The sequence below is a fragment of the Colletes latitarsis genome, unplaced genomic scaffold, assembly GCF_051014445.1.
Source record: "Colletes latitarsis isolate SP2378_abdomen unplaced genomic scaffold, iyColLati1 scaffold0013, whole genome shotgun sequence".
NCBI classification, from domain to species: Eukaryota; Metazoa; Arthropoda; class Insecta; order Hymenoptera; family Colletidae; genus Colletes; species Colletes latitarsis.
The window spans coordinates 6,289,950-6,362,038 of NW_027488368.1; positions in this window are offsets into that span (position 1 = coordinate 6,289,950).

Consider the following 72,089-nt stretch of genomic DNA (forward strand, 5'->3'; position numbering starts at 1 on the left):
TTTCACATACTTGTTGGCCAGATGCTGGGTTCTTTCTGGTTTGGATCCCGTCATAATGACGATCCACACAGAAACAGTCAATTAAACCTGGTTTCGATTAATATTTTAAAGGATAACGCCGGTTACATCTCGGTTAGGTCTGGTATTTGCCCTCATCTGGCTCGTACCTTCGCATTTTTCGCATACCTGTTGGCTAGATCCAGGCATTTTTCTGGCTCGGACCACGTAGTAATGTGGTACCACACCGAAACAGTCAATAAAAGCTGGTTTCGATTAATATTTTAGAGGATAACGCTGGTTATATCTTGGTTAGGTCTGGTATTTGCCCTCATCTGGCTCGTACTTTCGCATTTTTCACATACTTGTTGGCCAGATCCTGGGCTTTTTCTGGCTTGGATCATGTAATAAGGTGGTACCACACTGAAACAGTCAATAAAAGCTGTTTCCGATTAGTATTTTAGGGGATAACGCCGGTTATGTCTGGGTTAGGTCTAGTATTTGTCCTCATCTGGTTCGAACTTTCGCATTTTTCGCATACTTGTTGGCCAGATGCTGGGCTTTTTCTGGTTTGGATCCCGTAGTAATGTGGTACCACACAGAAACAGTTAATAAAAGCTGGTTCCGATTAGTATTTTAGAGGATAACGCTGGTTATGTCTGGGTTAGGTCTGGTATTTGCCTTCATCTGGCTCGTACTTTCGCATTTTTCGCATACTTGTTGGCCAGATCCTGGCCTTTTTCTGGCTTGGATCACGTAGTAATGTGGTACCGCACTGAGACAGTCGATAAAAGCTGGTTCCGATTAGTATTTTAGAGGAGAACGCTGGTTACGCCTGGGTTACTTCTGGTATATGCAATCATCTGGCTCATACTTTCGCGTTTTTCGCATACATGTTGGTCAGATCCTGGCCTTTTTCTGGCTTGGACTAAGTAGTAATCTGGGACCACACTCAAACAGTGAATTAAACCTGGTTGCGATAAATATTTTAGAGGGTAGCGGCGGCTATTTCTCGGTTAGGTCTGGGCTTTGCCCTCATCTGTCTCATACTTTCGCTTTTTCGCATACTTGTTGGCCTGGTGTTGGGTTTTTTTCTTGTTTGGATCCCGTAATAATGACGTTCCACACCGAAACAGTCAATTAAACGTGGTTTCGATTAATATTTTAGAGGATGACGCCGGTTATATCTCGGTTAGGTCTGGGATTTGCACTCATCTGGCTCGTACCTTCGCATTTTTCGTGTACTTGTTGGCCAGATCCTGGCCTTTTCCTGGTTTGGATCACGTAGTAATGTGGTACCACACTGAAACAGTCAATTAAACCAGGTTGCGATTAATATTTTGGAGGATAACGCTGGTTTTGTTTGGGTTAGTTCTGGTATTTGCAACGATCTGGCTCATGCTTTCGCATTGTTTGCATACTTGTTGGGCAGATCCTCGCCTTTTTCTGTTTTGGATCACGTAGTAATGTGGTACCACACTGAAACAGTCAATTAAACCTGGTTCCGATTAATATTTTAGAGGATAACGCCGATTATGCCTGGGTCAGGTCTGGTATTTGCCCTCATCTGGCTCGTACTTTCGCATTTTTCGCATACTTGTTGGCCAGATCCTGGGCTTTTTCTGGCTTGGATCACGTAGTTATGTGGTACCACACTGAAACAGTCAATAAAAGCTGGTTCCGATTAGAATTTTAGAGGATAACGCTGGTTATGTCTCGGTTAGGTCTGGGATTTGCCCTCATCTGGCTCGTACTTTCGCATTTTTCGCTTACTTGTTGACCAGATCCTGGCCTTTTTCTGGTATGGATCACGTAGTAATGCGGTACCACACCGAAACAGTCAATTAAACCTGTTTGCGATTAATATTTTAGAGGATAACGCCGGTTATGTCACGGATTGGTCTGGTATTAGCAATCATCTGGCTCATACTTACGCATTTTTCGCATACTTGTTGGGCAGATCCTGGCCTTTTTCTGGTTTGGATCCCGTAGTAATGAGGTTCCACACCGAAGCAGTCAATTAAACCTGGTTGCGATTAATATTTCAGAGGATAACGCCGGTTATGTCTCGGTTAGGTCTGGGATTTGCCCTCATCTGACTCGTAATTTCGCGTTTTTCCCATACTTGTTGGCCAGATCCTGGCCTTTTTCTGGCTTGGACCACGTAGTAATGTGGTACCACACCGAAACAGTCAATTAAACCTGGTTCCGATTAATATTTTAGAGGATAACGCCAGTTATGTCTGGGTTAGGTCTGGTATTTGCCCTCATCTGGCTCGTACTTTCGCATTTTTCGCATACTTGTTGGCCAGATCCTGGCTCTTTTCTGGCTTGGACCACGTAGTAATGTGGTACCACACTGAAACAGTCAATAAAAGCTGGTTCCGATTTGTATTTTAGGGGATAACGCCGGTTATGTCTGGGTGTGGTCTGGTATTTGCCCTCATCTGACTCGTAATTTCGCATTTTTCCCATACTTGTTGGCCAGATCCTGGCCTCTTTCTGGCTTTGACCACGTAGTAATATGGTACCACACTGAAACAGTCAATTAAACCTGGTTCCGATTAATATTTTAGAGGATAGCGCCGGTTATGTCTGGGTTAGGTCTGGTATTTGCCCTCATCTGGCTCGTACTTTCGCATTTTTCGCATACTAGTTGGCCAGATCCTGGGCTTTTTCTGGTTTGGATCACGTAGTAATGTGGTACCACACTGAAACATTCAATTAAACCTGGTTCCGATTAATATTTTAGGGGATAACGCAGGTTATGTCTCGGTTAGTTCTGGGATTTGCCCTCATCTGGCTCGTACTTTCGCATTTCTCGCATACTAGTTGGCCAGATCCTGGGCTTTTTCTGGTTTGGATCACGTAGTAATGTGGTACCACACTGAAACATTCAATTAAACCTGGTTCCGAATAGTATTTTAGAGGATAACGCAGGTTACGTCTGGGTTAATTCTGGTATTCGCAATCATCTGGCTGATACTTTCGCGTTTTTCCCATACTTGTTGACCAGATCCTGGCCTTTTTCTGGCTTGGACCACGCAGTAATGTGGTACCACACCGGAACAGTCAATTAAACCTGGTTCCGATTAATATTTTAGAGGATAACGCCGGTTATGTCTGGGTTAGGTCTGGTATTTGCCCTCATCTGGCTCGTACTTTCGCGTTTTTCCCATACTTGTTGGCCAGATCCTGGCCTTTTTCTGGCTTTGACCACGTAGTAATGTGGTACCACACTGAAACAGTCAATTAAACCTGGTTCCGATTAATATTTTAGAGGATAACGCCGGTTATGTCTGGGTGTGGTCTGGTATTTGCCCTCATCTGGCTCGTACTTTCGCATTTTTCTCATACTTGTTGGCCAGATCCTGGGCTTTTTCTGGTTTGGATCATGTTGTAATGTGGGACCACACCGAAACAGTCAATAAAAGCTGGTTCCGATTAGTATTTTAGGGGATAACGCCGGTTATATCTCAGTTAGGTCTGGTATTTGCCCTCATCTGGCACGTACCTTCGCATTTTTCGCATACTTGTTGGCTAGATCCTGGCATTTTTCTGGCTCGGACCACGTAGTAATGTGGTACCACACCGAAACAGTCAATAAAAGCTGGTTTCGATTAATATTTTAGAGGATAACGCTGGTTATATCTTGGTTTGTTCTGGTATTTGCACTCATCTGGCTCGTACTATCGCATTTTTCACATACTTGTTGGCCAGATCCTGGCCTTTTTCTGGCTTGGACCAAGTAGTAATGTGGGACCACACCGAAGCAGTCAATTAAACCAGGTTGCGCTTAATATTTTAGAGCATATCGCCGGCTATGTCTCGGTTAGGTCTGGGATTTGCCCTCATCTGGCTCGTACTTTCGCATTTTTCTCATACTTGTTGGCCAGATCCTGGGCTTTTTCTGGTTTGGATCATGTAGTAATGCGGTACCACACCGAAACAGTCAATTAAACCTGGTTCCGATTAGTATTTTAGGGGATAACGCCGGCTATGTCTCGGTTAGGTCTGGGATTTGCCCTCATCTGGCTCGTACTTTCGCATTTTTCCCATACTTGTTGGCCAGATCCTGGCCTCTTTCTGGCTTTGACCACGTAGTAATATGGTACCACACTGAAACAGTCAATTAAACCTGGTTCCGATTAATATTTTAGAGGATAGCGCCGGTTATGTCTGGGTTAGGTCTGGTATTTGCCCTCATCTGGCTCGTACTTTCGCATTTTTCGCATACTAGTTGGCCAGATCCTGGGCTTTTTCTGGTTTGGATCACGTAGTAATGTGGTACCACACTGAAACATTCAATTAAACCTGGTTCCGATTAATATTTTAGGGGATAACGCAGGTTATGTCTCGGTTAGTTCTGGGATTTGCCCTCATCTGGCTCGTACTTTCGCATTTCTCGCATACTAGTTGGCCAGATCCTGGGCTTTTTCTGGTTTGGATCACGTAGTAATGTGGTACCACACTGAAACATTCAATTAAACCTGGTTCCGAATAGTATTTTAGAGGATAACGCAGGTTACGTCTGGGTTAATTCTGGTATTCGCAATCATCTGGCTGATACTTTCGCGTTTTTCCCATACTTGTTGACCAGATCCTGGCCTTTTTCTGGCTTGGACCACGCAGTAATGTGGTACCACACCGGAACAGTCAATTAAACCTGGTTCCGATTAATATTTTAGAGGATAACGCCGGTTATGTCTGGGTTAGGTCTGGTATTTGCCCTCATCTGGCTCGTACTTTCGCGTTTTTCCCATACTTGTTGGCCAGATCCTGGCCTTTTTCTGGCTTTGACCACGTAGTAATGTGGTACCACACTGAAACAGTCAATTAAACCTGGTTCCGATTAATATTTTAGAGGATAACGCCGGTTATGTCTGGGTGTGGTCTGGTATTTGCCCTCATCTGGCTCGTACTTTCGCATTTTTCTCATACTTGTTGGCCAGATCCTGGGCTTTTTCTGGTTTGGATCATGTTGTAATGTGGGACCACACCGAAACAGTCAATAAAAGCTGGTTCCGATTAGTATTTTAGGGGATAACGCCGGTTATATCTCAGTTAGGTCTGGTATTTGCCCTCATCTGGCACGTACCTTCGCATTTTTCGCATACTTGTTGGCTAGATCCTGGCATTTTTCTGGCTCGGACCACGTAGTAATGTGGTACCACACCGAAACAGTCAATAAAAGCTGGTTTCGATTAATATTTTAGAGGATAACGCTGGTTATATCTTGGTTTGTTCTGGTATTTGCACTCATCTGGCTCGTACTATCGCATTTTTCACATACTTGTTGGCCAGATCCTGGCCTTTTTCTGGCTTGGACCAAGTAGTAATGTGGGACCACACCGAAGCAGTCAATTAAACCAGGTTGCGCTTAATATTTTAGAGCATATCGCCGGCTATGTCTCGGTTAGGTCTGGGATTTGCCCTCATCTGGCTCGTACTTTCGCATTTTTCTCATACTTGTTGGCCAGATCCTGGGCTTTTTCTGGTTTGGATCATGTAGTAATGCGGTACCACACCGAAACAGTCAATTAAACCTGGTTCCGATTAGTATTTTAGGGGATAACGCCGGCTATGTCTCGGTTAGGTCTGGGATTTGCCCTCATCTGGCTCGTACTTTCGCTTATTTCTCATACTTGTTGGCCAGATCCTGGGCTTTTTCTGATTTGGATCACGTAGTATTTCGGTACCACACCGAAACAGTCAATTAAACCTGGTTGCGATTAATATTTTAGAGGATAACGCCGGTTATATCTTGGTTAGGTCTGGTATTTGCCCTCATCTGGCTCGTACTTTCGCATTTTTCACATACTTGTTGGCCAGATCCTGGCCTTTTTCTGGCTTTGACCACGTAGTAATGTGGTATCGCACTGAAACAGTCAATTAAACCTGGTTCCGATTAATATTTTAGAGGATAGCGCCGGTTATGTCTGGGTTAGGTCTGGTATTTGCCCTCATCTGGCTCGTACTTTCGCATTTTTCGCATACTTGACGGCCAGTGCCTGGCCTCTTTCTGGTTTGGATCACGTAGTAATGCGGTACCACACCGAAACAGTCAATTAAACCAGGTTGCGCTTAATATTTTAGAGCATATCGCCGGCTATGTCTCGGTTAGGTCTGGGATTTGCCCCCATCTGGCTCGTACTTTCGCATTTTTCACATACTTGTTGGCCAGATCCTGGCCTTTTTCTGGCTTGGACCAAGTAGTAATGTGGGACCACACCGAAACAGTCAATTAAACCTGTTTGCGATTAATATTTTAGAGGATAACGCCGGTTATGTCACGGTTTGGTCTGGTATTAGCAATCATCTGGCTCATACTTACACATTTTTCGCATACTTGTTGGGCAGATCCTGGCCTTTTTCTGGTTTGGATCCCGTAGTAATGAGGTTCCACACCGATGCAGTCAATTACACCTGGTTGCGATTAATATTTCAGAGGATAACGCCGGTTATGTCTCGGTTAGGTCTGGGATTTGCCCTCATCTGACTCGTAATTTCGCATTTTTCCCATACTTGTTGGCCAGATCCTGGCCTTTTTCTGGCTTTGACCACGTAGTAATGTGGTATCGCACTGAAACAGTCAATTAAACCTGGTTCCGATTAATATTTTAGAGGATAGCGCCGGTTATGTCTGGGTTAGGTCTGGTATTTGCCCTCATCTGGCTCGTACTTTCGCATTTTTCGCATACTTGACGGCCAGTGCCTGGCCTCTTTCTGGTTTGGATCACGTAGTAATGCGGTACCACACCGAAACAGTCAATTAAACCTGGTTCCGATTAATATTTTAGAGGATTACGTCGGTTATATCACGGTTAGGTCTGGGATTCGCCCTCATCTGGCTCGTACTTTCGCATTTCTCGCATACTAGTTGGCCAGGTCCTGGGCTTTTTCTGGTTTGGATCCCGTAGTAATGAGGTTCCACACCGATGCAGTCAATTACACCTGGTTGCGATTAATATTTCAGAGGATAACGCCGGTTATGTCTCGGTTAGGTCTGGGATTTGCCCTCATCTGACTCGTAATTTCGCATTTTTCGCATACTTGTTGGCCAGATCCTGGCCTTTTTCTGGCTTGGACTCAGTAGTAATCTGGGACCACACTCAAACAGTGAATTAAACCTGGTTGCGATAAATATTTTAGAGGGTAGCGGCGGCTATTTCTCGGTTAGGTCTGGGCTTTGCCCTCATCTGTCTCATACTTTCGCTTTTTCGCATACTTGTTGGCCAGGTGTTGGGTTTTTTTCTTGTTTGGATCCCGTAATAATGACGTTCCACACCGAAACAGTCAATTAAACGTGGTTTCGATTAATATTTTAGAGGATGACGCCGGTTATATCTCGGTTAGGTCTGGGATTTGCACTCATCTGGCTCGTACCTTCGCATTTTTCGCATACTTGTTGGCCAGATCCTGGCCTTTTCCTGGTTTGGATCACGTAGTAATGTGGTACCACACTGAAACAGTCAATTAAACCAGGTTGCGATTAATATTTTGGAGGATAACGCTGGTTTTGTTTGGGTTAGTTCCGGTATTTGCAACGATCTGGCTCATCCTTTCGCATTGTTTGCATACTTGTTGGGCAGATCCTCGCCTTTTTCTGTTTTGGATCACGTAGTAATGTGGTACCACACTGAAACAGTCAATTAAACCTGGTTCCGATTAATATTTTAGAGGATAACGCCGATTATGCCTGGGTCAGGTCTGGTATTTGCCCTCATCTGGCTCGTACTTTCGCATTTTTCGCATACTTGTTGGCCAGATCCTGGGCTTTTTCTGGCTTGGATCACGTAGTTATGTGGTACCACACTGAAACAGTCAATAAAAGCTGGTTCCGATTAGAATTTTAGAGGATAACGCTGGTTATGTCTGGGTTCGTTCTGGGATTTGCAATAATCTGGCTCATACATTCGCTTCTTTCACATACATGTTGGCCAGATGCTGGGTTCTTTCTGGTTTGGATCCCGTCATAATGACGATCCACACAGAAACAGCCAATTAAACCTGGTTTCGATTAATATTTTAAAGGATAACGCCGGTTACATCTCGGTTAGGTCTTGTATTTGCCCTCATCTGGCTCGTACCTTCGCATTTTTCGCATACTTGTTGGCTAGATCCTGGCATTTTTCTGGCTCGGACCACGTAGTAATGTGGTACCACACCGAAACAGTCAATAAAAGCTGGTTTCGATTAATATTTTAGAGGATAACGCTGGTTATATCTTGGTTAGGTCTGGTATTTGCCCTCATCTGGCTCGTACTTTCGCATTTTTCACATACTTGTTGGCCAGATCCTGGCCTTTTTCTGGCTTGGACCAAGTAGTAATGCGGTACCACACCGAAACAGTCAATTAAACCTGTTTGCGATTAATATTTTAGAGGATAACGCCGGTTATGTCACGGTTTGGTCTGTTATTAGCAATCATCTGGCTCATACTTACGCATTTTTCGCATACTTGTTGGGCAGATCCTGGCCTTTTTCTGGCTTTGACCACGTAGTAATGTGGTACCGCACTTAAACAGTCAATTAAACCTGGTTCCGATTAATATTTTAGAGGATAGCGCCGGTTATTTCTGGGTTAGGTCTGGTATTTGCCCTCATCTGGCTCGTACTTTCGCATTTTTCGCATACTTGACGGCCAGTGCCTGGCCTCTTTCTGGTTTGGATCACGTAGTAATGCGGTACCACACCGAAACAGTCAATTAAACCTGGTTCCGATTAATATTTTAGAGGATTACGTCGGTTATATCACGGTTAGGTCTGGGATTCGCCCTCATCTGGCTCGTACTTTCGCATTTCTCGCATACTAGTTGGCCAGATCCTGGGCTTTTTCTGGTTTGGATCACGTAGTAGTGTGGTACCACACTGAAACAGTCAATTAAACCTGGTTCCGATTAATATTTTAGAGGACAACGCAGGTTATGTCTCGGTTAGTTCTGGGATTTGCCCTCATCTGGATCGTACTTTCGCATTTCTCGCATACTAGTTGGCCAGATCCTAGGCTTTTTCTGGTTTGGATCACGTAGTAATGTGGTACCACACTGAAGCAGTCAATTAAACCTGGTTGCGATTAATATTTTAGAGGATATCGCCGGTTATATCTGGGTTAGGTCTGGTATTTGCCCTCATCTGGCTCGTACTTTCGCATTTCTCGCATACTAGTTGGCCAGATCCTGGGCTTTTTCTGACTTGGATCACGTAGTAATGTGGTACCACAGTGAAACAGTCAATAGAAGCTGGTTCCGAATAGTATTTTAGAGGATAACGCAGGTTACGTCTGGGTTAGTTCTGGTATTCGCAATCATCTGGCTGATACTTTCGCGTTTTTCCCATACATGTTAGCCAGATCCTGGCCTTTTTCTGGCTTGGACCACGTAGTAATGTGGTACCACACCGAAACAGTCAATTAAACCTGGTTCCGATTAATATTTTAGAGGACAACGCAGGTTATGTCTCGGTTAGTTCTGGGATTTGCCCTCATCTGGCTCGTACTTCCGCGTTTTTCCCATACTTGTTGGCCAGATCCTAGCCTTTTTCTGGCTTGGACCACGTAGTAATGTGGTACCACACCGAAACAGTCAATTAAACCTGGTTCCGTTTAATATTTTAGAGGATAACGCCGGTTATGTCTGGGTTAGGTCTGGTATTTGCCCTCATCTGGCTCGTACTTTCGCATTTTTCGCATACCTGTTGGCCAGATCCTGGGCTTTTTCTGGCTTGGATCACGTAGTTATGTGGTACCACACTGAAACAGTCAATAAAAGCTGGTTCCGATTAGAGTTTTAGAGGATAACGCTGGTTATGTCTGGGTTCGTTCTGGGATTTGCAATAATCTGGCTCATACATTCGCTTATCACATACTTGTTGGCCAGATGCTGGGTTCTTTCTGGTTTGGATCCCGTCATAATGACGATCCACACAGAAACAGTCAATTAAACCTGGTTTCGATTAATATTTTAAAGGATAACGCCGGTTACATCTCGGTTAGGTCTGGTATTTGCCCTCATCAGGCTCGTACCTTCGCATTTTTCGCATACCTGTTGACTAGATCCAGGCATTTTTCTGGCTCGGACCACGTAGTAATGTGGTACCACACCGAAACAGTCAATAAAAGCTGGTTTCGATTAATATTTTAGAGGATAACGCCGGTTATGTCTGGGTTAGGTCTAGTATTTGCCCTAATCTGGTTCGAACTTTCGCATTTTTCGCATACTCGTTGCCCAGATGCTGGGCTTTTTCTGGTTTGGATCCCGTAATAATGTGGTTCTACACCGAAACAGTCAATTAAACCTGGTTGCGATTAATATTTTAGAGGATAACGCCGGTTAAGTCTAGGTTAGGTCTGGTATTTGCCATCATCTGGCTCGTACTTTCGCATTTTTCGCATACTTGTTGGCCAGATCTAGGGTTTTTTGTGGTTTGGATCCCGTCGTAATGCGGTTCCACACCGAAACAGTCAATTAAACATGGTTGCGATGAATATTTTAGAGGATAACGCCGGTTAAGTCTAGGTTAGGTCTGGTATTTGCCATCATCTGGCTCGTACTTTCGCATTTTCCGCATACTTGTTGGCCAGATCCTGGCCTTTTTCTGGTCTGTATCACGTAGTAATGTGGTTCTACTCCGAAACAGTCAATTAAACCTGGTTGCGATTAATATTTTAGAGGTTAACGCCGGTTAAGTCTAGGTTAGGTCTGGTATTTGCCATCATCTGGCTCGTACTTTCGCATTTTTCGCATACTTGTTGCCAGACCCTGGCCTTTTTCTGGCTTGGACCACGTAGTAATTTGGAAGCACACTGAAACAGTCAATTAAACCTGGTTCCGATTAATATTTTAGAGGATAACGCCGGTTATGTCTGGGTTAGGTCTGGGCTTTGCCCTCATCTGTCTCATACTTTCGCTTTTTCGCATACTTGTTGGCCAGATGTTGGGTTTTTTTCTGGTTTGGATCCCGTAATAATGACGTTCCACACCGAAACAGTCAATTAAACGTGGTTTCGATTAATATTTTAGAGGATAACGCCGGTTATATCTCGGTTAGGTCTGGGATTTGCACTCATCTGGCTCGTACCTTCGCATTTTTCGCATACTTGATGGCCAGATCCTGGCCTTTTCCTGGTTTGGATCACGTAGTAATGCGGTAACACAGAGAAACAGTCAATTAAACCAGGTTGCGATTAATATTTTGGAGGATAACGCTGGTTTTGTTTGGGTTAGTTCCGGTATTTGCAACCATCTGGCTCATGCTTTCGCATTGTTTGCATACTTGTTGGGCAGATCCTCGCCTTTTTCTGTTTTGGATCACGTAGTAATGTGGTACCACACTGAAACAGTTAATTAAACCTGGTTCCGATTAATATTTTAGAGGATAACGCCGATTATGCCTGGGTCAGGTCTGGTATTTGCCCTCATCTGGCTCGTACTTTCGCATTTTTCGCATACTTGTTGGCCAGATCCTGGGCTTTTTCTGGCTTGGATCACGTAGTTATGTGGTACCACACTGAAACAGTCAATAAAAGCTGGTTCCGATTAGAGTTTTAGAGGATAACGCTGGTTATGTCTGGGTTCGTTCTGGGATTTGCAATAATCTGGCTCATACATTCGCTTTTTTCACATACTTGTTGGCCAGATGCTGGGTTCTTTCTGGTTTGGATCCCGTCATAATGACGATCCACACAGAAACAGTCAATTAAACCTGGTTTCGATTAATATTTTAAAGGATAACGCCGGTTACATCTCGGTTAGGTCTGGTATTTGCCCTCATCTGGCTCGTACCTTCGCATTTTTCGCATACTTGTTGGCTAGATCCTGGCATTTTTCTGGCTCGGACCACGTAGTAATGTGGTACCACACCGAAACAGTCAATAAAAGCTGGTTTCGATTAATATTTTAGAGGATAACGCCGGTTATATCTTGGTTAGGTCTGGTATTTGCCCTCATCTGGCTCGTACTTTCGCATTTTTCACATACTTGTTGGCCAGATCCTGGCCTTTTTCTGGTCTGTATCACGTAGTAATGTGGTTCCACACCGAAACAGTCAATTAAACCTGGTTGCGATTAATATTTTAGAGGATAACGCCGGTTAAGTCTAGGTTAGGTCTGGTATTTGCCATCATCTGGCTCGTACTTTCGCATTTTTCGCATACTTGTTGGCCAGACCCTGGCCTTTTTCTGGCTTGGACCACGTAGTAATTTGGAACCACACTGAAACAGTCAATTAAACCTGGTTCCGATTAATATTTTAGAGGATAACGCCGGTTATGTCTGGGTTAGGTCTGGTATTTGCCCTCATCAGGCTCGTACTTTCGCATTTCTCGCATACTTGTTGGACAGATCATGGTCTTTTTCTGGTTTGCATCCCGTCGTAATGTGGTTCCACACCGAAACAGTCAATTAAACCTGGTTGCGATTAATATTTTAGGGGATAACGCCGGTTATGTCTGGGTTAGGTCTGGTATTTGCCCTCATCTGGCACGTACTTTCGCATTTTTCGCATACTTGTTGGCCAGATCCTGGCCTTTTTCAGGTTTGGATCACGTAGTAATGCGGTACCACACCGAAACAGTCAATTAAGCCTGGTAGCGATTAATATTTTAGAGGATAACGCCGGTTATGTCTCGGTTAGGTCCGGGATTTGTCCTCATCTGGCTCGTACTTTCGCATTTTTCGCATACTTGTTGGCCAGATCATGGGCTTTTTCTGACTTGGATCACGTAATAATGTGGTTCCACACCGAAACAGTCAATTAAACCTGGTTGCGATTAATATTTTAGTGGATAACGCCGGTTAAGTCTAGGTTAGGTCTGGTATTTGCCATCATCTGGCTCGTACTTTCGCATTTTTCGCATACTTGTTGGCCAGACCCTGGCCTTTTTCTGGCTTGGACCACGTAGTTATGTGGTACCACACTGAAACAGTCAATAAAAGCTGGTTCCGATTAGAGTTTTAGAGGATAACGCTGGTTATGTCTGGGTTCGTTCTGGGATTTGCAATAATCTGGCTCATACATTCGCTTTTTCACATACTTGTTGGCCAGATGCTGGGTTTTTTTCTGGTTTGGATCCCGTCATAATGACGATCCACACAGAAACAGTCAATTAAACCTGGTTTCGATTAATATTTTATAGGATAACGCCGGTTACATCTCGGTTAGGTCTGTTATTTGCCCTCATCTGGCTCGTACCTTCGCATTTTTCGCATACCTGTTGACTAGATCCTGGCATTTTTCTGGCTCGGACCACGTAGTAATGTGGTACCACACCGAAACAGTCAATAAAAGCTGGTTTCGATTAATATTTTAGAGGATAACGCTGGTTATATCTTGGTTAGGTCTGGTATTTGCCCTCATCTGGCTCGTACTTTCGCATTTTTCACATACTTGTTGGCCAGATCCTGGCCTTTTTCTGGCTTGAACCAATTAGTAATGTGGGACCACACCGAAGCAGTCAATTAAACCAGGTTGCGCTTAATATTTCAGAGCATATCGCCGGCTGTGTCTCGGTTAGGTCTGGGATTTGCCCTCATCTGTCTCGTACTTTCGCATTTTTCTCATACTTGTTGGCCAGATCCTGGGCTTTTTTTGGTTTGGATCATGTAATAATGTGGTACCACACTGAAACAGTCAATAAAAGCTGTTTCCGATTAGTATTTTAGGGGATAACGCCGGTTATGTCTGGGTTAGGTCTAGTATTTGCCCTCATCTGGTTCGAACTTTCGCATTTTTCGCATACTTGTTGGCCAGATGCTGGGCTTTTACTGGTCTGTATCACGTAGTAATGTGGTTCTACTCCGAAACAGTCAATTAAACCTGGTTGCGATTAATATTTTAGAGGATAACGACGGTTAAGACTAGGTTAGGTCTGGTATTTGCCATCATCTGGCTCGTACTTTCGCATTTTTCGCATACTTGTTGGCCAGACCCTGGCCTTTTTCTGGCTTGGACCACGTAGTAATTTGGAACCACACTGAAACAGTCAATTAAACCTGGTTCCGATTAATATTTTAGAGGATAACGCCGGTTATGTCTGGGTTAGGTCTGGGCTTTGCCCTCATCTGTCTCATATTTTCGCTTTTTCGCATACTTGTTGGCCAGATGTTGGGTTTTTTTCTGGTTTGGATCCCGTAATAATGACGTTCCACACCGAAACAGTCAATTAAACGTGGTTTCGATTAATATTTTAGAGGATAACGCCGGTTATATCTCGGTTAGGTCTGGGATTTGCACTCATCTGGCTCATGCTTTCGCATTGTTTGCATACTTGTTGGGCAGATCCTCGCCTTTTTCTGTTTTGGATCACGTAGTAATGTGGTACCACACTGAAACAGTTAATTAAACCTGGTTCCGATTAATATTTTAGACGATAACGCCGATTATGCCTGGGTCAGGTCTGGTATTTGCCCTCATCTGGCTCGTACTTTCGCATTTTTCGCATACTTGTTGGCCAGATCCTGGGCTTTTTCTGGCTTCGATCACGTAGCTATGTGGTACCACACTGAAACAGTCAATAAAAGCTGGTTCCGATTAGAGTTTTAGAGGATAACGCTGGTTATGTCTGGGTTCGTTCTGGGATTTGCAATAATCTGGCTCATACATTCGCTTTTTTCACATACTTGTTGGCCAGATGTTGGGTTCTTTCTGGTTTGGATCCCGTCATAATGACGATCCACACAGAAACAGTCAATTAAACCTGGTTTCGATTAATATTTTAAAGGATAACGCCGGTTACATCTCGGTTAGGTCTGGTATTTGCCCTCATCTGGCTCGTACTTTCGCATTTTTCGCATACTTGTTGGCCAGACCCTGGCCTTTTTCTGGCTTGGACCACGCAGTAATTTGGAACCACACTGAAACAGTCAATTAAACCTGGTTCCGATTAATATTTTAGAGGATAACGCCGGTTATGTCTGGGTCAGGTCTGGCATTTGCCCTCATCAGGCTCGTACTTTCGCATTTCTCGCATACTTGTTGGCCAGATCATGGTCTTTTTCTGGTTTGCATCCCGTCGTAATGTGGTTCCACACCGAAACAGTCAATTAAACCTGGTTGCGATTAATATTTTAGGGGATAACGCCGGTTATGTCTGGGTTAGGTCTGGTATTTGCCCTCATCTGGCTCGTACTTTCGCATTTTTCGCATACTTGTTGGCCAGATCCTGGCCTTTTTCAGGTTTGGATCACGTAGTAATGCGGTACCACACCGAAACAGTCAATTAAGCCTGGTAGCGATTAATATTTTAGAGGATAACGCCGGTTATGTCTGGGTTCGTTCTGGGATTTGCAATAATCTGGCTCATACATTCGCTTTTTCACATACTTGTTGGCCAGATGCTGGGTTCTTTCTGGTTTGGATCCCGTCATAATGACGATCCACACAGAAACAGTCAATTAAACCTGGTTTCGATTAATATTTTAAAGGATAACGCCGGTTACATCTCGGTTAGGTCTGGTATTTGCCCTCATCAGGCTCGTACCTTCGCATTTTTCGCATACCTGTTGACTAGATCCAGGCATTTTTCTGGCTCGGACCACGTAGTAATGTGGTACCACACCGAAACAGTCAATAAAAGCTGGTTTCGATTAATATTTTAGAGGATAACGCCGGTTATGTCTGGGTTAGGTCTAGTATTTGCCCTCATCTGGTTCGAACTTTCGCATTTTTCGCATACTCGTTGCCCAGATGCTGGGCTTTTTCTGGTTTGGATCCCGTAATAATGTGGTTCTACACCGAAACAGTCAATTAAACCTGGTTGCGATTAATATTTTAGAGGATAACGCCGGTTAAGTCTAGGTTAGGTCTGGTATTTGCCATCATCTGGCTCGTACTTTCGCATTTTTCGCATACTTGTTGGCCAGATCTAGGGTTTTTTGTGGTTTGGATCCCGTCGTAATGCGGTTCCACACCGAAACAGTCAATTAAACATGGTTGCGATGAATATTTTAGAGGATAACGCCGGTTAAGTCTAGGTTAGGTCTGGTATTTGCCATCATCTGGCTCGTACTTTCGCATTTTCCGCATACTTGTTGGCCAGATCCTGGCCTTTTTCTGGTCTGTATCACGTAGTAATGTGGTTCTACTCCGAAACAGTCAATTAAACCTGGTTGCGATTAATATTTTAGAGGTTAACGCCGGTTAAGTCTAGGTTAGGTCTGGTATTTGCCATCATCTGGCTCGTACTTTCGCATTTTTCGCATACTTGTTGGCCAGACCCTGGCCTTTTTCTGGCTTGGACCACGTAGTAATTTGGAAGCACACTGAAACAGTCAATTAAACCTGGTTCCGATTAATATTTTAGAGGATAACGCCGGTTATGTCTGGGTTAGGTCTGGGCTTTGCCCTCATCTGTCTCATACTTTCGCTTTTTCGCATACTTGTTGGCCAGATGTTGGGTTTTTTTCTGGTTTGGATCCCGTAATAATGACGTTCCACACCGAAACAGTCAATTAAACGTGGTTTCGATTAATATTTTAGAGGATAACGCCGGTTATATCTCGGTTAGGTCTGGGATTTGCACTCATCTGGCTCGTACCTTCGAATTTTTCGCATACTTGATGGCCAGATCCTGGCCTTTTCCTGGTTTGGATCACGTAGTAATGCGGTAACACAGAGAAACAGTCAATTAAACCAGGTTGCGATTAATATTTTGGAGGAAAACGCTGGTTTTGTTTGGGTTAGTTCCGGTATTTGCAACCATCTGGCTCATGCTTTCGCATTGTTTGCATACTTGTTGGGCAGATCCTCGCCTTTTTCTGTTTTGGATCACGTAGTAATGTGGTACCACACTGAAACAGTTAATTAAACCTGGTTCCGATTAATATTTTAGAGGATAACGCCGATTATGCCTGGGTCAGGTCTGGTATTTGCCCTCATCTGGCTCGTACTTTCGCATTTTTCGCATACTTGTTGGCCAGATCCTGGGCTTTTTCTGGCTTGGATCACGTAGTTATGTGGTACCACACTGAAACAGTCAATAAAAGCTGGTTCCGATTAGAGTTTTAGAGGATAACGCTGGTTATGTCTGGGTTCGTTCTGGGATTTGCAATAATCTGGCTCATACATTCGCTTTTTTCACATACTTGTTGGCCAGATGCTGGGTTCTTTCTGGTTTGGATCCCGTCATAATGACGATCCACACAGAAACAGTCAATTAAACCTGGTTTCGATTAATATTTTAAAGGATAACGCCGGTTACATCTCGGTTAGGTCTGGTATTTGCCCTCATCTGGCTCGTACCTTCGCATTTTTCGCATACTTGTTGGCTAGATCCTGGCATTTTTCTGGCTCGGACCACGTAGTAATGTGGTACCACACCGAAACAGTCAATAAAAGCTGGTTTCGATTAATATTTTAGAGGATAACGCCGGTTATATCTTGGTTAGGTCTGGTATTTGCCCTCATCTGGCTCGTACTTTCGCATTTTTCACATACTTGTTGGCCAGATCCTGGCCTTTTTCTGGTCTGTATCACGTAGTAATGTGGTTCCACACCGAAACAGTCAATTAAACCTGGTTGCGATTAATATTTTAGAGGATAACGCCGGTTAAGTCTAGGTTAGGTCTGGTATTTGCCATCATCTGGCTCGTACTTTCGCATTTTTCGCATACTTGTTGGCCAGACCCTGGCCTTTTTCTGGCTTGGACCACGTAGTAATTTGGAACCACACTGAAACAGTCAATTAAACCTGGTTCCGATTAATATTTTAGAGGATAACGCCGGTTATGTCTGGGTTAGGTCTGGTATTTGCCCTCATCAGGCTCGTACTTTCGCATTTCTCGCATACTTGTTGGACAGATCATGGTCTTTTTCTGGTTTGCATCCCGTCGTAATGTGGTTCCACACCGAAACAGTCAATTAAACCTGGTTGCGATTAATATTTTAGGGGATAACGCCGGTTATGTCTGGGTTAGGTCTGGTATTTGCCCTCATCTGGCACGTCCTTTCGCATTTTTCGCATACTTGTTGGCCAGATCCTGGCCTTTTTCAGGTTTGGATCACGTAGTAATGCGGTACCACACCGAAACAGTCAATTAAGCCTGGTAGCGATTAATATTTTAGAGGATAACGCCGGTTATGTCTCGGTTAGGTCCGGGATTTGTCCTCATCTGGCTCGTACTTTCGCATTTTTCGCATACTTGTTGGCCAGATCATGGGCTTTCTCTGACTTGGATCACGTAATAATGTGGTTCCACACCGAAACAGTCAATTAAACCTGGTTGCGATTAATATTTTAGTGGATAACGCCGGTTAAGTCTAGGTTAGGTCTGGTTATTTGCCATCATCTGGCTCGTACTTTCGCATTTTTCGCATACTTGTTGGCCAGACCCTGGCCTTTTTCTGGCTTGGACCACGTAGTTATGTGGTACCACACTGAAACAGTCAATAAAAGCTGGTTCCGATTAGAGTTTTAGAGGATAACGCTGGTTATGTCTGGGTTCGTTCTGGGATTTGCAATAATCTGGCTCATACATTCGCTTTTTCACATACTTGTTGGCCAGATGCTGGGTTTTTTTCTGGTTTGGATCCCGTCATAATGACGATCCACACAGAAACAGTCAATTAAACCTGGTTTCGATTAATATTTTATAGGATAACGCCGGTTACATCTCGGTTAGGTCTGGTATTTGCCCTCATCTGGCTCGTACCTTCGCATTTTTCGCATACCTGTTGACTAGATCCTGGCATTTTTCTGGCTCGGACCACGTAGTAATGTGGTACCACGCCGAAACAGTCAATAAAAGCTGGTTTCGATTAATATTTTAGAGGATAACGCTGGTTATATCTTGGTTAGGTCTGGTATTTGCCCTCATCTGGCTCGTACTTTCGCATTTTTCACATACTTGTTGGCCAGATCCTGGCCTTTTTCTGGCTTGAACCAATTAGTAATGTGGGACCACACCGAAGCAGTCAATTAAACCAGGTTGCGCTTAATATTTCAGAGCATATCGCCGGCTGTGTCTCGGTTAGGTCTGGGATTTGCCCTCATCTGTCTCGTACTTTCGCATTTTTCTCATACTTGTTGGCCAGATCCTGGGCTTTTTTTGGTTTGGATCATGTAATAATGTGGTACCACACTGAAACAGTCAATAAAAGCTGTTTCCGATTAGTATTTTAGGGGATAACGCCGGTTATGTCTGGGTTAGGTCTAGTATTTGCCCTCATCTGGTTCGAACTTTCGCATTTTTCGCATACTTGTTGGCCAGATGCTGGGCTTTTACTGGTCTGTATCACGTAGTAATGTGGTTCTACTCCGAAACAGTCAATTAAACCTGGTTGCGATTAATATTTTAGAGGATAACGCCGGTTAAGGCTAGGTTAGGTCTGGTATTTGCCATCATCTGGCTCGTACTTTCGCATTTTTCGCATACTTGTTGGCCAGACCCTGGCCTTTTTCTGGCTTGGACCACGTAGTAATTTGGAACCACACTGAAACAGTCAATTAAACCAGGTTCCGATTAATATTTTAGAGGATAACGCCGGTTATGTCTGGGTTAGGTCTGGGCTTTGCCCTCATCTGTCTCATATTTTCGCTTTTTCGCATACTTGTTGGCCAGATGTTGGGTTTTTTTCTGGTTTGGATCCCGTAATAATGACGTTCCACACCGAAACAGTCAATTAAACGTGGTTTCGATTAATATTTTAGAGGATAACGCCGGTTATATCTCGGTTAGGTCTGGGATTTGCACTCATCTGGCTCGTACCTTCGCATTTTTCGCATACTTGTTGGCCAGATCCTGGCCTTTTCCTGGTTTGGATCACGTAGTAATGCGGTACCACACTGAAACAGTCAATTAAACCAGGTTGCGATTAATATTTTGGAGGATAACGCTGGTTTTGTTTGGGTTAGTTCCGGTATTTGCAACCATCTGGCTCATGCTTTCGCATTGTTTGCATACTTGTTGGGCAGATCCTCGCCTTTTTCTGTTTTGGATCACGTAGTAATGTGGTACCACACTGAAACAGTTAATTAAACCTGGTTCCGATTAATATTTTAGAGGATAACGCCGATTATGCCTGGGTCAGGTCTGGTATTTGCCCTCATCTGGCTCGTACTTTCGCATTTTTCGCATACTTGTTGGCCAGATCCTGGGCTTTTTCTGGCTTCGATCACGTAGCTATGTGGTACCACACTGAAACAGTCAATAAAAGCTGGTTCCGATTAGAGTTTTAGAGGATAACGCTGGTTATGTCTGGGTTCGTTCTGGGATTTGCAATAATCTGGCTCATACATTCGCTTTTTTCACATACTTGTTGGACAGATGTTGGGTTCTTTCTGGTTTGGATCCCGTCATAATGACGATCCACACAGAAACAGTCAATTAAACCTGGTTTCGATTAATATTTTAAAGGATAACGCCGGTTACATCTCGGTTAGGTCTGGTATTTGCCCTCATCTGGCTCGTACTTTCGCATTTTTCGCATACTTGTTGGCCAGAACCTGGCCTTTTTCTGGCTTGGACCACGTAGTAATTTGGATCCACACTGAAACAGTCAATTAAACCTGGTTCCGATTAATATTTTAGAGGATAACGCCGGTTATGTCTGGGTCAGGTCTGGCATTTGCCCTCATCAGGCTCGTACTTTCGCATTTCTCGCATACTTGTTGGCCAGATCATGGTCTTTTTCTGGTTTGCATCCCGTCGTAATGTGGTTCCACACCGAAACAGTCAATTAAACCTGGTTGCGATTAATATTTTAGGGGATAACGCCGGTTATGTCTGGGTTAGGTCTGGTATTTGCCCTCATCTGGCTCGTACTTTCGCATTTTTCGCATACTTGTTGGCCAGATCCTGGCCTTTTTCAGGTTTGGATCACGTAGTAATGCGGTACCACACCGAAACAGTCAATTAAGCCTGGTAGCGATTAATATTTTAGAGGATAACGCCGGTTATGTCTGGGTTCGTTCTGGGATTTGCAATAATCTGGCTCATACATTCGCTTTTTCACATACTTGTTGGCCAGATGCTGGGTTCTTTCTGGTTTGGATCCCGTCATAATGACGATCCACACAGAAACAGTCAATTAAACCTGGTTTCGATTAATATTTTAAAGGATAACGCCGGTTACATCTCGGTTAGGTCTGGTATTTGCCCTCATCAGGCTCGTACCTTCGCATTTTTCGCATACCTGTTGACTAGATCCAGGCATTTTTCTGGCTCGGACCACGTAGTAATGTGGTACCACACCGAAACAGTCAATAAAAGCTGGTTTCGATTAATATTTTAGAGGATAACGCCGGTTATGTCTGGGTTAGGTCTAGTATTTGCCCTCATCTGGTTCGAACTTTCGCATTTTTCGCATACTCGTTGCCCAGATGCTGGGCTTTTTCTGGTTTGGATCCCGTAATAATGTGGTTCTACGCCGAAACAGTCAATTAAACCTGGTTGCGATTAATATTTTAGAGGATAACGCCGGTTAAGTCTAGGTTAGGTCTGGTATTTGCCATCATCTGGCTCGTACTTTCGCATTTTTCGCATACTTGTTGGCCAGATCTAGGGTTTTTTGTGGTTTGGATCCCGTCGTAATGCGGTTCCACACCGAAACAGTCAATTAAACATGGTTGCGATGAATATTTTAGAGGATAACGCCGGTTAAGTCTAGGTTAGGTCTGGTATTTGCCATCATCTGGCTCGTACTTTCGCATTTTCCGCATACTTGTTGGCCAGATCCTGGCCTTTTTCTGGTCTGTATCACGTAGTAATGTGGTTCTACTCCGAAACAGTCAATTAAACCTGGTTGCGATTAATATTTTAGAGGTTAACGCCGGTTAAGTCTAGGTTAGGTCTGGTATTTGCCATCATCTGGCTCGTACTTTCGCATTTTTCGCATACTTGTTGGCCAGACCCTGGCCTTTTTCTGGCTTGGACCACGTAGTAATTTGGAAGCACACTGAAACAGTCAATTAAACCTGGTTCCGATTAATATTTTAGAGGATAACGCCGGTTATGTCTGGGTCAGGTCTGGTATTTGCCCTCATCTGGCTCGTACTTTCGCATTTTTCGCATACTTGATGGCCAGATCCTGGCCTTTTCCTGGTTTGGATCACGTAGTAATGCGGTAACACAGAGAAACAGTCAATTAAACCAGGTTGCGATTAATATTTTGGAGGATAACGCTGGTTTTGTTTGGGTTAGTTCCGGTATTTGCAACCATCTGGCTCATGCTTTCGCATTGTTTGCATACTTGTTGGGCAGATCCTCGCCTTTTTCTGTTTTGGATCACGTAGTAATGTGGTACCACACTGAAACAGTTAATTAAACCTGGTTCCGATTAATATTTTAGAGGATAACGCCGATTATGCCTGGGTCAGGTCTGGTATTTGCCCTCATCTGGCTCGTACTTTCGCATTTTTCGCATACTTGTTGGCCAGATCCTGGGCTTTTTCTGGCTTGGATCACGTAGTTATGTGGTACCACACTGAAACAGTCAATAAAAGCTGGTTCCGATTAGAGTTTTAGAGGATAACGCTGGTTATGTCTGGGTTCGTTCTGGGATTTGCAATAATCTGGCTCATACATTCGCTTTTTTCACATACTTGTTGGCCAGATGCTGGGTTCTTTCTGGTTTGGATCCCGTCATAATGACGATCCACACAGAAACAGTCAATTAAACCTGGTTTCGATTAATATTTTAAAGGATAACGCCGGTTACATCTCGGTTAGGTCTGGTATTTGCCCTCATCTGGCTCGTACCTTCGCATTTTTCGCATACTTGTTGGCTAGATCCTGGCATTTTTCTGGCTCGGACCACGTAGTAATGTGGTACCACACCGAAACAGTCAATAAAAGCTGGTTTCGATTAATATTTTAGAGGATAACGCCGGTTATATCTTGGTTAGGTCTGGTATTTGCCCTCATCTGGCTCGTACTTTCGCATTTTTCACATACTTGTTGGCCAGATCCTGGCCTTTTTCTGGTCTGTATCACGTAGTAATGTGGTTCCACACCGAAACAGTCAATTAAACCTGGTTGCGATTAATATTTTAGAGGATAACGCCGGTTAAGTCTAGGTTAGGTCTGGTATTTGCCATCATCTGGCTCATACTTTCGCATTTTTCGCATACTTGTTGGCCAGACCCTGGCCTTTTTCTGGCTTGGACCACGTAGTAATTTGGAACCACACTGAAACAGTCAATTAAACCTGGTTCCGATTAATATTTTAGAGGATAACGCCGGTTATGTCTGGGTTAGGTCTGGTATTTGCCCTCATCAGGCTCGTACTTTCGCATTTCTCGCATACTTGTTGGACAGATCATGGTCTTTTTCTGGTTTGCATCCCGTCGTAATGTGGTTCTACACCGAAACAGTCAATTAAACCTGGTTGCGATTAATATTCTAGGGGATAACGCCGGTTATGTCTGGGTTAGGTCTGGTATTTGCCCTCATCTGGCACGTACTTTCGCATTTTTCGCATACTTGTTGGCCAGATCCTGGCCTTTTTCAGGTTTGGATCACGTAGTAATGCGGTACCACACCGAAACAGTCAATTAAACCTGGTTGCGATTAATATTTTAGTGGATAACGCCGGTTAAGTCTAGGTTAGGTCTGGTATTTGCCATCATCTGGCTCGTACTTTCGCATTTTTCGCATACTTGTTGGCCAGACCCTGGCCTTTTTCTGGCTTGGACCACGTAGTTATGTGGTACCACACTGAAACAGTCAATAAAAGCTGGTTCCGATTAGAGTTTTAGAGGACAACGCTGGTTATGTCTGGGTTCGTTCTGGGATTTGCAATAATCTGGCTCATACATTCGCTTTTTCACATACTTGTTGGCCAGATGCTGGGTTTTTTTCTGGTTTGGATCCCGTCATAATGACGATCCACACAGAAACAGTCAATTAAACCTGGTTTCGATTAATATTTTATAGGATAACGCCGGTTACATCTCGGTTAGGTCTGGTATTTGCCCTCATCTGGCTCGTACCTTCGCATTTTTCGCATACCTGTTGACTAGATCCTGGCATTTTTCTGGCTCGGACCACGTAGTAATGTGGTACCACACCGAAACAGTCAATAAAAGCTGGTTTCGATTAATATTTTAGAGGATAACGCTGGTTATATCTTGGTTAGGTCTGGTATTTGCCCTCATCTGGCTCGTACTTTCGCATTTTTCACATACTTGTTGGCCAGATCCTGGCCTTTTTCTGGCTTGAACCAATTAGTAATGTGGGACCACACCGAAGCAGTCAATTAAACCAGGTTGCGCTTAATATTTCAGAGCATATCGCCGGCTGTGTCTCGGTTAGGTCTGGGATTTGCCCTCATCTGTCTCGTACTTTCGCATTTTTCTCATACTTGTTGGCCAGATCCTGGGCTTTTTTTGGTTTGGATCATGTAATAATGTGGTACCACACTGAAACAGTCAATAAAAGCTGTTTCCGATTAGTATTTTAGGGGATAACGCCGGTTATGTCTGGGTTAGGTCTAGTATTTGCCCTCATCTGGTTCGAACTTTCGCATTTTTCGCATACTTGTTGGCCAGATGCTGGGCTTTTACTGGTCTGTATCACGTAGTAATGTGGTTCTACTCCGAAACAGTCAATTAAACCTGGTTGCGATTAATATTTTAGAGGATAACGCCGGTTAAGACTAGGTTAGGTCTGGTATTTGCCATCATCTGGCTCGTACTTTCGCATTTTTCGCATACTTGTTGGCCAGACCCTGGCCTTTTTCTGGCTTGGACCACGTAGTAATTTGGAACCACACTGAAACAGTCAATTAAACCTGGTTCCGATTAATATTTTAGAGGATAACGCCGGTTATGTCTGGGTTAGGTCTGGGCTTTGCCCTCATCTGTCTCATACTTTCGCTTTTTCGCATACTTGTTGGCCAGATGTTGGGTTTTTTTCTGGTTTGGATCCCGTAATAATGACGTTCCACACCGAAACAGTCAATTAAACGTGGTTTCGATTAATATTTTAGAGGATAACGCCGGTTATATCTCGGTTAGGTCTGGGATTTGCACTCATCTGGCTCGTACCTTCGCATTTTTCGCATACTTGTTGGCCAGATCCTGGCCTTTTCCTGGTTTGGATCACGTAGTAATGCGGTACCACACTGAAACAGTCAATTAAACCAGGTTGCGATTAATATTTTGGAGGATAACGCTGGTTTTGTTTGGGTTAGTTCCGGTATTTGCAACCATCTGGCTCATGCTTTCGCATTGTTTGCATACTTGTTGGGCAGATCCTCGCCTTTTTCTGTTTTGGATCACGTAGTAATGTGGTACCACACTGAAACAGTTAATTAAACCTGGTTCCGATTAATATTTTAGAGGATAACGCCGATTATGCCTGGGTCAGGTCTGGTATTTGCCCTCATCTGGCTCGTACTTTCGCATTTTTCGCATACTTGTTGGCCAGATCCTGGGCTTTTTCTGGCTTCGATCACGTAGCTATGTGGTACCACACTGAAACAGTCAATAAAAGCTGGTTCCGATTAGAGTTTTAGAGGATAACGCTGGTTATGTCTGGGTTCGTTCTGGGATTTGCAATAATCTGGCTCATACATTCGCTTTTTTCACATACTTGTTGGCCAGATGTTGGGTTCTTTCTGGTTTGGATCCCGTCATAATGACGATCCACACAGAAACAGTCAATTAAACCTGGTTTCGATTAATATTTTAAAGGATAACGCCGGTTACATCTCGGTTAGGTCTGGTATTTGCCCTCATCTGGCTCGTACTTTCGCATTTTTCGCATACTTGTTGGCCAGACCCTGGCCTTTTTCTGGCTTGGACCACGTAGTAATTTGGAACCACACTGAAACAGTCAATTAAACCTGGTTCCGATTAATATTTTAGAGGATAACGCCGGTTATGTCTGGGTCAGGTCTGGCATTTGCCCTCATCAGGCTCGTACTTTCGCATTTCTCGCATACTTGTTGGCCAGATCATGGTCTTTTTCTGGTTTGCATCCCGTCGTAATGTGGTTCCACACCGAAACAGTCAATTAAACCTGGTTGCGATTAATATTTTAGGGGATAACGCCGGTTATGTCTGGGTTAGGTCTGGTATTTGCCCTCATCTGGCTCGTACTTTCGCATTTCTCGCATACTTGTTGGCCAGATCCTGGCCTTTTTCAGGTTTGGATCACGTAGTAATGCGGTACCACACCGAAACAGTCAATTAAGCCTGGTAGCGATTAATATTTTAGAGGATAACGCCGGTTATGTCTCGGTTAGGTCCGTGATTTGTCCTCATCTGGCTCGTACTTTCGCATTTTTCGCATACTTGTTGGCCAGATCATGGGCTTTTTCTGACTTGGATCACGTAGTAATGTGGTTCCACACCGAAACAGTCAATTAAACCTGGTTGCGATTAATATTTTAGAGGATAACGCCGGTTAAGTCTAGGTTAGGTCTTGTATTTGCCATCATCTGGCTCGTACTTTCGCATTTTTCGCATACTTGTTGGCCAGACCCTGGCCTTTTTCTGGCTTGGACCACGTAGTAATTTGGAACCACACTGAAACAGTCAATTAAACCTGGTTCCGATTAATATTTTAGAGGATAACGCCGGTTATGTCTGGGTTAGGTCTGGTATTTGCCCTCATCAGGCTCGTACTTTCGCATTTCTCGCATACTTGTTGGCCAGATCATGGTCTTTTTCTGGTTTGCATCCCGTCGTAATGTGGTTCCACACCGAAACAGTCAATTAAACCTGGTTGCGATTAATATTTTAGGGGATAACGCCGGTTATGTCTGGGTTCGTTCTGGGATTTGCAATAATCTGGCTCATACATTCGCTTTTTCACATACTTGTTGGCCAGATGCTGGGTTCTTTCTGGTTTGGATCCCGTCATAATGACGATCCACACAGAAACAGTCAATTAAACCTGGTTTCGATTAATATTTTAAAGGATAACGCCGGTTACATCTCGGTTAGGTCTGGTATTTGCCCTCATCTGGCTCGTACCTTCGCATTTTTCGCATACCTGTTGACTAGATCCTGGCATTTTTCTGGCTCGGACCACGTAGTAATGTGGTACCACACCGAAACAGTCAATAAAAGCTGGTTTCGATTAATATTTTAGAGGATAACGCTGGTTATATCTTGGTTAGGTCTGGTATTTGCCCTCATCTGGCTCGTACTTTCGCATTTTTCGCATACTTGTTGGCCAGACCCTGGCCTTTTTCTGGCTTGGACCACGTAGTAATTTGGAACCACACTGAAACAGTCAATTAAACCTGGTTCCGATTAATATTTTAGAGGATAACGCCGGTTATGTCTGGGTCAGGTCTGGCATTTGCCCTCATCAGGCTCGTACTTTCGCATTTCTCGCATACTTGTTGGCCAGATCATGGTCTTTTTCTGGTTTGCATCCCGTCGTAATGTGGTTCCACACCGAAACTGTCAATTAAACCTGGTTGCGATTAATATTTTAGTGGATAACGCCGGTTATGTCTGGGTTAGGTCTGGTATTTGCCCTCATCTGGCTCGTACTTTCGCATTTTTCGCATACTTGTTCGCCAGATCCTGGCCTTTTTCAGGTTTGGATCACGTAGTAATGCGGTACCACACCGAAACAGTCAATTAAACCTGGTTTCGATTAATATTTTAAAGGATAACGCCGGTTACATCTCGGTTAGGTCTGGTATTTGCCCTCATCTGGCTCGTACCTTCGCATTTTTCGCATACCTGTTGACTAGATCCTGGCATTTTTCTGGCTCGGACCACGTAGTAATGTGGTACCACACCGAAACAGTCAATAAAAGCTGGTTTCGATTAATATTTTAGAGGATAACGCTGGTTATATCTTGGTTAGGTCTGGTATTTGCTCTCATCTGGCTCGTACTTTCGCATTTTTCGCATACTTGTTGGCCAGACCCTGGCCTTTTTCTGGCTTGGACCACGTAGTAATTTGGAACCACACTGAAACAGTCAATTAAACCTGGTTCCGATTAATATTTTAGAGGATAACGCCGGTTATGTCTGGGTCAGGTCTGGCATTTGCCCTCATCAGGCTCGTACTTTCGCATTTCTCGCATACTTGTTGGCCAGATCATGGTCTTTTTCTGGTTTGCATCCCGTCGTAATGTGGTTCCACACCGAAACAGTCAATTAAACCTGGTTGCGATTAATATTTTAGGGGATAACGCCGGTTATGTCTGGGTTAGGTCTGGTATTTGCCCTCATCTGGCTCGTACTTTCGCATTTTTCGCATACTTGTTGGCCAGATCCTGGCCTTTTTCAGGTTTGGATCACGTAGTAATGCGGTACCACACCGAAACAGTCAATTAAGCCTGGTAGCGATTAATATTTTAGAGGATAACGCCGGTTATGTCTCGGTTAGGTCCGTGATTTGTCCTCATCTGGCTCGTACTTTCGCGTTTTTCGCATACTTGTTGGCCAGATCATGGGCTTTTTCTGACTTGGATCACGTAGTAATGTGGTTCCACACCGAAACAGTCAATTAAACCTGGTTGCGATTAATATTTTAGGGGATAACGCCGGTTATGTCTGGGTTCGTTCTGGGATTTGCAATAATCTGGCTCATACATTCGCTTTTTCACATACTTGTTGGCCAGATGCTGGGTTCTTTCTGGTTTGGATCCCGTCATAATGACGATCCACACAGAAACAGTCAATTAAACCTGGTTTCGATTAATATTTTAGAGGATAACGCTGGTTATATCTTGGTTAGGTCTGGTATTTGCCCTCATCTGGCTCGTACTTTCGCATTTTTCACATACTTGTTGGCCAGATCCTGGCCTTTTTCTGGCTTGGACCAATTAGTAATGTGGGACCACACCGAAGCAGTCAATTAAACCAGGTTGCGCTTAATATTTCAGAGCATATCGCCGGCTGTGTCTCGGTTAGGTCTGGGATTTGCCCTCATCTGTCTCGTACTTTCGCATTTTCCTCATACTTGTTGGCCAGATCCTGGGCTTTTTCTGGTTTGGATCATGTAATAATGTGGTACCACACTGAAACAGTCAATAAAAGCTGTTTCCGATTAGTATTTTAGGGGATAACGCCGGTTATGTCTGGGTTAGGTCTAGTATTTGCCCTCATCTGGTTCGAACTTTCGCATTTTTCGCATACTTGTTGGCCAGATGCTGGGCTTTTTCTGGTTTGGATCCCGTAATAATGTGGTTCTACACCGAAACAGTCAATTAAACCTGGTTGCGATTAATATTTTAGAGGATAACGCCGGTTAAGTCTAGGTTAGGTCTGGTATTTGCCATCATCTGGCTCGTACTTTCGCATTTTTCGCATACTTGTTGGAAAGATCCTGGCCTTTTTCTGGTCTGTTTCACGTAGTAATGTGGTTCTACTCCGAAACAGTCAATTAAACCTGGTTGCGATTAATATTTTAGAGGATAAACCCGGTTAAGTCTAGCTTAGGTCTGGTATTTGCCATCATCTGGCTCGTACTTTCGCATTTTTCGCATACTTGTTGGCCAGACCCTGGCCTTTTTCTGGCTTGGACCACGTAGTAATTTGGAACCACACTGAAACAGTCAATTAAACCTGGTTCCGATTAATATTTTAGAGGATAACGCCGGTTATGTCTGGGTTAGGTCTGGTATTTGCCCTCATCATGCTCGTACTTTCGCATTTTTCGCAAACTTGATGGCCAGATCCTGGCCTTTTTCTGGTTTGGATCACGTAGTAATGTGGTACCACACAGAAACAGTTAATAAAAGCTGGTACCGATTAGTATTTTAGAGGATAACGCTGGTTATGTCTGGGTTAGGTCTGGTATTTGCCTTCATCTGGCTCGTACTTTCGCATTTTTCGCATACTTGTTGGCCAGATCCTGGCCTTTTTCTGGCTTGGATCACGTAGTAATGTGGTACCACACTGAGACAGTCAATAAAAGCTGGTTCCGATTAGTATTTTAGAGGAGAACGCTGGTTACGCCTGGGTTACTTCTGGTATATGCAATCATCTGGCTCATACATTCGCAATTTTCGCGTACTTGTTGGCCAGATCTAGGGTTTTTTGTGGTTTGGATCCCGTCGTAATGCGGTTCCACACCGAAACAGTCAATTAAACATGGTTGCGATGAATATTTTGGAGGATAACCCCGGTTATGTCTGGGTTAGGTCTGGTATTTGCCCTCATCAGGCTCGTACTTTCGCATTTTTCGCAAACTTGTTGGCCAGATCCTGGCCTTTTTCTGGTTTGGATCACGTAGTAATGTGGTACCGCACTGAGACAGTCGATAAAAGCTGGTTCCGATTAGTATTTTGGAGGAGAACGCTGGTTACGCCTGGGTTACTTCTGGTATATGCAATCATCTGGCTCATACTTTCGCGTTTTTCGCATACATGTTGGTCAGATCCTGGCCTTTTTCTGGCTTGGACTAAGTAGTAATCTGGGACCACACTCAAACAGTGAATTAAACCTGGTTGCGATAAATATTTTAGAGGGTAGCGGCGGCTATTTCTCGGTTAGGTCTGGGCTTTGCCCTCATCTGTCTCATACTTTCGCTTTTCGCATACTTGTTGGCCAGATGTTGGGTTTTTTTCTGGTATGGATCCCGTAATAATGACGTTCCACACCGAAACAGTCAATTAAACGTGGTTTCGATTAATATTTTAGAGGATAACGCCGGTTATATCTCGGTTAGGTCTGGGATTTGCACTCATCTGGCTCGTACCTTCGCATTTTTCGCATACTTGTTGGCCAGATCCTGGCCTTTTCCTGGTTTGGATCACGTAGTAATGCGGTACCACACTGAAACAGTCAATTAAACCAGGTTGCGATTAATATTTTGGAGGATAACGCTGGTTTTGTTTGGGTTAGTTCCGGTATTTGCAACCATCTGGCTCATGCTTTCGCATTGTTTGCATACTTGTTGGGCAGATCCTCGCCTTTTTCTGTTTTGGATCACGTAGTAATGTGGTACCACACGGAAACAGTTAATTAAACCTGGTTTCGATTAATATTTTAAAGGATAACGCCGGTTACATCTCGGTTAGGTCTGGTATTTGCCCTCATCTGGCTCGTACCTTCGCATTTTTCGCATACTTGTTGGCTAGATCCTGGCATTTTTCTGGCTCGGACCACGTAGTAATGTGGTACCACACCGAAACAGTCAATAAAAGCTGGTTTCGATTAATATTTTAGAGGATAACGCCGGTTATATCTTGGTTAGGTCAGGTATTTGCCCTCATCTGGCTCGTACTTTCGCATTTTTCACATACTTGTTGGCCAGATCCTGGCCTTTTTCTGGTCTGTATCACGTAGTAATGTGGTTCCACACCGAAACAGTCAATTAAACCTGGTTGCGATTAATATTTTAGAGGATAACGCCGGTTAAGTCTAGGTTAGGTCTGGTATTTGCCATCATCTGGCTCGTACTTTCGCATTTTTCGCATACTTGTTGGCCAGACCCTGGCCTTTTTCTGGCTTGGACCACGTAGTAATTTGGAACCACACTGAAACAGTCAATTAAACCTGGTTCCGATTAATATTTTAGAGGATAACGCCGGTTATGTCTGGGTTAGGTCTGGTATTTGCCCTCATCAGGCTCGTACGTTCGCATTTCTCGCATACTTGTTGGCCAGATCATGGTCTTTTTCTGGTTTGCATCCCGTCGTAATGTGGTTCCACACCGAAACAGTCAATTAAACCTGGTTGCGATTAATATTTTAGGGGATAACGCCGGTTATGTCTGGGTTAGGTCTGGTATTTGCCCTCATCTGGCACGTACTTTCGCATTTTTCGCATACTTGTTGGCCAGATCCTGGCCTTTTTCAGGTTTGGATCACGTAGAAATGCGGTACCACACCGAAACAGTCAATTAAGCCTGGTAGGGATTAATATTTTAGAGGATAACGCCGGTTATGTCTCGGTTAGGTCCGGGATTTGTCCTCATCTGGCTCGTACTTTCGCATTTTTCGCATACTTGTTGGCCAGATCATGGGCTTTTTCTGACTTGGATCACGTAGTAATGTGGTACCACACTGAAACAGTCAATAAAAGCTGGTTCCGATTTGTATTTTAGGGGATAACGCCGTTTAAGTCTGGGTTAGGTCTGGTATTTGCCCTCATCTGGCTCGAGCTTTCGCATTTTTCGCATACTTGTTGGCCAGATCCTGGCCTTTTTCTGGTATGGATCACGTAGTAATGCGGTACCACACCGAAACAGTCAATTAATCCTGTTTGCGATTAATATTTTAGAGGATAACGCCGGTTATGTCACGGTTTGGTCTGGTATATGCCATCATCTGGCTCGTACTTTCGCAATTTTCGCATACATGTTGGTCAGATCCTGGCCTTTTTCTGGCTTGGATCCCGTCGTAATGCGGTTCCACACCGAAGCAGTCAATTAAACATGGTTGCGATGAATATTTTGGAGGATAACGCCGGTTATGTCTGGGTTAGGCCTGGTGTTTGCCCTCATCAGGCTCGTACTTTCGCATTTTTCGCAAACTTGTTGGCCAGATCCTGGCCTTTTTCTGGTTTGGATCATGTAGTAATGTGGTACCGCACTGAGACAGTCAATTAAACATGGTTGCGATGAATATTTTGGAGGATAACGCCGGTTATGTCTGGGTTAGGTCTGGTATTTGCCCTCATCAGGCTCGTACTTTCGCATTTTTCGCAAACTTGTTGGCCAGATCCTGGCCTTTTTCTGGTTTGGATCACGTAGTAATGTGGTACCGCACTGAGATAGTCGATAAAAGCTGGTTCCGATTAGTATTTTAGAGGAGAACGCTGGTTACGCCTGGGTAACTTCTGGTATATGCAATCATCTGGCTCATACTTTCGCGTTTTTCGCATACATGTTGGTCAGATCCTGCCCTTTTTCTGACTTGGACTAAGTAGTAATCTGGGACCACACTCAAACAGTGAATTAAACCTGGTTGCGATAAATATTTTAGAGGGTAGCGGCGGCTATTTCTCGGTTAGGTCTGGGCTTTGCCCTCATCTGTCTCATACTTTCGCTTTTTCGCATACTTGTTGGCCAGATGCATGGTTTTTTTCTGGTTTGGATCCCGTAATAATGACGTTCCACACCGAAACAGTCAATTAAACGTGGTTTCGATTAATATTTTAGAGGATAACGCCGGTTATATCTCGGTTAGGTCTGGGATTTGCACTCATCTGGCTCGTACCTTCGCATTTTTCGCATACTTGTTGGCCAGATCCTGGCCTTTTCCTGGTTTGGATCACGAAGTAATGCGGTACCACACTGAAACAGTCAATTAAACCAGGTTGCGATTAATATTTTGGAGGATAACGCTGGTTTTGTTTGGGTTAGTTCCGGTATTTGCAACCATCTGGCTCATACTTTCGCATCGTTTGCCTACTTGTTGGGCAGAACCTCGCCTTTTTCTGTTTTGGATCACGTAGTAATGTGGTACCACACTGAAACAGTCAATTAAACCTGGTTCCGATTAATATTTTAGAGGATAACGCCGATTATGCCTGGGTCAGGTCTGGTATTTGCCCTGATTTGGCTAGTACTTTCGCATTTCTCGCATACTTGTTGGCCAGATTCTGGGCTTTTTCAGGTTTGTATCACGTAGTAGCGTGGTACCACACTGAAACAGTCAATTAAACCTGGTTCCGATTAGTATTGTAGAGGATAACGCTGGTTATGTCTGTGTTAGCTCTGGTATTTGCCCTCATTTGGCTCGTACTTTCGTATTTTTCTCATACTTGTTGGGCAGCTCCTGGGCTTTTTTCTGGTTAGGATCACGTAGTAATGTGGTACCACACTGAAACAGTCAATTAAACCTGGTTCCGATTAATATTTTAGAGGATAACGCCGATTATGCCTGGGTCAGGTCTGGTATTTGCCCTGATTTGGCTAGTACTTTCGCATTTCTCGCAAACTTGTTGGCCAGATCCTGGCCTTTTTCTGGTTTGGATCACGTAGTAATGTGGTACCGCACTGAGACAGTCGATAAAAGCTGGTTCCGATTAGTATTTTGGAGGAGAACGCTGGTTACGCCTGGGTTACTTCTGGTATATGCAATCATCTGGCTCATACTTTCGCGTTTTTCGCATACATGTTGGTCAGATCCTGGCCTTTTTCTGGCTTGGACTAAGTAGTAATCTGGGACCACACTCAAACAGTGAATTAAACCTGGTTGCGATAAATATTTTAGAGGGTAGCGGCGGCTATTTCTCGGTTAGGTCTGGGCTTTGCCCTCATCTGTCTCATACTTTCGCTTTTCGCATACTTGTTGGCCAGATGTTGGGTTTTTTTCTGGTATGGATCCCGTAATAATGACGTTCCACACCGAAACAGTCAATTAAACGTGGTTTCGATTAATATTTTAGAGGATAACGCCGGTTATATCTCGGTTAGGTCTGGGATTTGCACTCATCTGGCTCGTACCTTCGCATTTTTCGCATACTTGTTGGCCAGATCCTGGCCTTTTCCTGGTTTGGATCACGTAGTAATGCGGTACCACACTGAAACAGTCAATTAAACCAGGTTGCGATTAATATTTTGGAGGATAACGCTGGTTTTGTTTGGGTTAGTTCCGGTATTTGCAACCATCTGGCTCATGCTTTCGCATTGTTTGCATACTTGTTGGGCAGATCCTCGCCTTTTTCTGTTTTGGATCACGTAGTAATGTGGTACCACACGGAAACAGTTAATTAAACCTGGTTTCGATTAATATTTTAAAGGATAACGCCGGTTACATCTCGGTTAGGTCTGGTATTTGCCCTCATCTGGCTCGTACCTTCGCATTTTTCGCATACTTGTTGGCTAGATCCTGGCATTTTTCTGGCTCGGACCACGTAGTAATGTGGTACCACACCGAAACAGTCAATAAAAGCTGGTTTCGATTAATATTTTAGAGGATAACGCCGGTTATATCTTGGTTAGGTCAGGTATTTGCCCTCATCTGGCTCGTACTTTCGCATTTTTCACATACTTGTTGGCCAGATCCTGGCCTTTTTCTGGTCTGTATCACGTAGTAATGTGGTTCCACACCGAAACAGTCAATTAAACCTGGTTGCGATTAATATTTTAGAGGATAACGCCGGTTAAGTCTAGGTTAGGTCTGGTATTTGCCATCATCTGGCTCGTACTTTCGCATTTTTCGCATACTTGTTGGCCAGACCCTGGCCTTTTTCTGGCTTGGACCACGTAGTAATTTGGAACCACACTGAAACAGTCAATTAAACCTGGTTCCGATTAATATTTTAGAGGATAACGCCGGTTATGTCTGGGTTAGGTCTGGTATTTGCCCTCATCAGGCTCGTACGTTCGCATTTCTCGCATACTTGTTGGCCAGATCATGGTCTTTTTCTGGTTTGCATCCCGTCGTAATGTGGTTCCACACCGAAACAGTCAATTAAACCTGGTTGCGATTAATATTTTAGGGGATAACGCCGGTTATGTCTGGGTTAGGTCTGGTATTTGCCCTCATCTGGCACGTACTTTCGCATTTTTCGCATACTTGTTGGCCAGATCCTGGCCTTTTTCAGGTTTGGATCACGTAGAAATGCGGTTCCACACCGAAACAGTCAATTAAGCCTGGTAGGGATTAATATTTTAGAGGATAACGCCGGTTATGTCTCGGTTAGGTCCGGGATTTGTCCTCATCTGGCTCGTACTTTCGCATTTTTCGCATACTTGTTGGCCAGATCATGGGCTTTTTCTGACTTGGATCACGTAGTAATGTGGTACCACACTGAAACAGTCAATAAAAGCTGGTTCCGATTTGTATTTTAGGGGATAACGCCGTTTAAGTCTGGGTTAGGTCTGGTATTTGCCCTCATCTGGCTCGAGCTTTCGCATTTTTCGCATACTTGTTGGCCAGATCCTGGCCTTTTTCTGGTATGGATCACGTAGTAATGCGGTACCACACCGAAACAGTCAATTAATCCTGTTTGCGATTAATATTTTAGAGGATAACGCCGGTTATGTCACGGTTTGGTCTGGTATATGCAATCATCTGGCTCATACATTCGCAATTTTCGCATACATGTTGGTCAGATCCTGGCCTTTTTCTGGCTTGGATCCCGTCGTAATGCGGTTCCACACCGAAGCAGTCAATTAAACATGGTTGCGATGAATATTTTGGAGGATAACGCCGGTTATGTCTGGGTTAGGCCTGGTGTTTGCCCTCATCAGGCTCGTACTTTCGCATTTTTCGCAAACTTGTTGGCCAGATCCTGGCCTTTTTCTGGTTTGGATCATGTAGTAATGTGGTACCGCACTGAGACAGTCAATTAAACATGGTTGCGATGAATATTTTGGAGGATAACGCCGGTTATGTCTGGGTTAGGTCTGGTATTTGCCCTCATCAGGCTCGTACTTTCGCATTTTTCGCAAACTTGTTGGCCAGATCCTGGCCTTTTTCTGGTTTGGATCACGTAGTAATGTGGTACCGCACTGAGATAGTCGATAAAAGCTGGTTCCGATTAGTATTTTAGAGGAGAACGCTGGTTACGCCTGGGTAACTTCTGGTATATGCAATCATCTGGCTCATACTTTCGCGTTTTTCGCATACATGTTGGTCAGATCCTGCCCTTTTTCTGACTTGGACTAAGTAGTAATCTGGGACCACACTCAAACAGTGAATTAAACCTGGTTGCGATAAATATTTTAGAGGGTAGCGGCGGCTATTTCTCGGTTAGGTCTGGGCTTTGCCCTCATCTGTCTCATACTTTCGCTTTTCGCATACTTGTTGGCCAGATGTTGGGTTTTTTTCTGGTATGGATCCCGTAATAATGACGTTCCACACCGAAACAGTCAATTAAACGTGGTTTCGATTAATATTTTAGAGGATAACGCCGGTTATATCTCGGTTAGGTCTGGGATTTGCACTCATCTGGCTCGTACCTTCGCATTTTTCGCATACTTGTTGGCTAGATCCTGGCCTTTTCCTGGTTTGGATCACGTAGTAATGCGGTACCACACTGAAACAGTCAATTAAACCAGGTTGCGATTAATATTTTGGAGGATAACGCTGGTTTTGTTTGGGTTAGTTCCGATATTTGCAACCATCTGGCTCATGCTTTCGCATTGTTTGCATACTTGTTGGGCAGATCCTCGCCTTTTTCTGTTTTGGATCACGTAGTAATGTGGTACCACACGGAAACAGTTAATTAAACCTGGTTTCGATTAATATTTTAAAGGATAACGCCGGTTACATCTCGGTTAGGTCTGGTATTTGCCCTCATCTGGCTCGTACCTTCGCATTTTTCGCATACTTGTTGGCTAGATCCTGGCATTTTTCTGGCTCGGACCACGTAGTAATGTGGTACCACACCGAAACAGTCAATAAAAGCTGGTTTCGATTAATATTTTAGAGGATAACGCCGGTTATATCTTGGTTAGGTCAGGTATTTGCCCTCATCTGGCTCGTACTTTCGCATTTTTCACATACTTGTTGGCCAGATCCTGGCCTTTTTCTGGTCTGTATCACGTAGTAATGTGGTTCCACACCGAAACAGTCAATTAAACCTGGTTGCGATTAATATTTTAGAGGATAACGCCGGTTAAGTCTAGGTTAGGTCTGGTATTTGCCATCATCTGGCTCGTACTTTCGCATTTTTCGCATACTTGTTGGCCAGACCCTGGCCTTTTTCTGGCTTGGACCACGTAGTAATTTGGAACCACACTGAAACAGTCAATTAAACCTGGTTCCGATTAATATTTTAGAGGATAACGCCGGTTATGTCTGGGTCAGGTCTGGCATTTGCCCTCATCAGGCTCGTACTTTCGCATTTCTCGCATACTTGTTGGCCAGATCATGGTCTTTTAGTGGTTTGCATCCCGTCGTAATGTGGTTCCACACCGAAACTGTCAATTAAACCTGGTTGCGATTAATATTTTAGGGGATAACGCCGGTTATGTCTGGGTTAGGTCTGGTATTTGCCCTCATCTGGCTCGTACTTTCGCATTTTTCGCATACTTGTTCGCCAGATCCTGGCCTTTTTCAGGTTTGGATCACGTAGTAATGCGGTACCACACCGAAACAGTCAATTAAACCTGGTTTCGATTAATATTTTAAAGGATAACGCCGGTTACATCTCGGTTAGGTCTGGTATTTGCCCTCATCTGGCTCGTACCTTCGCATTTTTCGCATACCTGTTGACTAGATCCTGGCATTTTTCTGGCTCGGACCACGTAGTAATGTGGTACCACACCGAAACAGTCAATAAAAGCTGGTTTCGATTAATATTTTAGAGGATAACGCTGGTTATATCTTGGTTAGGTCTGGTATTTGCCCTCATCTGGCTCGTACTTTCGCATTTTTCGCATACTTGTTGGCCAGACCCTGGCCTTTTTCTGGCTTGGACCACGTAGTAATTTGGAACCACACTGAAACAGTCAATTAAACCTGGTTCCGATTAATATTTTAGAGGATAACGCCGGTTATGTCTGGGTCAGGTCTGGCATTTGCCCTCATCAGGCTCGTACTTTCGCATTTCTCGCATACTTGTTGGCCAGATCATGGTCTTTTTCTGGTTTGCATCCCGTCGTAATGTGGTTCCACACCGAAACAGTCAATTAAACCTGGTTGCGATTAATATTTTAGGGGATAACGCCGGTTATGTCTGGGTTAGGTCTGGTATTTGCCCTCATCTGGCTCGTACTTTCGCATTTTTCGCATACTTGTTGGCCAGATCCTGGCCTTTTTCAGGTTTGGATCACGTAGTAATGCGGTACCACACCGAAACAGTCAATTAAGCCTGGTAGCGATTAATATTTTAGAGGATAACGCCGGTTATGTCTCGGTTAGGTCCGTGATTTGTCCTCATCTGGCTCGTACTTTCGCGTTTTTCGCATACTTGTTGGCCAGATCATGGGCTTTTTCTGACTTGGATCACGTAGTAATGTGGTTCCACACCGAAACAGTCAATTAAACCTGGTTGCGATTAATATTTTAGGGGATAACGCCGGTTATGTCTGGGTTCGTTCTGGGATTTGCAATAATCTGGCTCATACATTCGCTTTTTCACATACTTGTTGGCCAGATGCTGGGTTCTTTCTGGTTTGGATCCCGTCATAATGACGATCCACACAGAAACAGTCAATTAAACCTGGTTTCGATTAATATTTTAGAGGATAACGCTGGTTATATCTTGGTTAGGTCTGGTATTTGCCCTCATCTGGCTCGTACTTTCGCATTTTTCACATACTTGTTGGCCAGATCCTGGCCTTTTTCTGGCTTGGACCAATTAGTAATGTGGGACCACACCGAAGCAGTCAATTAAACCAGGTTGCGCTTAATATTTCAGAGCATATCGCCGGCTGTGTCTCGGTTAGGTCTGGGATTTGCCCTCATCTGTCTCGTACTTTCGCATTTTCCTCATACTTGTTGGCCAGATCCTGGGCTTTTTCTGGTTTGGATCATGTAATAATGTGGTACCACACTGAAACAGTCAATAAAAGCTGTTTCCGATTAGTATTTTAGGGGATAACGCCGGTTATGTCTGGGTTAGGTCTAGTATTTGCCCTCATCTGGTTCGAACTTTCGCATTTTTCGCATACTTGTTGGCCAGATGCTGGGCTTTTTCTGGTTTGGATCCCGTAATAATGTGGTTCTACACCGAAACAGTCAATTAAACCTGGTTGCGATTAATATTTTAGAGGATAACGCCGGTTAAGTCTAGGTTAGGTCTGGTATTTGCCATCATCTGGCTCGTACTTTCGCATTTTTCGCATACTTGTTGGAAAGATCCTGGCCTTTTTCTGGTCTGTTTCACGTAGTAATGTGGTTCTACTCCGAAACAGTCAATTAAACCTGGTTGCGATTAATATTTTAGAGGATAAACCCGGTTAAGTCTAGCTTAGGTCTGGTATTTGCCATCATCTGGCTCGTACTTTCGCATTTTTCGCATACTTGTTGGCCAGACCCTGGCCTTTTTCTGGCTTGGACCACGTAGTAATTTGGAACCACACTGAAACAGTCAATTAAACCTGGTTCCGATTAATATTTTAGAGGATAACGCCGGTTATGTCTGGGTTAGGTCTGGTATTTGCCCTCATCATGCTCGTACTTTCGCATTTTTCGCAAACTTGATGGCCAGATCCTGGCCTTTTTCTGGTTTGGATCACGTAGTAATGTGGTACCACACAGAAACAGTTAATAAAAGCTGGTACCGATTAGTATTTTAGAGGATAACGCTGGTTATGTCTGGGTTAGGTCTGGTATTTGCCTTCATCTGGCTCGTACTTTCGCATTTTTCGCATACTTGTTGGCCAGATCCTGGCCTTTTTCTGGCTTGGATCACGTAGTAATGTGGTACCACACTGAGACAGTCAATAAAAGCTGCTTCCGATTAGTATTTTAGAGGAGAACGCTGGTTACGCCTGGGTTACTTCTGGTATATGCAATCATCTGGCTCATACATTCGCAATTTTCGCGTACTTGTTGGCCAGATCTAGGGTTTTTTGTGGTTTGGATCCCGTCGTAATGCGGTTCCACACCGAAACAGTCAATTAAACATGGTTGCGATGAATATTTTGGAGGATAACCCCGGTTATGTCTGGGTTAGGTCTGGTATTTGCCCTCATCAGGCTCGTACTTTCGCATTTTTCGCAAACTTGTTGGCCAGATCCTGGCCTTTTTCTGGTTTGGATCACGTAGTAATGTGGTACCGCACTGAGACAGTCGATAAAAGCTGGTTCCGATTAGTATTTTGGAGGAGAACGCTGGTTACGCCTGGGTTACTTCTGGTATATGCAATCATCTGGCTCATACTTTCGCGTTTTTCGCATACATGTTGGTCAGATCCTGGCCTTTTTCTGGCTTGGACTAAGTAGTAATCTGGGACCACACTCAAACAGTGAATTAAACCTGGTTGCGATAAATATTTTAGAGGGTAGCGGCGGCTATTTCTCGGTTAGGTCTGGGCTTTGCCCTCATCTGTCTCATACTTTCGCTTTTCGCATACTTGTTGGCCAGATGTTGGGTTTTTTTCTGGTATGGATCCCGTAATAATGACGTTCCACACCGAAACAGTCAATTAAACGTGGTTTCGATTAATATTTTAGAGGATAACGCCGGTTATATCTCGGTTAGGTCTGGGATTTGCACTCATCTGGCTCGTACCTTCGCATTTTTCGCATACTTGTTGGCCAGATCCTGGCCTTTTCCTGGTTTGGATCACGTAGTAATGCGGTACCACACTGAAACAGTCAATTAAACCAGGTTGCGATTAATATTTTGGAGGATAACGCTGGTTTTGTTTGGGTTAGTTCCGGTATTTGCAACCATCTGGCTCATGCTTTCGCATTGTTTGCATACTTGTTGGGCAGATCCTCGCCTTTTTCTGTTTTGGATCACGTAGTAATGTGGTACCACACGGAAACAGTTAATTAAACCTGGTTTCGATTAATATTTTAAAGGATAACGCCGGTTACATCTCGGTTAGGTCTGGTATTTGCCCTCATCTGGCTCGTACCTTCGCATTTTTCGCATACTTGTTGGCTAGATCCTGGCATTTTTCTGGCTCGGACCACGTAGTAATGTGGTACCACACCGAAACAGTCAATAAAAGCTGGTTTCGATTAATATTTTAGAGGATAACGCCGGTTATATCTTGGTTAGGTCAGGTATTTGCCCTCATCTGGCTCGTACTTTCGCATTTTTCACATACTTGTTGGCCAGATCCTGGCCTTTTTCTGGTCTGTATCACGTAGTAATGTGGTTCCACACCGAAACAGTCAATTAAACCTGGTTGCGATTAATATTTTAGAGGATAACGCCGGTTAAGTCTAGGTTAGGTCTGGTATTTGCCATCATCTGGCTCGTACTTTCGCATTTTTCGCATACTTGTTGGCCAGACCCTGGCCTTTTTCTGGCTTGGACCACGTAGTAATTTGGAACCACACTGAAACAGTCAATTAAACCTGGTTCCGATTAATATTTTAGAGGATAACGCCGGTTATGTCTGGGTTAGGTCTGGTATTTGCCCTCATCAGGCTCGTACGTTCGCATTTCTCGCATACTTGTTGGCCAGATCATGGTCTTTTTCTGGTTTGCATCCCGTCGTAATGTGGTTCCACACCGAAACAGTCAATTAAACCTGGTTGCGATTAATATTTTAGGGGATAACGCCGGTTATGTCTGGGTTAGGTCTGGTATTTGCCCTCATCTGGCACGTACTTTCGCATTTTTCGCATACTTGTTGGCCAGATCCTGGCCTTTTTCAGGTTTGGATCACGTAGAAATGCGGTACCACACCGAAACAGTCAATTAAGCCTGGTAGGGATTAATATTTTAGAGGATAACGCCGGTTATGTCTCGGTTAGGTCCGGGATTTGTCCTCATCTGGCTCGTACTTTCGCATTTTTCGCATACTTGTTGGCCAGATCATGGGCTTTTTCTGACTTGGATCACGTAGTAATGTGGTACCACACTGAAACAGTCAATAAAAGCTGGTTCCGATTTGTATTTTAGGGGATAACGCCGTTTAAGTCTGGGTTAGGTCTGGTATTTGCCCTCATCTGGCTCGAGCTTTCGCATTTTTCGCATACTTGTTGGCCAGATCCTGGCCTTTTTCTGGTATGGATCACGTAGTAATGCGGTACCACACCGAAACAGTCAATTAATCCTGTTTGCGATTAATATTTTAGAGGATAACGCCGGTTATGTCACGGTTTGGTCTGGTATATGCAATCATCTGGCTCATACATTCGCAATTTTCGCATACATGTTGGTCAGATCCTGGCCTTTTTCTGGCTTGGATCCCGTCGTAATGCGGTTCCACACCGAAGCAGTCAATTAAACATGGTTGCGATGAATATTTTGGAGGATAACGCCGGTTATGTCTGGGTTAGGCCTGGTGTTTGCCCTCATCAGGCTCGTACTTTCGCATTTTTCGCAAACTTGTTGGCCAGATCCTGGCCTTTTTCTGGTTTGGATCATGTAGCAATGTGGTACCGCACTGAGACAGTCAATTAAACATGGTTGCGATGAATATTTTGGAGGATAACGCCGGTTATGTCTGGGTTAGGTCTGGTATTTGCCCTCATCAGGCTCGTACTTTCGCATTTTTCGCAAACTTGTTGGCCAGATCCTGGCCTTTTTCTGGTTTGGATCACGTAGTAATGTGGTACCGCACTGAGATAGTCGATAAAAGCTGGTTCCGATTAGTATTTTAGAGGAGAACGCTGGTTACGCCTGGGTAACTTCTGGTATATGCAATCATCTGGCTCATACTTTCGCGTTTTTCGCATACATGTTGGTCAGATCCTGCCCTTTTTCTGACTTGGACTAAGTAGTAATCTGGGACCACACTCAAACAGTGAATTAAACCTGGTTGCGATAAATATTTTAGAGGGTAGCGGCGGCTATTTCTCGGTTAGGTCTGGGCTTTGCCCTCATCTGTCTCATACTTTCGCTTTTTCGCATACTTGTTGGCCAGATGCAGGGTTTTTTTCTGGTTTGGATCCCGTAATAATGACGTTCCACACCGAAACAGTCAATTAAACGTGGTTTCGATTAATATTTTAGAGGATAACGCCGGTTATATCTCGGTTAGGTCTGGGATTTGCACTCATCTGGCTCGTACCTTCGCATTTTTCGCATACTTGTTGGCCAGATCCTGGCCTTTTCCTGGTTTGGATCACGAAGTAATGCGGTACCACACTGAAACAGTCAATTAAACCAGGTTGCGATTAATATTTTGGAGGATAACGCTGGTTTTGTTTGGGTTAGTTCCGGTATTTGCAACCATCTGGCTCATACTTTCGCATCGTTTGCCTACTTGTTGGGCAGAACCTCGCCTTTTTCTGTTTTGGATCACGTAGTAATGTGGTACCACACTGAAACAGTCAATTAAACCAGGTTCCGATTAATATTTTAGAGGATAACGCCGATTATGCCTGGGTCAGGTCTGGTATTTGCCCTGATTTGGCTAGTACTTTCGCATTTCTCGCATACTTGTTGGCCAGATTCTGGGCTTTTTCAGGTTTGTATCACGTAGTAGCGTGGTACCACACTGAAACAGTCAATTAAACCTGGTTCCGATTAGTATTGTAGAGGATAACGCTGGTTATGTCTGTGTTAGCTCTGGTATTTGCCCTCATTTGGCTCGTACTTTCGTATTTTTCTCATACTTGTTGGGCAGCTCCTGGGCTTTTTTCTGGTTAGGATCACGTAGTAATGTGGTACCACACTGAAACAGTCAATTAAACCTGGTTCCGATTAATATTTTAGAGGATAACGCCGATTATGCCTGGGTCAGGTCTGGTATTTGCCCTGATTTGGCTAGTACTTTCGCATTTTTCGCAAACTTGTTGGCCAGATCCTGGCCTTTTTCTGGTTTGGATCACGTAGTAATGTGGTACCGCACTGAGACAGTCGATAAAAGCTGGTTCCGATTAGTATTTTGGAGGAGAACGCTGGTTACGCCTGGGTTACTTCTGGTATATGCAATCATCTGGCTCATACTTTCGCGTTTTTCGCATACATGTTGGTCAGATCCTGGCCTTTTTCTGGCTTGGACTAAGTAGTAATCTGGGACCACACTCAAACAGTGAATTAAACCTGGTTGCGATAAATATTTTAGAGGGTAGCGGCGGCTATTTCTCGGTTAGGTCTGGGCTTTGCCCTCATCTGTCTCATACTTTCGCTTTTCGCATACTTGTTGGCCAGATGTTGGGTTTTTTTCTGGTATGGATCCCGTAATAATGACGTTCCACACCGAAACAGTCAATTAAACGTGGTTTCGATTAATATTTTAGAGGATAACGCCGGTTATATCTCGGTTAGGTCTGGGATTTGCACTCATCTGGCTCGTACCTTCGCATTTTTCGCATACTTGTTGGCCAGATCCTGGCCTTTTCCTGGTTTGGATCACGTAGTAATGCGGTACCACACTGAAACAGTCAATTAAACCAGGTTGCGATTAATATTTTGGAGGATAACGCTGGTTTTGTTTGGGTTAGTTCCGGTATTTGCAACCATCTGGCTCATGCTTTCGCATTGTTTGCATACTTGTTGGGCAGATCCTCGCCTTTTTCTGTTTTGGATCACGTAGTAATGTGGTACCACACGGAAACAGTTAATTAAACCTGGTTTCGATTAATATTTTAAAGGATAACGCCGGTTACATCTCGGTTAGGTCTGGTATTTGCCCTCATCTGGCTCGTACCTTCGCATTTTTCGCATACTTGTTGGCTAGATCCTGGCATTTTTCTGGCTCGGACCACGTAGTAATGTGGTACCACACCGAAACAGTCAATAAAAGCTGGTTTCGATTAATATTTTAGAGGATAACGCCGGTTATATCTTGGTTAGGTCAGGTATTTGCCCTCATCTGGCTCGTACTTTCGCATTTTTCACATACTTGTTGGCCAGATCCTGGCCTTTTTCTGGTCTGTATCACGTAGTAATGTGGTTCCACACCGAAACAGTCAATTAAACCTGGTTGCGATTAATATTTTAGAGGATAACGCCGGTTAAGTCTAGGTTAGGTCTGGTATTTGCCATCATCTGGCTCGTACTTTCGCATTTTTCGCATACTTGTTGGCCAGACCCTGGCCTTTTTCTGGCTTGGACCACGTAGTAATTTGGAACCACACTGAAACAGTCAATTAAACCTGGTTCCGATTAATATTTTAGAGGATAACGCCGGTTATGTCTGGGTTAGGTCTGGTATTTGCCCTCATCAGGCTCGTACGTTCGCATTTCTCGCATACTTGTTGGCCAGATCATGGTCTTTTTCTGGTTTGCATCCCGTCGTAATGTGGTTCCACACCGAAACAGTCAATTAAACCTGGTTGCGATTAATATTTTAGGGGATAACGCCGGTTATGTCTGGGTTAGGTCTGGTATTTGCCCTCATCTGGCACGTACTTTCGCATTTTTCGCATACTTGTTGGCCAGATCCTGGCCTTTTTCAGGTTTGGATCACGTAGAAATGCGGTACCACACCGAAACAGTCAATTAAGCCTGGTAGGGATTAATATTTTAGAGGATAACGCCGGTTATGTCTCGGTTAGGTCCGGGATTTGTCCTCATCTGGCTCGTACTTTCGCATTTTTCGCATACTTGTTGGCCAGATCATGGGCTTTTTCTGACTTGGATCACGTAGTAATGTGGTACCACACTGAAACAGTCAATAAAAGCTGGTTCCGATTTGTATTTTAGGGGATAACGCCGTTTAAGTCTGGGTTAGGTCTGGTATTTGCCCTCATCTGGCTCGAGCTTTCGCATTTTTCGCATACTTGTTGGCCAGATCCTGGCCTTTTTCTGGTATGGATCACGTAGTAATGCGGTACCACACCGAAACAGTCAATTAATCCTGTTTGCGATTAATATTTTAGAGGATAACGCCGGTTATGTCACGGTTTGGTCTGGTATATGCAATCATCTGGCTCATACATTCGCAATTTTCGCATACATGTTGGTCAGATCCTGGCCTTTTTCTGGCTTGGATCCCGTCGTAATGCGGTTCCACACCGAAGCAGTCAATTAAACATGGTTGCGATGAATATTTTGGAGGATAACGCCGGTTATGTCTGGGTTAGGCCTGGTGTTTGCCCTCATCAGGCTCGTACTTTCGCATTTTTCGCAAACTTGTTGGCCAGATCCTGGCCTTTTTCTGGTTTGGATCATGTAGTAATGTGGTACCGCACTGAGACAGTCAATTAAACATGGTTGCGATGAATATTTTGGAGGATAACGCCGGTTATGTCTGGGTTAGGTCTGGTATTTGCCCTCATCAGGCTCGTACTTTCGCATTTTTCGCAAACTTGTTGGCCAGATCCTGGCCTTTTTCTGGTTTGGATCACGTAGTAATGTGGTACCGCACTGAGATAGTCGATAAAAGCTGGTTCCGATTAGTATTTTAGAGGAGAACGCTGGTTACGCCAGGGTAACTTCTGGTATATGCAATCATCTGGCTCATACTTTCGCGTTTTTCGCATACATGTTGGTCAGATCCTGCCCTTTTTCTGACTTGGACTAAGTAGTAATCTGGGACCACACTCAAACAGTGAATTAAACCTGGTTGCGATAAATATTTTAGAGGGTAGCGGCGGCTATTTCTCGGTTAGGTCTGGGCTTTGCCCTCATCTGTCTCATACTTTCGCTTTTTCGCATACTTGTTGGCCAGATGCAGGGTTTTTTTCTGGTTTGGATCCCGTAATAATGACGTTCCACACCGAAACAGTCAATTAAACGTGGTTTCGATTAATATTTTAGAGGATAACGCCGGTTATATCTCGGTTAGGTCTGGGATTTGCACTCATCTGGCTCGTACCTTCGCATTTTTCGCATACTTGTTGGCCAGATCCTGGCCTTTTCCTGGTTTGGATCACGAAGTAATGCGGTACCACACTGAAACAGTCAATTAAACCAGGTTGCGATTAATATTTTGGAGGATAACGCTGGTTTTGTTTGGGTTAGTTCCGGTATTTGCAACCATCTGGCTCATACTTTCGCATCGTTTGCCTACTTGTTGGGCAGAACCTCGCCTTTTTCTGTTTTGGATCACGTAGTAATGTGGTACCACACTGAAACAGTCAATTAAACCTGGTTCCGATTAATATTTTAGAGGATAACGCCGATTATGCCTGGGTCAGGTCTGGTATTTGCCCTGATTTGGCTAGTACTTTCGCATTTCTCGCATACTTGTTGGCCAGATTCTGGGCTTTTTCAGGTTTGTATCACGTAGTAGCGTGGTACCACACTGAAACAGTCAATTAAACCTGGTTCCGATTAGTATTGTAGAGGATAACGCTGGTTATGTCTGTGTTAGCTCTGGTATTTGCCCTCATTTGGCTCGTACTTTCGTATTTTTCTCATACTTGTTGGGCAGCTCCTGGGCTTTTTTCTGGTTAGGATCACGTATTAATGTGGTGGCGCACTGAGGTAGACAATTCAACCTGGATTCTATCAATATTTTGGAGGATAACGCCGGTTATGTCTGGATTAGGTCTGGGATTTGTCCTCATCTGGCTCGTACTTTCGCATTTTCCGCATACTTGTTGGCCAGATCATGGGTTTTTTCTGACTTGGATCACGTAGTAATGTGGTACCACACCGATACAGTCAATTAAACCTGTTTGCGATTAATATTTTAGAGGATAACGCCGGTTATGTCACGGTTTGGTCTGGTATTAGCAATCATCTGGCTCATACTTTCGCATTTTTCGCATACTTGTTGGGCAGATCCTGGCCTTTTTCTGGTTTGGATCCCGTAGTAATGAGGTTCCACACCGAAGCACTCAATTAAACCTGGTTGCGATTAATATTTCAGAGGATAACGCCGGTTATGTCTCGGTTAGGTCTGGGATTTGCACTCATCTGGCTCGTACCTTCGCATTTTTCGCATACTTGTTGGCCAGATCCTGGCCTTTTCCTGGTTTGGATCACGAAGTAATGCGGTACCACACTGAAACAGTCAATTAAACCAGGTTGCGATTAATATTTTGGAGGATAACGCTGGTTTTGTTTGGGTTAGTTCCGGTATTTGCAACCATCTGGCTCATACTTTCGCATCGTTTGCCTACTTGTTGGGCAGAACCTCGCCTTTTTCTGTTTTGGATCACGTAGTAATGTGGTACCACACTGAAACAGTCAATTAAACCTGGTTCCGATTAATATTTTAGAGGATAACGCCGATTATGCCTGGGTCAGGTCTGGTATTTGCCCTGATTTGGCTAGTACTTTCGCATTTCTCGCATACTTGTTGGCCAGATTCTGGGCTTTTTCAGGTTTGTATCACGTAGTAGCGTGGTACCACACTGAAACAGTCAATTAAACCTGGTTCCGATTAGTATTGTAGAGGATAACGCTGGTTATGTCTGTGTAAGCTCTGGTATTTGCCCTCATTTGGCTCGTACTTTCGTATTTTTCTCATACTTGTTGGGCAGCTCCTGGGCTTTTTTCTGGTTAGGATCACGTATTAATGTGGTGGCGCACTGAGGTAGACAATTCAACCTGGATTCTATCAATATTTTGGAGGATAACGCCGGTTATGTCTGGATTAGGTCTGGGATTTGTCCTCATCTGGCTCGTACTTTCGCATTTTCCGCATACTTGTTGGCCAGATCATGGGTTTTTTCTGACTTGGATCACGTAGTTATGTGGTACCACACTGAAACAGTCAATAAAAGCTGGTTCCGATTTGTATTTTAGGGGATAACGCCGTTTATGTCTGGGTTAGGTCTGGTATTTGCCCTCATCTGGCTCGAGCTTTCGCATTTTTCGCATACTTGTTGGCCAGTTCCTGGCCTTTTTCTGGTATGGATCACGTAGTAATGCGGTACCACACCGATACAGTCAATTAAACCTGTTTGCGATTAATATTTTAGAGGATAACGCCGGTTATGTCACGGTTTGGTCTGGTATTAGCAATCATCTGGCTCATACTTTCGCATTTTTCGCATACTTGTTGGGCAGATCCTGGCCTTTTTCTGGTTTGGATCCCGTAGTAATGAGGTTCCACACCGAAGCACTCAATTAAACCTGGTTGCGATTAATATTTCAGAGGATAACGCCGGTTATGTCTCGGTTAGGTCTGGGATTTGCCCTCATCTGACTCGTAATTTCGCATTTTTCCCATACTAGTTGGCCAGATCATGGGCTTTTTCTGACTTGGATCACGTAGTAATGTGGTACCACACTGAAACAGTCAATAAAAGCTGGTTCCGATTTGTATTCTAGGGGATAACGCCGTTTATGTCTGGGTTAGGTCTGGTATTTGCCCTCATCTGGCTCGAGCTTTCGCATTTTTCGCATACTTGTTGGCCAGATCCTGTCCTTTTTCTGGTTTGGATCAAGGTAGTAATACGATACCACTCCGAAACAGTAAATTATACCTGGTTGCGATTAATATTTTAGAGGATAACGCCGGTTATTTCTCGGTTAGGTCTGGGATTTGTCCTCATCTGGCTCGTACTTACGCATTTCTCGTATACTAGTTGGCCAGATCCTGGGCTTTTTCTGACTTGGATCACGTAGTAATGTGGTACCACACTGAAACAGTCAATAGAAGCTGGTTCCGAATAGTATTTTAGAGGATAACGCAGGTTACGTCTGGGTTAGTTCTGGTATTCGCTATCATCTGGCTGATACTTTCGCGATTTTCCCATACTTGTTGGCCAGGTCCTGGCCTTTTTCTGGCTTGGACCACGTAGTAATGTGGTACCACACCGAAACAGTCAATTAAACCTGGTTCCGATTAATATTTTAGAGGATAACGCCGGTTATGTCTGGGTTAGGTCTGGTATTTGCCCTCACCTGGCTCGTACTTTCGCATTTTTCGCTTACTTGTTGACCAGATCCTGGCATTTTTCTGGTTTGGATCCCGTAGTAATGTGGTTCCACACCGAAGCAGTCAATTAATCCAGGTTGCGCTTAATATTTTAGAGGATATCGCCGGCTATGTCTCGGATTTGCCCTCATCTGGCTCGTACTTTCGCATTTTTCGCATACTTGTTGGCCAGATCCTGGCCTTTTTCTGGCTTTGACCACGTAGTAATGTGGTACCACACTGAAACAGTCAATTAAACCTGGTTCCGATTAATATTAAAGAGGATAACGCCGGTTATGTCTGGGTTAGTTCTGGTATATGCAATCATCTGGCTCATACATTCGCAATTTTCGCATACATGTTGGCCAGATCCTGGTTTTTTTCAGGTTTGGATCACGTAGTAATGCGGTACCACACCGAAACAGTCAACTAAACCTGGTTGCGATTAATATTTTAAAGGATAACGCCGGTTATGTCTCGGTTAGGTCTGGGATTTGCCCTCATTTGGCTCGTACTTCCGCATTTTTCGCATACCTGTTGGCCAGATCCTGGTGTTTTTCTGGTTTGGATCACGCAGTAATGTGGTACCACACTGAAACAGTCAATGAAGGCTGGTTTCGATATATATTTTAGAGGATAACACCGGTTAGGTCTGGGTTATGTCTGGTATTTGCAATCATCTGCCACATCCATCCGCATTTTTCGCATACTTGTTGGCCAGATCCTGCGTTTTTTCTGGTGTGGATCACGTAGTAATGCGGTACCACACCGAAACAGTCAATTAAACCTGGTTGCGATTAATATTTTAGAGGATAACGCCGGTTATGTCTCGGTTGTGTCTGGGATTTGCCCTCATCTGGCTCGTACTTTCGCAATTTTCGCTTACTTGTTGGCCAGATCCTGGGCTTTTTCTGGCTTGGATCACGTAGTAATTTGGTACCACACTGAAACTGTCAATTAAACCTGGTAGCGATTAATATTTTAGAGGATAACGCTGGTTATGTCTGGGTTAGTTCTGTTATTTGCCCTCATCTGGCTCGTACTTTCGCATTTTTCACATACTTGTTGGCCAGATCCTGGCCTTTTTCAGGTCTGCATCACGTAGTAATGCGGTACCACACCGAAACAGTCAACTAAACCTGGTTGCGATTAATATTTTAAAGGATAACGCCGGTTATGTCTGGGTTAGTTCTGTTATTTGCCCTCATCTGGCTCGTACTTTCGCGTTTTTCGCATACTTGTTGGCCAGATCCTGGTTTTTTTCTGGTTTGGATCCTGTACTAATGTGATTCCACACCGAAACAGTCAATTAAACCTGGTTGCGATTAATATTTTAGAGGATAACGCCGGTTATGTCTGGGTTAGGTCTAGTATTTGCCCTCATCTGGCTCGTACTTTCGCATTTTGCGCATACTTGTTGGCCAGATCCTGGCCTTTTTCTGGTCTGTATCACGTAGTAATGTGGTACCACACTGAGACAGTCGATAAAAGCTGGTTCCGATTAGTATTTTAGAGGAGAACGCTGGTTACGCCTGGGTTACTTCTGGTATATGCAATCATCTGGCTCGTACTTTCGCATTTTTCGCATACTTGTTGGCCAGATCCTGGCCTTTTTCAGGTTTGGATCACGTAGTAATGCGGTACCACACAGAAACAGTCAATTAAACCTGGTTGCGATTAATATTTTAGAGGATAACGTCGGTTATGTCACGGTTAGGTCTGGGATTTGCCCTCATCTGGATCGTACTTTCGCATTTTTCGCTTACTTGTTGGCCAGATCATGGGCTTTTTCTGACTTGGATCACGTAGTAATGTGGTACCACACTGAAACAGTCAATAAAAGCTGGTTCCGATTTGTATTTTAGAGGATATCGCCGTTTATGTCTGGATTAGGTCTGGTATTTGCCCTCATCTGGCTCGAGCTTTCGCATTTTTCGCATACTTGTTGGCCAGATCCCGGCCTTTTTCTGGTATGGATCACGTAGTAATGCGGTACCACACCGAAACAGTCAATTAAACCTGTTTGCGATTAATATTTTAGAGGATAACGCCGGTTATGTCACGGTTTGGTCTGGTATTAGCAATCATCTGGCTCATACTTTCGCATTTTTCGCATACTTGTTGGGCAGATCCTGGCCTTTTTCTGGTTTGGATCCCGTAGTAATGAGGTTCCACACCGAAGCAGTCAATTAAACCAGGTTGCGCTTAATATTTTAGAGGATATCGCCGGCTATGTCTCGGTTAGGTCTGGGATTTGCCCTCATCTGGCTCGTACTTTCGCATTTTTCGCATACTAGTTGCCCAGATCCTGGCTCTTTTCTGGCTTGGACCACGTAGTAATGTGGTACCACACTGAAACAGTCAATAAAAGCTGGTTCCGATTAGTATTTTAGGGGATAACGCCGGTTATGCCTGGGTTAGGTCTGGTATTTGTCCTCATCTGGCTCGTACTTTCGCGTTTTTCGCATACTTGTAGGCCAGATCCTGGGCTTTTTGTGGTTTGGATCACGTAGTAACGTGCTACCACACTGAAGGGTCAATAAAAGCTGGTTGCGATTAATATTTTAGAGGATAACGCCGGTTATGTCTTGGTTAGGTCTAGTAATTGCCCTCATCTGGCTCGTACTTTCGCGTTTTTCGCATACTTGTTGGCCAGATCCTGGCCTTTTTCTGGCTTTGTCATGGCAGTAATGTGGTACCACACTGAAACAGTCCATTAAACCTGGTTCCGATTAATATTTTAGAGGATAACGCAGGTTATGTCTCGGTTAGGTCGGGTATTTGCCCTCATCTGGCTCGTACTTTCGCATTTTTCGCATACTAGTTGCCCAGATCCTGGCTCTTTTCTGGCTTGGACCACGTAGTAATGTGGTACCACACTGAAACAATCAATAAAAGCTGGTTCCGATTAGTATTTTAGGGGATAACGCCGGTTATGCCTGGGTTAGGACTGGTATTTGTCCTCATCTGGCTCGTACTTTCGCATTTTTCGCATACTTGTAGGCCAGATCCTGTCCTTTTTCTGGTTTGGATCAAGGTAGTAATACGATACCACTCCGAAACAGTAAATTATACCTGGTTGCGATTAATATTTTAGAGGATAACGCCGGTTATTTCTCGGTTAGGTCTGGGATTTGTCCTCATCTGGCTCGTACTTACGCATTTCTCGTATACTAGTTGGCCAGATCCTGGGCTTTTTCTGACTTGGATCACGTAGTAATGTGGTACCACACTGAAACAGTCAATAGAAGCTGGTTCCGAATAGTATTTTAGAGGATAACGCAGGTTACGTCTGGGTTAGTTCTGGTATTCGCTATCATCTGGCTGATACTTTCGCGATTTTCCCATACTTGTTGGCCAGGTCCTGGCCTTTTTCAGGCTTGGACCACGTAGTAATGTGGTACCACACCGAAACAGTCAATTAAACCTGGTTCCGATTAATATTTTAGAGGATAACGCCGGTTATGTCTGGGTTAGGTCTGGTATTTGCCCTCACCTGGCTCGTACTTTCGCATTTTTCGCTTACTTGTTGACCAGATCCTGGCATTTTTCTGGTTTGGATCCCGTAGTAATGTGGTTCCACACCGAAGCAGTCAATTAATCCAGGTTGCGCTTAATATTTTAGAGGATATCGCCGGCTATGTCTCGGATTTGCCCTCATCTGGCTCGTACTTTCGCATTTTTCGCATACTTGTTGGCCAGATCCTGGCCTTTTTCTGGCTTTGACCACGTAGTAATGTGGTACCACACTGAAACAGTCAATTAAACCTGGTTCCGATTAATATTAAAGAGGATAACGCCGGTTATGTCTGGGTTAGTTCTGGTATATGCAATCATCTGGCTCATACATTCGCAATTTTCGCATACATGTTGGCCAGATCCTGGTTTTTTTCAGGTTTGGATCACGTAGTAATGCGGTACCACACCGAAACAGTCAACTAAACCTGGTTGCGATTAATATTTTAAAGGATAACGCCGGTTATGTCTCGGTTAGGTCTGGGATTTGCCCTCATTTGGCTCGTACTTCCGCATTTTTCGCATACCTGTTGGCCAGATCCTGGTGTTTTTCTGGTTTGGATCACGCAGTAATGTGGTACCACACTGAAACAGTCAATGAAGGCTGGTTTCGATATATATTTTAGAGGATAACACCGGTTAGGTCTGGGTTATGTCTGGTATTTGCAATCATCTGCCACATCCATCCGCATTTTTCGCATACTTGTTGGCCAGATCCTGCGTTTTTTCTGGTGTGGATCACGTAGTAATGCGGTACCACACCGAAACAGTCAATTAAACCTGGTTGCGATTAATATTTTAGAGGATAACGCCGGTTATGTCTCGGTTGTGTCTGGGATTTGCCCTCATCTGGCTCGTACTTTCGCAATTTTCGCTTACTTGTTGGCCAGATCCTGGGCTTTTTCTGGCTTGGATCACGTAGTAATTTGGTACCACACTGAAACTGTCAATTAAACCTGGTAGCGATTAATATTTTAGAGGATAACGCTGGTTATGTCTGGGTTAGTTCTGTTATTTGCCCTCATCTGGCTCGTACTTTCGCATTTTTCACATACTTGTTGGCCAGATCCTGGCCTTTTTCAGGTCTGCATCACGTAGTAATGCGGTACCACACCGAAACAGTCAACTAAACCTGGTTGCGATTAATATTTTAAAGGATAACGCCGGTTATGTCTGGGTTAGTTCTGTTATTTGCCCTCATCTGGCTCGTACTTTCGCGTTTTTCGCATACTTGTTGGCCAGATCCTGGTTTTTTTCTGGTTTGGATCCTGTACTAATGTGATTCCACACCGAAACAGTCAATTAAACCTGGTTGCGATTAATATTTTAGAGGATAACGCCGGTTATGTCTGGGTTAGGTCTAGTATTTGCCCTCATCTGGCTCGTACTTTCGCATTTTACGCATACTTGTTGGCCAGATCCTGGCCTTTTTCTGGTCTGTATCACGTAGTAATGTGGTACCACACTGAGACAGTCGATAAAAGCTGGTTCCGATTAGTATTTTAGAGGAGAACGCTGGTTACGCCTGGGTTACTTCTGGTATATGCAATCATCTGGCTCATACATTCGCAATTTTCGCGTACTTGTGGTCCAGATCTTGGGTTGTTTGTGGTTTGGATCTCGTCGTAATGTGGTTCCACACCGAAGCAGTCAATTAAACATGTTTGCGATGAATATTTTGGAGGATAACGCTGGTTATGTTTGGGTTAGTTATGGTATTTGCAATAATCTGGCTCGTACTTTCACAGTTTTCGCATACCTGTTGGCCAGATCCTGGGGTTTTTCTGGTTTGGATCACGCAGTAATGTGGTACCACACTGAAACAGTCAATGAAGGCTGGTTTCGATATATATTTTAGAGGATAACACCGGTTAGGTCTGGGTTATGTCTGGTATTTGCAATCATCTGCCACATCCATCCGCATTTTTCGCATACTTGTTGGCCAGATCCTGCGTTTTTTCTGGTGTGGAACACGTAGTAATGCGGTACCACACCGAAACAGTCAATTAAACCTGGTTGCGATTAATATTTTAGAGGATAACGCCGGTTATGTCTCGGTTGTGTCTGGGATTTGCCCTCATCTGGCTCGTACTTTCGCAATTTTCGCTTACTTGTTGGCCAGATCCTGGGCTTTTTCTGGCTTGGATCACGTAGTAATTTGGTACCACACAGAAACTGTCAATTAAACCTGGTAGCGATTAATATTTTAGAGGATAACGCTGGTTATGTCTGGGTTAGTTCTGTTATTTGCCCTCATCTGGCTCGTACTTTCGCATTTTTCACATACTTGTTGGCCAGATCCTGGCCTTTTTCAGGTCTGGATCACGTAGTAATGCGGTACCACACCGAAACAGTCAACTAAACCTGGTTGCGATTAATATTTTAAAGGATAACGCCGGTTATGTCTCGGTTAGGTCTGGGATTTGCCCTCATCTGGCTCGTACTTTCGCATTTTGCGCATACTTGTTGGCCAGATCCTGGCCTTTTTCTGGCTTGGACTACGTAGTAATTTGGTACCACACTGAAACAGTCAATTAAACCTGGTTCCGATTAATATTTTAGTGGATAACGCCGGTTATTTCTGGGTTAGGTCTGGTATTTGCCCTCATCTGGCTCGTACTTTCGCATTTTTCGCATACTTGTTGGCCAGATCCTGGCCTTTTTCAGGTTTGGATCACGTAGTAATGCGGTACCACACAGAAACAGTCAATTAAACCTGGTTGCGATTAATATTTTAGAGGATAACGTCGGTTATGTCACGGTTAGGTCTGGGATTTGCCTTCATCTGGATCGTACTTTCGCATTTTTCGCTTACTTGTTGGCCAGATCATGGGCTTTTTCTGACTTGGATCACGTAGTAATGTGGTACCACACTGAAACAGTCAATAAAAGCTGGTTCCGATTTGTATTTTAGAGGATAACGCCGTTTATGTCTGGATTAGGTCTGGTATTTGCCCTCATCTGGCTCGAGCTTTCGCATTTTTCGCATACTTGTTGGCCAGATCCCGGCCTTTTTCTGGTATGGATCACGTAGTAATGCGGTACCACACCGAAACAGTCAATTAAACCTGTTTGCGATTAATATTTTAGAGGATAACGCCGGTTATGTCACGGTTTGGTCTGGTATTAGCAATCATCTGGCTCATACTTTCGCATTTTTCGCATACTTGTTGGGCAGATCCTGGCCTTTTTCTGGTTTGGATCCCGTAGTAATGAGGTTCCACACCGAAGCAGTCAATTAAACCAGGTTGCGCTTAATATTTTAGAGGATATCGCCGGCTATGTCTCGGTTAGGTCTGGGATTTGCCCTCATCTGGCTCGTACTTTCGCATTTTTCGCATACTAGTTGCCCAGATCCTGGCTCTTTTCTGGCTTGGACCACGTAGTAATGTGGTACCACACTGAAACAGTCAATAAAAGCTGGTTCCGATTAGTATTTTAGGGGATAACGCCGGTTATGCCTGGGTTAGGTCTGGTATTTGTCCTCATCTGGCTCGTACTTTCGCGTTTTTCGCATACTTGTAGGCCAGATCCTGGGCTTTTTGTGGTTTGGATCACGTAGTAACGTGCTACCACACTGAAGGGTCAATAAAAGCTGGTTGCGATTAATATTTTAGAGGATAACGCCGGTTATGTCTTGGTTAGGTCTAGTAATTGCCCTCATCTGGCTCGTACTTTCGCGTTTTTCGCATACTTGTTGGCCAGATCCTGGCCTTTTTCTGGCTTTGTCATGGCAGTAATGTGGTACCACACTGAAACAGTCCATTAAACCTGGTTCCGATTAATATTTTAGAGGATAACGCAGGTTATGTCTCGGTTAGGTCGGGTATTTGCCCTCATCTGGCTCGTACTTTCGCATTTTTCGCATACTAGTTGCCCAGATCCTGGCTCTTTTCTGGCTTGGACCACGTAGTAATGTGGTACCACACTGAAACAATCAATAAAAGCTGGTTCCGATTAGTATTTTAGGGGATAACGCCGGTTATGCCTGGGTTAGGACTGGTATTTGTCCTCATCTGGCTCGAACTTTCGCATTTTTCGCATACTTGTAGGCCAGATCCTGTCCTTTTTCTGGTTTGGATCAAGGTAGTAATACGATACCACTCCGAAACAGTAAATTATACCTGGTTGCGATTAATATTTTAGAGGATAACGCCGGTTATTTCTCGGTTAGGTCTGGGATTTGTCCTCATCTGGCTCGTACTTACGCATTTCTCGTATACTAGTTGGCCAGATCCTGGGCTTTTTCTGACTTGGATCACGTAGTAATGTGGTACCACACTGAAACAGTCAATAGAAGCTGGTTCCGAATAGTATTTTAGAGGATAACGCAGGTTACGTCTGGGTTAGTTCTGGTATTCGCTATCATCTGGCTGATACTTTCGCGATTTTCCCATACTTGTTGGCCAGGTCCTGGCCTTTTTCAGGCTTGGACCACGTAGTAATGTGGTACCACACCGAAACAGTCAATTAAACCTGGTTCCGATTAATATTTTAGAGGATAACGCCGGTTATGTCTGGGTTAGGTCTGGTATTTGCCCTCACCTGGCTCGTACTTTCGCATTTTTCGCTTACTTGTTGACCAGATCCTGGCATTTTTCTGGTTTGGATCCCGTAGTAATGTGGTTCCACACCGAAGCAGTCAATTAATCCAGGTTGCGCTTAATATTTTAGAGGATATCGCCGGCTATGTCTCGGATTTGCCCTCATCTGGCTCGTACTTTCGCATTTTTCGCATACTTGTTGGCCAGATCCTGGCCTTTTTCTGGCTTTGACCACGTAGTAATGTGGTACCACACTGAAACAGTCAATTAAACCTGGTTCCGATTAATATTAAAGAGGATAACGCCGGTTATGTCTGGGTTAGTTCTGGTATATGCAATCATCTGGCTCATACATTCGCAATTTTCGCATACATGTTGGCCAGATCCTGGTTTTTTTCAGGTTTGGATCACGTAGTAATGCGGTACCACACCGAAACAGTCAACTAAACCTGGTTGCGATTAATATTTTAAAGGATAACGCCGGTTATGTCTCGGTTAGGTCTGGGATTTGCCCTCATTTGGCTCGTACTTCCGCATTTTTCGCATACCTGTTGGCCAGATCCTGGTGTTTTTCTGGTTTGGATCACGCAGTAATGTGGTACCACACTGAAACAGTCAATGAAGGCTGGTTTCGATATATATTTTAGAGGATAACACCGGTTAGGTCTGGGTTATGTCTGGTATTTGCAATCATCTGCCACATCCATCCGCATTTTTCGCATACTTGTTGGCCAGATCCTGCGTTTTTTCTGGTGTGGATCACGTAGTAATGCGGTACCACACCGAAACAGTCAATTAAACCTGGTTGCGATTAATATTTTAGAGGATAACGCCGGTTATGTCTCGGTTGTGTCTGGGATTTGCCCTCATCTGGCTCGTACTTTCGCAATTTTCGCTTACTTGTTGGCCAGATCCTGGGCTTTTTCTGGCTTGGATCACGTAGTAATTTGGTACCACACTGAAACTGTCAATTAAACCTGGTAGCGATTAATATTTTAGAGGATAACGCTGGTTATGTCTGGGTTAGTTCTGTTATTTGCCCTCATCTGGCTCGTACTTTCGCATTTTTCACATACTTGTTGGCCAGATCCTGGCCTTTTTCAGGTCTGCATCACGTAGTAATGCGGTACCACACCGAAACAGTCAACTAAACCTGGTTGCGATTAATATTTTAAAGGATAACGCCGGTTATGTCTGGGTTAGTTCTGTTATTTGCCCTCATCTGGCTCGTACTTTCGCGTTTTTCGCATACTTGTTGGCCAGATCCTGGTTTTTTTCTGGTTTGGATCCTGTACTAATGTGATTCCACACCGAAACAGTCAATTAAACCTGGTTGCGATTAATATTTTAGAGGATAACGCCGGTTATGTCTGGGTTAGGTCTAGTATTTGCCCTCATCTGGCTCGTACTTTCGCATTTTACGCATACTTGTTGGCCAGATCCTGGCCTTTTTCTGGTCTGTATCACGTAGTAATGTGGTACCACACTGAGACAGTCGATAAAAGCTGGTTCCGATTAGTATTTTAGAGGAGAACGCTGGTTACGCCTGGGTTACTTCTGGTATATGCAATCATCTGGCTCATACATTCGCAATTTTCGCGTACTTGTGGTCCAGATCTTGGGTTGTTTGTGGTTTGGATCTCGTCGTAATGTGGTTCCACACCGAAGCAGTCAATTAAACATGTTTGCGATGAATATTTTGGAGGATAACGCTGGTTATGTTTGGGTTAGTTATGGTATTTGCAATAATCTGGCTCGTACTTTCACAGTTTTCGCATACCTGTTGGCCAGATCCTGGGGTTTTTCTGGTTTGGATCACGCAGTAATGTGGTACCACACTGAAACAGTCAATGAAGGCTGGTTTCGATATATATTTTAGAGGATAACACCGGTTAGGTCTGGGTTATGTCTGGTATTTGCAATCATCTGCCACATCCATCCGCATTTTTCGCATACTTGTTGGCCAGATCCTGCGTTTTTTCTGGTGTGGAACACGTAGTAATGCGGTACCACACCGAAACAGTCAATTAAACCTGGTTGCGATTAATATTTTAGAGGATAACGCCGGTTATGTCTCGGTTGTGTCTGGGATTTGCCCTCATCTGGCTCGTACTTTCGCAATTTTCGCTTACTTGTTGGCCAGATCCTGGGCTTTTTCTGGCTTGGATCACGTAGTAATTTGGTACCACACAGAAACTGTCAATTAAACCTGGTAGCGATTAATATTTTAGAGGATAACGCTGGTTATGTCTGGGTTAGTTCTGTTATTTGCCCTCATCTGGCTCGTACTTTCGCATTTTTCACATACTTGTTGGCCAGATCCTGGCCTTTTTCAGGTCTGGATCACGTAGTAATGCGGTACCACACCGAAACAGTCAACTAAACCTGGTTGCGATTAATATTTTAAAGGATAACGCCGGTTATGTCTCGGTTAGGTCTGGGATTTGCCCTCATCTGGCTCGTACTTTCGCATTTTGCGCATACTTGTTGGCCAGATCCTGGCCTTTTTCTGGCTTGGACTACGTAGTAATTTGGTACCACACTGAAACAGTCAATTAAACCTGGTTCCGATTAATATTTTAGTGGATAACGCCGGTTATTTCTGGGTTAGGTCTGGTATTTGCCCTCATCTGGCTCGTACTTTCGCATTTTTCGCATACTTGTTGGCCAGATCCTGGCCTTTTTCAGGTTTGGATCACGTAGTAATGCGGTACCACACAGAAACAGTCAATTAAACCTGGTTGCGATTAATATTTTAGAGGATAACGTCGGTTATGTCACGGTTAGGTCTGGGATTTGCCCTCATCTGGATCGTACTTTCGCATTTTTCGCTTACTTGTTGGCCAGATCATGGGCTTTTTCTGACTTGGATCACGTAGTAATGTGGTACCACACTGAAATAGTCAATAAAAGCTGGTTCCGATTTGTATTTTAGAGGATAACGCCGTTTATGTCTGGATTAGGTCTGGTATTTGCCCTCATCTGGCTCGAGCTTTCGCATTTTTCGCATACTTGTTGGCCAGATCCCGGCCTTTTTCTGGTATGGATCACGTAGTAATGCGGTACCACACCGAAACAGTCAATTAAACCTGTTTGCGATTAATATTTTAGAGGATAACGCCGGTTATGTCACGGTTTGGTCTGGTATTAGCAATCATCTGGCTCATACTTTCGCATTTTTCGCATACTTGTTGGGCAGATCCTGGCCTTTTTCTGGTTTGGATCCCGTAGTAATGAGGTTCCACACCGAAGCAGTCAATTAAACCAGGTTGCGCTTAATATTTTAGAGGATATCGCCGGCTATGTCTCGGTTAGGTCTGGGATTTGCCCTCATCTGGCTCGTACTTTCGCATTTTTCGCATACTAGTTGCCCAGATCCTGGCTCTTTTCTGGCTTGGACCACGTAGTAATGTGGTACCACACTGAAACAGTCAATAAAAGCTGGTTCCGATTAGTATTTTAGGGGATAACGCCGGTTATGCCTGGGTTAGGTCTGGTATTTGTCCTCATCTGGCTCGTACTTTCGCGTTTTTCGCATACTTGTAGGCCAGATCCTGGGCTTTTTGTGGTTTGGATCACGTAGTAACGTGCTACCACACTGAAGGGTCAATAAAAGCTGGTTGCGATTAATATTTTAGAGGATAACGCCGGTTATGTCTTGGTTAGGTCTAGTAATTGCCCTCATCTGGCTCGTACTTTCGCGTTTTTCGCATACTTGTTGGCGAGATCCTGGCCTTTTTCTGGCTTTGTCATGGCAGTAATGTGGTACCACACTGAAACAGTCCATTAAACCTGGTTCCGATTAATATTTTAGAGGATAACGCAGGTTATGTCTCGGTTAGGTCGGGTATTTGCCCTCATCTGGCTCGTACTTTCGCATTTTTCGCATACTAGTTGCCCAGATCCTGGCTCTTTTCTGGCTTGGACCACGTAGTAATGTGGTACCACACTGAAACAATCAATAAAAGCTGGTTCCGATTAGTATTTTAGGGGATAACGCCGGTTATGCCTGGGTTAGGTCTGGTATTTGTCCTCATCTGGCTCGTACTTTCGCATTTTTCGCATACTTGTAGGCCAGATCCTGGGCTTTTTGTGGTTTGGATCACGTAGTAACGTGCTACCACACTGAAGGGTCAATAAAAGCTGGTTGCGATTAATATTTTAGAGGATAACGCAGGTTATGTCTCGGTTAGGTCGGGTATTTGCCCTCGTCTGGCTCGTACTTTCGTATTTTTCGCATACGTGTTGACCAGATCCTGGCATTTTTTCTGGTTTGGATCCCGCAGTAATGTGGTACCACACCGATGCAGTCAATTAAACCAGGTTGCGCTAAATATTTTAGAGGATAACGCCGGTTATTTCTCGGTTAGGTCTGGGATTTGCCCTCACCATGCACGTACTTTCGCATTTTTCGCTTACTTGTTGACCAGATCCTGGCATTTTTTCTGGTTTGGATCCCGTAGTAATGTGGTTCCACACCGAAGCAGTCATTTAAACCAGGTTGCGCTTAATATTTTAGAGGATATCGCCGGCTATGTCTCGGTTAGGTCTGGGATTTGCACTCATCTGGCCCGTACCTTCGCATTTTTCGCATACTTGTTGGTCAGGTCCTGGGCTTTTACTGGTTTGGATAATGTAGTAATGTGGTACCACACTGAAACAGTCAATAAAGGCTGGTTCCGGTTAGTATTTTAGGGGATAACGCCGGTTATGTCTGGGTTAGGTCTAGTATTTGCCCTCATCTGGCTCGAACTTTCGCATTTTTCGCATCCTTGTTGGCCAGATGCTGGGTTTTTTCTGGTTTGGATCCCGTAATAATGACGTTCCACACCGAAACAGTCAATTAAACCTGGTCTCGATTAATATTTTAGAGGATAACGCCGGTTATGTCTGGGTTAGGTCTGGTATCTGCCCTCATCTGGCCCGTAATTTCGCATTTTTCTCATACTTGTTGGCCAGATCCTGGGCTTTTTCTGGTTTGGATAATGTAGTAATGTGGTACCACACTGAAACAGTCAATAAAAGCTGGTTCCGGTTAGTATTTTAGGGGATAACGCCGGTTATGTCTGGGTTAGGTCTAGTATTTGCCCTCATCTGGCTCGAACTTTCGCATTTTTCGCATCCTTGTTGGCCAGATGCTGGGCTTTTTCTGGTTTGGATCCCGTAATAATGACGTTCCACATCGAAACAGTCAATTAAACCTGGTTTCGATTAATATTTTAGAGGATAACGCCGGTTATATCTCGGTTAGGTCTGGTATTTGCCCTCATCTGGCTCGTACCTTCGCATTTTTCGCATACTTGTTGGCCAGATCCTGCCCTTTTTCTGACTCGGACCACGTACTAATGTGGTACCACACCGAAACTTTCAATTAAACCTGGTTGCGATTAATATTTTAGAGGATAACGCCGGTTATGTCTGGGTTAGGTCTGGTATTTGCCCTCATCTGGCTCGTGCTTTCGCATTTTACGCATACTTGTTGGCCAGATCCTGGCCTTTTTCTGGTCTGTATCACGTAGTAATGTGGTACCACACGGAGACAGTCGATAAAAGCTGGTTCCGATTAGTATTTTAGGGGATAACGCCGGTGATGTCTGGGTTAGGTCTAGTAATTGCCCTCATCTGGCTCGAACTTTCGCATTTTTCGCATCCTTGTTGGCCAGATGCTGGGCTTTTTCTGGTTTGGATCCCGTAACAATGACGTTCCACACCGAAACTGTCAATTAAACCTGGTTTCGATTAATATTTTAGAGGGTAACGCCGGTTATATCTCGGTTAGGTCTGGTATTTGCCCTCATCTGGCTCGTACCTTCGCATTTTTCGCAAACTTGTTGGCCAGATCCTGCCCTTTTTCTGACTCGGACCACGTACTAATGTGGTACCACACCGAAACTTTCAATTAAACCTGGTTGCGATTAATATTTTAGAGGATAACGCCGGTTATGTCTGGGTTAGGTCTGGTATTTGCCCTCATCTGGCTCGTACTTTCGCAATTTTCGCTTACTTGTTGGCCAGATCCTGGGCTTTTTCTGGCTTGGATCACGTAGTAATTTGGTACCACACTGAAACAGTCAATTAAACCTGGTTCCGATCAATATTTTAGAGGATAACGCCGGTTATGTCTGGGTCAGGTCAGGTATTTGCCCTCATTTGGCTCGTACTTCCGCATTTTTCGCATACCTGTTGGCCAGATCCTGGGGTTTTTCTGGTTTGCATCACGGAGTAATGTGGGACCACACTGAAACAGTCAATAAGAGCTGGTCCCGAGTAGTGTTTTAGAGGATAACACTGGTTATGTCTGGGTTAGTTCTGCTATTTGCAATCATCTGGCTCATACTTTCGGTTTTTTCGCATACTTGTTGGCCAGATCCTGGGCTTTTTCTGGTTTGGATCACGTAGTAATGTGGTTCCACACTGAAACAGTCAATAAAAGCTGGTTCCGATTAGTGTTTTAGAGGATCACGCTGGTTCCGTCTGGGTTAGTTCTGGTATTTGCAATCATCTGGCTCATACTTTCGCTTTTTTCGCATACTTGTTGGCCAGATGCTGGGTTTTTTCTGGTTTGGATCCCGTAATAATGACGTTCCACACCGAAACAGTCAATTAAACCTGGTTCCGATTAATATTTTAGAGGATAACGCAGGTTATGTCTCGGTTAGGTCGGGTATTTGCCCTCATCTGGCTCGTACTTTCGCATTTTTCGCATACTTGTTGACCAGATCCTGGCATTTTTTCTGGTTTGGATCCCGCAGTAATGTGGAACCACACCGATGCAGTCAATTAAACCAGGTTGCGCTTAATATTTTAGAGGATAACGCCGGTTTTTTCTCGGTTAGATCTGGGATTTGCCCTCATCTGGCTCGTACTTTCGCATTTTGCGCATACTTGTTGGCCAGATCCTGGCCTTTTTCTGGCTTGGACTACGTAGTAATTTGGTACCACACTGAAGCAGTCAATTAAACCTGGTTCCGATTGATATTTTAGTGGATAACGCCGGTTATTTCTGGGTTAGGTCTGGTATTTGCCCTCATCTGGCTCGTACTTTCGCATTTTTCGCATACTTGTTGGCCAGATCCTGGCCTTTTTCAGGTTTGGATCACGTAGTAATGACGTTCCACACCGAAACAGTCAATTAAACCTGATCTCGATTAATATTTTTGAGGATAACGCCGGTTATATCTTGGTCAGGGCAGGTATTTGCCCTCATCTGGCTCGTACTTTCGCATTTTTCACATACTTGTTGGCCAGATCCTGGCCTTTTTCTGGCTTGGCCCAAGTAGTAATGTGGGACCACACCGAAGCAGTCAATTAAACCAGGTTGCGCTTAATATTTTAGAGCATGTCGCCGGCTATGTGTCGGTTAGGTCTGGGATTTGCCCTCATCTGGCCCGTAATTTCGCATTTTTCTCATACTTGTTGGCCAGATCCTGGGCTTTTTCTGGTTTGGATAATGTAGTAATGTGGAACCACACTGAAACAGTCAATAAAAGCTGGTTCCGATTAGTATTTTAGAGGATAACGCCGGTTATATCTCGGTTAGGTGTGGTATTTGCCCTCATCTGGCTCGTACCTTCGCATGTTTCGCATACTTGTTGGCCAGATCCTGCCCTTTTTCTGGTTGGATCACGTAGTAATGTGGAACCACACTGAAACAGTCAATAAACGCTGGTTCCGATTAGTATTTTAGAGGATAACGCTGGTTATGTCTGGGTTAGTTCTAGAATTTGCCCTCATCTGGCTCGTACTTTCGCGTTTTTCGCATACTTGTTGGCCAGATCCTGGTTTTTTTCTGGTTTGGATCCTGTACTAATGTGATTCCACACCGAAACAGTCAATTAAACCTGGTTGCGATTAATATTTTAGAGGATAACGCCGGTTATGTCTGGGTTAGGTCTAGTATTTGCCCTCATCTGGCTCGTACTTTCGCATTTTACGCATACTTGTTGGCCAGATCCTGGCCTTTTTCTGGTCTGTATCACGTAGTAATGTGGTACCACACTGAGACAGTCGATAAAAGCTGGTTCCGATTAGTATTTTAGAGGAGAACGCTGGTTACGCCTGGGTTACTTCTGGTATATGCAATCATCTGGCTCATACATTCGCAATTTTCGCGTACTTGTGGTCCAGATCTTGGGTTGTTTGTGGTTTGGATCTCGTCGTAATGTGGTTCCACACCGAAGCAGTCAATTAAACATGTTTGCGATGAATATTTTGGAGGATAACGCTGGTTATGTTTGGGTTAGTTATGGTATTTGCAATAATCTGGCTCGTACTTTCACAGTTTTCGCATACCTGTTGGCCAGATCCTGGGGTTTTTCTGGTTTGGATCACGCAGTAATGTGGTACCACACTGAAACAGTCAATGAAGGCTGGTTTCGATATATATTTTAGAGGATAACACCGGTTAGGTCTGGGTTATGTCTGGTATTTGCAATCATCTGCCACATCCATCCGCATTTTTCGCATACTTGTTGGCCAGATCCTGCGTTTTTTCTGGTGTGGAACACGTAGTAATGCGGTACCACACCGAAACAGTCAATTAAACCTGGTTGCGATTAATATTTTAGAGGATAACGCCGGTTATGTCTCGGTTGTGTCTGGGATTTGCCCTCATCTGGCTCGTACTTTCGCAATTTTCGCTTACTTGTTGGCCAGATCCTGGGCTTTTTCTGGCTTGGATCACGTAGTAATTTGGTACCACACAGAAACTGTCAATTAAACCTGGTAGCGATTAATATTTTAGAGGATAACGCTGGTTATGTCTGGGTTAGTTCTGTTATTTGCCCTCATCTGGCTCGTACTTTCGCATTTTTCACATACTTGTTGGCCAGATCCTGGCCTTTTTCAGGTCTGGATCACGTAGTAATGCGGTACCACACCGAAACAGTCAACTAAACCTGGTTGCGATTAATATTTTAAAGGATAACGCCGGTTATGTCTCGGTTAGGTCTGGGATTTGCCCTCATCTGGCTCGTACTTTCGCATTTTGCGCATACTTGTTGGCCAGATCCTGGCCTTTTTCTGGCTTGGACTACGTAGTAATTTGGTACCACACTGAAACAGTCAATTAAACCTGGTTCCGATTAATATTTTAGTGGATAACGCCGGTTATTTCTGGGTTAGGTCTGGTATTTGCCCTCATCTGGCTCGTACTTTCGCATTTTTCGCATACTTGTTGGCCAGATCCTGGCCTTTTTCAGGTTTGGATCACGTAGTAATGCGGTACCACACAGAAACAGTCAATTAAACCTGGTTGCGATTAATATTTTAGAGGATAACGTCGGTTATGTCACGGTTAGGTCTGGGATTTGCCCTCATCTGGATCGTACTTTCGCATTTTTCGCTTACTTGTTGGCCAGATCATGGGCTTTTTCTGACTTGGATCACGTAGTAATGTGGTACCACACTGAAACAGTCAATAAAAGCTGGTTCCGATTTGTATTTTAGAGGATAACGCCGTTTATGTCTGGATTAGGTCTGGTATTTGCCCTCATCTGGCTCGAGCTTTCGCATTTTTCGCATACTTGTTGGCCAGATCCCGGCCTTTTTCTGGTATGGATCACGTAGTAATGCGGTACCACACCGAAACAGTCAATTAAACCTGTTTGCGATTAATATTTTAGAGGATAACGCCGGTTATGTCACGGTTTGGTCTGGTATTAGCAATCATCTGGCTCATACTTTCGCATTTTTCGCATACTTGTTGGGCAGATCCTGGCCTTTTTCTGGTTTGGATCCCGTAGTAATGAGGTTCCACACCGAAGCAGTCAATTAAACCAGGTTGCGCTTAATATTTTAGAGGATATCGCCGGCTATGTCTCGGTTAGGTCTGGGATTTGCCCTCATCTGGCTCGTACTTTCGCATTTTTCGCATACTAGTTGCCCAGATCCTGGCTCTTTTCTGGCTTGGACCACGTAGTAATGTGGTACCACACTGAAACAGTCAATAAAAGCTGGTTCCGATTAGTATTTTAGGGGATAACGCCGGTTATGCCTGGGTTAGGTCTGGTATTTGTCCTCATCTGGCTCGTACTTTCGCGTTTTTCGCATACTTGTAGGCCAGATCCTGGGCTTTTTGTGGTTTGGATCACGTAGTAACGTGCTACCACACTGAAGGGTCAATAAAAGCTGGTTGCGATTAATATTTTAGAGGATAACGCCGGTTATGTCTTGGTTAGGTCTAGTAATTGCCCTCATCTGGCTCGTACTTTCGCGTTTTTCGCATACTTGTTGGCGAGATCCTGGCCTTTTTCTGGCTTTGACATGGCAGTAATGTGGTACCACACTGAAACAGTCCATTAAACCTGGTTCCGATTAATATTTTAGAGGATAACGCAGGTTATGTCTCGGTTAGGTCGGGTATTTGCCCTCATCTGGCTCGTACTTTCGCATTTTTCGCATACTAGTTGCCCAGATCCTGGCTCTTTTCTGGCTTGGACCACGTAGTAATGTGGTACCACACTGAAACAATCAATAAAAGCTGGTTCCGATTAGTATTTTAGGGGATAACGCCGGTTATGCCTGGGTTAGGTCTGGTATTTGTCCTCATCTGGCTCGTACTTTCGCATTTTTCGCATACTTGTAGGCCAGATCCTGGGCTTTTTGTGGTTTGGATCACGTAGTAACGTGCTACCACACTGAAGGGTCAATAAAAGCTGGTTGCGATTAATATTTTAGAGGATAACGCAGGTTATGTCTCGGTTAGGTCGGGTATTTGCCCTCGTCTGGCTCGTACTTTCGTATTTTTCGCATACGTGTTGACCAGATCCTGGCATTTTTTCTGGTTTGGATCCCGCAGTAATGTGGTACCACACCGATGCAGTCAATTAAACCAGGTTGCGCTAAATATTTTAGAGGATAACGCCGGTTATTTCTCGGTTAGGTCTGGGATTTGCCCTCACCATGCACGTACTTTCGCATTTTTCGCTTACTTGTTGACCAGATCCTGGCATTTTTTCTGGTTTGGATCCCGTAGTAATGTGGTTCCACACCGAAGCAGTCATTTAAACCAGGTTGCGCTTAATATTTTAGAGGATATCGCCGGCTATGTCTCGGTTAGGTCTGGGATTTGCACTCATCTGGCCCGTACCTTCGCATTTTTCGCATACTTGTTGGTCAGGTCCTGGGCTTTTACTGGTTTGGATAATGTAGTAATGTGGTACCACACTGAAACAGTCAATAAAGGCTGGTTCCGGTTAGTATTTTAGGGGATAACGCCGGTTATGTCTGGGTTAGGTCTAGTATTTGCCCTCATCTGGCTCGAACTTTCGCATTTTTCGCATCCTTGTTGGCCAGATGCTGGGTTTTTTCTGGTTTGGATCCCGTAATAATGACGCTCCACACCGAAACAGTCAATTAAACCTGGTCTCGATTAATATTTTAGAGGATAACGCCGGTTATGTCTGGGTTAGGTCTGGTATCTGCCCTCATCTGGCCCGTAATTTCGCATTTTTCTCATACTTGTTGGCCAGATCCTGGGCTTTTTCTGGTTTGGATAATGTAGTAATGTGGTACCACACTGAAACAGTCAATAAAAGCTGGTTCCGGTTAGTATTTTAGGGGATAACGCCGGTTATGTCTGGGTTAGGTCTAGTATTTGCCCTCATCTGGCTCGAACTTTCGCATTTTTCGCATCCTTGTTGGCCAGATGCTGGGCTTTTTCTGGTTTGGATCCCGTAATAATGACGTTCCACATCGAAACAGTCAATTAAACCTGGTTTCGATAATATTTTAGAGGATAACGCCGGTTATATCTCGGTTAGGTCTGGTATTTGCCCTCATCTGGCTCGTACCTTCGCATTTTTCGCATACTTGTTGGCCAGATCCTGCCCTTTTTCTGACTCGGACCACGTACTAATGTGGTACCACACCGAAACTTTCAATTAAACCTGGTTGCGATTAATATTTTAGAGGATAACGCCGGTTATGTCTGGGTTAGGTCTGGTATTTGCCCTCATCTGGCTCGTACTTTCGCATTTTACGCATACTTGTTGGCCAGATCCTGGCCTTTTTCTGGTCTGTATCACGTAGTAATGTGGTACCACACGGAGACAGTCGATAAAAGCTGGTTCCGATTAGTATTTTAGGGGATAACGCCGGTGATGTCTGGGTTAGGTCTAGTAATTGCCCTCATCTGGCTCGAACTTTCGCATTTTTCGCATCCTTGTTGGCCAGATGCTGGGCTTTTTCTGGTTTGGATCCCGTAACAATGACGTTCCACACCGAAACTGTCAATTAAACCTGGTTTCGATTAATATTTTAGAGGGTAACGCCGGTTATATCTCGGTTAGGTCTGGTATTTGCCCTCATCTGGCTCGTACCTTCGCATTTTTCGCAAACTTGTTGGCCAGATCCTGCCCTTTTTCTGACTCGGACCACGTACTAATGTGGTACCACACCGAAACTTTCAATTAAACCTGGTTGCGATTAATATTTTAGAGGATAACGCCGGTTATGTCTGGGTTAGGTCTGGTATTTGCCCTCATCTGGCTCGTACTTTCGCAATTTTCGCTTACTTGTTGGCCAGATCCTGGGCTTTTTCTGGCTTGGATCACGTAGTAATTTGGTACCACACTGAAACAGTCAATTAAACCTGGTTCCGATCAATATTTTAGAGGATAACGCCGGTTATGTCTGGGTCAGGTCAGGTATTTGCCCTCATTTGGCTCGTACTTCCGCATTTTTCGCATACCTGTTGGCCAGATCCTGGGGTTTTTCTGGTTTGCATCACGGAGTAATGTGGGACCACACTGAAACAGTCAATAAGAGCTGGTCCCGATTAGTGTTTTAGAGGATAACACTGGTTATGTCTGGGTTAGTTCTGGTATTTGCAATCATCTGGCTCATACTTTCGGTTTTTTCGCATACTTGTTGGCCAGATCCTGGGCTTTTTCTGGTTTCGATCACGTAGTAATGTGGTTCCACACTGAAACAGTCAATAAAAGCTGGTTCCGATTAGTGTTTTAGAGGATCACGCTGGTTCCGTCTGGGTTAGTTCTGGTATTTGCAATCATCTGGCTCATACTTTCGCTTTTTTCGCATACTTGTTGGCCAGATGCTGGGTTTTTTCTGGTTTGGATCCCGTAATAATGACGTTCCACACCGAAACAGTCAATTAAACCTGGTTCCGATTAATATTTTAGAGGATAACGCAGGTTATGTCTCGGTTAGGTCGGGTATTTGCCCTCATCTGGCTCGTACTTTCGCATTTTTCGCATACTTGTTGACCAGATCCTGGCATTTTTTCTGGTTTGGATCCCGCAGTAATGTGGAACCACACCGATGCAGTCAATTAAACCAGGTTGCGCTTAATATTTTAGAGGATAACGCCGGTTTTTTCTCGGTTAGATCTGGGATTTGCCCTCATCTGGCTCGTACTTTCGCATTTTGCGCATACTTGTTGGCCAGATCCTGGCCTTTTTCTGGCTTGGACTACGTAGTAATTTGGTACCACACTGAAGCAGTCAATTAAACCTGGTTCCGATTGATATTTTAGTGGATAACGCCGGTTATTTCTGGGTTAGGTCTGGTATTTGCCCTCATCTGGCTCGTACTTTCGCATTTTTCGCATACTTGTTGGCCAGATCCTGGCCTTTTTCAGGTTTGGATCACGTAGTAATGACGTTCCACACCGAAACAGTCAATTAAACCTGATCTCGATTAATATTTTTGAGGATAACGCCGGTTATATCTTGGTCAGGGCAGGTATTTGCCCTCATCTGGCTCGTACTTTCGCATTTTTCACATACTTGTTGGCCAGATCCTGGCCTTTTTCTGGCTTGGACCAAGTAGTAATGTGGGACCACACCGAAGCAGTCAATTAAACCAGGTTGCGCTTAATATTTTAGAGCATGTCGCCGGCTATGTGTCGGTTAGGTCTGGGA